Consider the following 72,089-nt stretch of genomic DNA (forward strand, 5'->3'; position numbering starts at 1 on the left):
TCCTCCCAGTAGAAGCCTGAACATCGTCCACCTCCATTCCACTGAAATTAAAACAAAAAATTAGAACTTTAATCACAACCATCATGAAAATAGGTATAAACTAACCATAATCATTAAATACGATAAAATAACTTACATTGTGATCTGGACACTTGTAGAAGATACGGTCCTTGTTGGGACCCTCCTTCTTCACTCGGTACTCCATCACAATCTTCGTCTCATCACGACACTTGCCGCATGGAATGAGAGGGAGGCCCGGCCTAAGTCGCTTTGGAAACCCATGAGAGGCTGAGGACCCAGAAGCAGTTGCCATCTACTCTCTATACTCATTTTTTAATACACTATAAATTTCTCCTTTTATAAACAAATAAAATTAAGAAACTATAAAATTATCTAGATCTCTAAACAATGATATTTTTAATGGTCATTGTGTTCTCGTCTTTTACTGCGGCAGGTAAGTAATTCACATAATATTTCCGCAAATTAACAGAAGAATGGGAGTGTACACACATAACAGACTACTGCGACGATATCGGGATGTGTGAATAAATAACCATCCATACTAGTTGACCTTGCTTATGTGATCATCTCGGCGAGCATTTCTCCACTGGACGGCACCGTACTTGGCCACGGAAGAGCTCCAATTCTACGAGGAAGGGAACACGGTCTTCCACGACCGTTGCCGCTCTCCCTCGTAGAATCAAAGCTCCTCCTTGACGTCCGTTACCGCTCCGCAGAGAACATGCTCGCCGAAATGAACACGGTCCGCTAGTTCAACTAGTACGGATTTTCTATAATTTTCTAACTATTTTCTAAGTTTTTCATTTCATAAAAAGTTAAAACAAAAAGTACGGTGATTGACAGACTACTGCGACGATATCGAGACATGTGAATAAATAACCATCCGTACTAGTTGAACTTGCTTACGTGATCATCTCGGCGAGCATTTCTCCACCGGACCGTACTTGGTCAAGGAAGAGCTCCGATTCTACGAGGAAGGGAACACGGTCTTCCACGACCGTTGTCGCTCTCCCTCGTAGAATCAAAGCTCCTCCTTGACGTTTGTTACCGTTCGGCAGAGAACATGCTCGCCGATATGAACACGGTCCGCTAGTTTAACTAGTACGGATTTTCTATAATTTTTTAACTATTTTCTAAGTTTTTCATTTCATAAAAAGTTAAAATAAAAAGTACGGTGATTGACAGACTACTGCGACGATATCGAGACATGTGAATAAATAACCATCCGTACTAGTTGAACTTGCTTACATGATCATCTCAGCGAGCATTTCTCCACCGGACGGCACCGTACTTGGTCAAGGAAGAGCTCTGATTCTACGAGGAAGGGAACACGGTCTTCCACGACCGTTGTCGCTCTCCCTCGTAGAATCAAAGCTCCTCCTTGATGTCCGTTACCGCTCGACAGGGAACATGCTCGCCGAGCTGAACACGGTCCACAAGTTCAACTAGTACGGATTTTCTATAATTTTCTAACTATTTTCTAAGTTTTTATTTCATAAAAAGTTAAAATAAAAAGTACGGTGATTGACAGACTACTGCGACGATATCGGGACATATGAATAAATAATCTTCCGTACTAGTTGAGCTTGCTTACGTGATCATCTCGGCGAGCATTTCTCTACCGGACGGCATCGTACTTGCCACGGAAGAGCTCCGATTCTACGAGGAAGGGAACACGGTCTTCCACGACCGTTGCCACTCTCCCTTGTAGAATCAAAGCTCCTCCTTGACGTCTGTTACCGCTCGGCAGAGAACATGGTCGCCGAGATGAACACGGTCCGCAAGTTCAACTAGCTACTTTAACCTTCTTTCATGTAAATATGCAAGCTTGAAGTGATTTTAAGCTCAAATTGCTTACAAATGAAAAAAAACCACAATAAAGAACCATATATATATAGTGAACAAAATGAGATAAGACAATGGTGAAAAATGAGAGTATGAGATTGGTAACCTTTACAACTGAAGAATCGACGAAGAAATCGAAGAAATCGACGGAGGAATCGAAGAATGGATGGAGGAACAATGGAGGGAGGGAGGAAGCAAGAACACTACTGCAGTGAGCTTCAAAATGTGTTGAGCTCGGGCTCGGGAAGGAAGGAGACGGCCGGAATATAAAGGGGGGACCTTTAGTCCCGGTTGGTGGCTCCAACCGGGACTAAAGGTAACTTTCCAACCCCGGGCGCAGCCATGGCCCGGGAGTAGACCTTTACTCCCGGTTGGAGCCACCAACCAGGAGTAAAAGTATACCTTTAGTCCCGGCTGGTGGCTCCAACCGGGACTAAAGATCCCTGCCACCTCTGTCTGGCGCAGTAGCCGTTGGGCAGGGACCTTTAGTCCCGGTTGGAGCCACCAACCGGGACTAAAGGTATTTGTAGTCCCGGGCGCAAAAAATTCCGGGATTAGAGCCCATTTTGACCGAGGATCAAAGGTCTGTTCTCTACTAGTGAACGGGATCTAGAGTAAACTTAAAATTTTCATCCAACTAGGCACCGTATCTATTATGATAGATAATATAAGTAGCCCCTTTAATTTTGCATCTAAATTATTATCTCTGTAATTATTTAAAAACCTAAAATGTCCCATAGAGTATATATATTTCTACATTACCCTAAAATATCCCATAGAGTATATATATTTCTACATTATCCACTTCTACTAATATTTAATTAAAGTACATATATGTTGTGCCATTATGTAGACTAATTATACATGCATGGATGGGATAAACATATGTCTTATGTTCAACAATCTTGAAAAATATTTTCTTAGTGTCTCTAAAATGTTTCTTACTATAGATATATTTATCAATTTAACTAAAATGTTTGACATATCTATATTGATAGTATAACCATTACTGCATATATATAATTCTTTGATAAGAAAATCCAAACAACATGAGAAGTGGAGAAAGTATAGACCAAGAGTGGTTATATCTTCTTGGCCTTTAAGATTCCTTTGAAATAAATAGTCAATAATTCATTATAAGGCTTAAATATTAATATCTCCTTGATATTAGTTTTGCTACCCATCCTAGATCTTTCTTCAAGCTCTACCACTAATCTTAAGCAACATAGTGCAGGTTTTGAATGATTATTTACACCATCATAACACTTAAGAGTGTAGTTAATGAATTAACGTTCTTATTTTCAAAAAAAAAAAAAGTGTTAAAAAAGATACAATAAAAGCAAGAGTTTCAACTTAATTAACTTGAGCATAAAAAATTTGTAGGAATCAATAAAACTAATATTTGAAAATCAAAATTTAGATTAATGACATCAGCTACAACAAGCTAAGAGCTACCATAGTTTAAGCTAAGGTTTTAAATCATATTGAAGGTGAACTACGGATATGAATGAAAAAGCTTATTGATCAACAATTGATATGTTTATCAACTTATAATTTAATATAAGTAATTTTTTATTAGTCGGATGTATTAAATAATGGCTAATGCTTAGGTATTCTAGCCCATGTGAGAGCAATTGGTTGATAGACTAGCGTGAAGATTAGTATAGAAGTTCCAAAAAAAAATCTCATTTAGTAATAGTAAGATATTGCTTGTTCCAAATCTATCCATAACATATCCCACTCCAAAAAAGGACGCCATAGCATATCTTGTTAATCTTTCCGAATATTTAAGTCCCTCTCCTTCTAGGCCAATTCAATTTCTCAGCCTGAATACCAACATCCAAATAGAACCTTACTGATTTTCTTTCTTAAACAAGGATTTACAGTCATTTAATTGTAGAGAGAGACCCACTGCGATATATACTAAATACCTACTCCCTCCATCCCAAAATAAATGCACATCTCGCTTTTCGATGAGTCAATTTTTTTTAATAAGTTTAACTACAAAATTATAGAAAATACCATCAATATTTGTATCTCTAAATAAGTTTATTATAAAAAATATAATCCATGCTCAATCTAATGATACTTATCATACATCATAAATATTAGTGCATTTTTGTAGATATTAGATCAAAGTTAGAAGGTTTGACTTATTAGAAAGTGAAATGTGCATTTATTTTGGATCAAAGTTAGAAGGACAAAGTCACCGCTCAAGACTTCTATAGAAGGTCTCGCAAAAAAAAAAAAAAGAGACTTCTATAGAAGGTGGTCCAACGAAGCCATCTGGAGAACCCTGCAGAACGAGCGAGAGAAGGACCAGTAGTGTTCAGAGATGATGGGTTTCAGCTGCCGACACCGTTCCGTCTCCCTGCTCATCTTCCTCATCTTCGTTGTCCTCCTGCTCAACGCTCCAGCCGGGCGTTGCGGCTGCTACAAGCGCATTTTCAGCTTCGGTGACTCCCTCATCGACACCGGCAACTTCGCGCGCAGCGGCCCGATAGTGGAGTACCCATTTGGCATGACCTACTTCCACCATCCCACCGGCCGCATCAGCGACGGCCGCGTCCTCATCGATTTCTACGGTGAGTACTGCAACGATCAGCCTGTGCATATATACATGATGAACACATACAATGCCAATGCATGCGTGTTAACCCTCGATCACCCACTGACCTACCACCATGCATTCTTTCAGCTCAAGCGTTCCAGCTGCCACTGATACCACCAAATCTGCCGCAGAAGGACACGGGGCTGTTCCCGACTGGCGCTAACTTCGCTGTGTTTGGCTCCACGGCGATGCCCCCCGAGTACTTCCGCAGGTGGAGCCACGACGTAAGCTGGGCCTGTTGCCTGGGCGTGCAGATGGGATGGTTCAAAGAAATGCTGCAACGAATTGCTCCCTGGGATGGTAAGTATACGTTCATTAGAGAATAATTCGTTCATGTGCCCAATCGATTGGTTTTCCTTTGCACAAATCATTCCGTCAGGCGCCAAGAGGCAGATCCTGAGCGAGTCTCTCATAGTGCTGGGAGAGATCGGCGGCAACGACTACAACTTTTGGTTCGCCGCCCGCAGGCCTCGCGAGCAAGCCAACCAGTTCATCCCAGACATCATCGCGACGATTGGCTCTGCTGCCAAGGTGTGCCCGCTGTTGCTTGGACTTCGTCTCGTCGTCGTCGTCGTCGTTACAAATCTTGATCAGATCGAGTGCATGCGCATTTGTTTTTCTAGTCATTCTTAAGGGAGCTTGCATTATTGCATGCGTGCATTTTTGCATGCAGGAGCTCATCGGTATGGGCGCGAAGGCGATCGTGATCCCGAACAACTTCCCCATCGGGTGTGTACCGGCGTACCTGAGCGGGTACAAGAGCAACAACCGCGCGGACTACGACGAGCACGGGTGCCTCCGGTGGTTCAACGACTTCTCCCAGAGGCACAACCAGGCGCTGCGCGGCGAGGTCGGCCGGCTCAGGGCGCAGCACCCCGACGTGAAGCTCATCTACGCCGACTACTATGGTGCCGCCATGGAGTTCATCAGGGACCCGCACAGGTTCGGCATCGGCGACCCCCTGACGGCGTGCTGCGGTGGCGACGACCAGCCGTACCACATCAGCAGACCGTGCAACAGAATGGCCAGGCTCTGGGGCAACCCGAGCGGCTTCGCCAGCTGGGACGGCATGCACATGACGGAGAAGGCGTACGATGTCATCTCCCATGGAGTGCTCAACGGGCCGTTCGCCGACCCACCATTGCTGAGGAGCTGTTAGTTTTAATTTGGTGTTAACAGTGAAATAGGATTGGTTCGTTGTCTCACATGAGAGCTTAAAGCACCTCCAAGAGTCTTTTAAAAACTTACCCTCTAAAAAACCATTATTTAGAGAGTTTAAAATCACAAAGATAAAATTAAAAAAGCTGTTGGAGAGTATTGTTTTTTGGGTAAGTTCAATTTACACCCTCCAACTTTCACCAAAGTCCGGATTTCAATCTCAAACTTCAAAACTGGATAACTTTGGCCCTCCAACTCTCGAAACCGTTCAACTTTCAACTTTGTGGGCGGTTTTGCGAGTGAACAGTAACTTTTGATATTTTCGGGAGGCGCCGAAATCTTATATTATTTTTTCGAGCATCTTAACGTTCTCGAATGAAAAAAAAACTAAAAACTACAAAGTTGTAGATCTCATCGAGGTCTACAATTTACATATAAAAATTATCTTCATCCAACATCGTATTGAAGGGTTTTATATTTTTTGAAATTTGAGTCTCATCACGCGACAAAATATGGTGCTGAAATTTTATATTATTTTTTCGAGCATCTTAACGTCCTCAAATGAAAAAAAATTAAAACTATAAAGTTGTATATCTCATCGAGGTCTACAATTTACATATAAAAATTATCTTCATCCGATATCGTATTGAAGGGTTTTCTATTTTTTGAAATTTGAGTCTCATCACGCGACAAATATTTATATGTAAATTGTCGCGTGATGAGACTCAAATTTCAAAAAATAGAAAACCCTTCAATACGATATCGGATGAAGATAATTTTTATATGTAAATTGTAGACCTCGATGAGATATACAACTTTATAGTTTTAATTTTTTTCATTTGAGGACGTTAAGATGCTCGAAAAAATAATATAAAATTTTAGCACCATATTTTGTCGCGTGATGAGACTCAAATTTCAAAAAATATAAAACCCTTCGATACGATGTTGGATGAAGATAATTTTTATATGTAAATTGTAGACCTCGATGAGATCTACAACTTTGTAGTTTTGAGTTTTTTCATTTGAGGACGTTAAGATGCTCGAAAAAATAATATAAAATTTTGGCACCTCCCGAAAATATCAAAAGTTACTGTTCACCCATAAAACCGTCCAGAAGGTTGAAAGTTGAACGGTTTCCAGAGTTGGAGGGCCAAAGTTATCCGGTTTTATAGTTTGAGGTTGAAATCCGAACTTTGGTGAAAATTGGAGGGTGTAAATTGAACTTTACCCTTTTTTTATCAAAACCTCTATTCTATCGATTAGAAAGGATAAAAAAAAATTCTTAGAGTTGCTCTTAGAGCATCTCCACCAGATATATCCTATATATCCAAGCTCCTATAATAGAAAAATATATTTTAGGAGATACAAATCTCATATCTCATCTTCTATGCATGTACTCTCTCCATCCCAAAAAACAAGTGTGTCTGTGATATTCACGCTGGTCAAACTTTTATAAGTTTGACTAGGTTTGAAAAAAATATTAGCAACATTTGTATCTTAAAAAAGTTTATTATAAAAATAGATTCAATGATCTATCTAATTATACTAATTATATACTATAAATATTAATATTTTCTTATATATATTTGGTCAAAGTTTAAAGCGTTTCACTTCTCGGGAAGCGAGAACAACACTTATTTTGGGATGGAGGGAGTAATTTTTAAGAGATCTCATTCCCTTTCTCCTAAATAAAGAAGACAAACCTCCTCTCCTGTATCCCTAAAGAAATATAGGAGATATGTTTTAGGTAATCTGCTAGGCTTCCTTATAGCTAAATTGCTTTTAAGTACTATCCTAAAACAATTTAAGAAGATTCAAGATATAGTAGAGATGCTCTTATTTGTCTTTAGATTTGTTAGGCATTTGACATTAAAGAAATTAAAAGTTAGTGATTTTTATTGCCAATAGTAGAGGGGGCATTTTGCTCGGTGCAATTTCTTGGGGAAAAATCATATTTACACCTTTGCTGACCCACCATTGCTGAGGTGCTGTTAGTTCGTGAAAGGGGATTGGTTCTTTGTCTCACCTGAGAGCTTAGAGCATCACCTAAGAGTTTTTTTAAACTCATCTTCTATATTATTATTCAGAAAACCATTTGAATAAAAGCCATTTTTATATCTTTTCATCTTCCAACAGTTTTTCTATATCCTATACACACTCTAGAATCATCCCTCCTCTCTATCTTTGCCTAGCGAAATATTCAAAATAGAGAAATATCATATTTGGAGATATAGTTAAAGAAGTTGTTGGAGAGTATCGTTTTCACAAAAACCTCTATTTCTATCAATTAGGAAAGATATAAAGATATTCTTAGAGTTGCTCTTAGAGCACCCACCAAATATCTTATCCAAGTTTCTAATACTAAAAAGTAGTATTTTATCTCATATGCTATCCCTATGATTTTTAAGAAACCTCCTAAAAGAAGCATCCTTTCTCCTAAACAAAGAAGACAACCTCATCTCTCCATCCCTAAAGAAATATAGGAGACAAGTTTTAGGTAATCTGCTAGTGTTCTCTTATAGCTAAATTGATTTTAAGTACTATATTATCCTAAAATAATTTATAGAAGATGTAATTAAGAGATCTGGTAGAGATGCTCTTAATCATCTTTAGATTTGTTAGGCGTTTGGCATTACAGAAATTAAAAATTAGTTATTTTTGTTGCAAATTGGCAGCATTTTGCTCTGTGATTTATGGGCTATGATGGCCCCACCTCCCTGACATCATAACAAAGTGTAGCACCACATGTTGGAGCTTGGGATGTTTGACCATAATGTGTTGTTGAGGCGTGCAACCATGTGGTCATCAACCACAACAACAAAGCTAATATCGCAGTGGAAGTGATGGAAGAGGCAGTTGGTATTTGGATGGAGGGAGCATGGGTTAAAGGAGAGGTGACGCTGCAATGTGGTTTCCAAGATTTTGTTGTCTTTTATGTTTATATTATTATTTGATTAATTAGTATATGACATGATGGTTAGGCTATGCTACCGGACAGGGTGCTTAGGCTACACTATCGTCCATTGATCGCACTTAACCCAAACCCAACCCGTCTGGTCATTCCAGTGTACTACCCATATAGCATGCATCTATTCAGCCTTCATCCAGGATCAGTTGCAAAAGACAAGGTGCCACATGATTCACCACAAGTTCACATCACATTAAACAAATGTACTACTTAAGTTTACAACACATTGTTCCAAAAATTAGTTCATAATAACACAACACACATCAGAGTCTAAGTGAAAGTCTTTAACATATGACAGTTTTTGATACACGTCCATGGTCCATGCCACAACCATGAACCTATGCCTCAAAAGGAGGGCCTCTAATACTCCTAGTCCATGGTGGACTCGAGCACATAGAAGAACCCATAAGCGAGGGCAACCTCACCTACAAAAACTCAACAAGTAGTATCATGAGTACACAATTATAATAGGACTTACCCATAATTAAATAAACAAGGATCATGCACTAAGCTGTAGCAAGGAAAATATTTGGTTTCACATAAAGGTGTTTTGTTCATAAAGTAAAGTGGTCTACTTGACTAAGCAAGCATTGCATGGTTGATCATGTCAGAGCGATAAGCAACATATTGGAGCTTGACCTTCCATGAGTCCTTTTGATCAACACATCTGAATCTAGAAGAGATAAACAAGGATAAGATTCAAAACTCTATAGAGGGGGTACAAGTTTACCCAACCAAAGACAACAGTTACAACCCATACGACCTGTTGGTACGTAAGGAGTAAGTTGAGCCTCAACCTTTCCTGAGCTCAGCCAAACTGCCCATGAACGGTTAGACAGTGAGATGAGGTAATAGCTCTTCTAGCTTCCTTGCGCTACACCTCACGCTGAATCCATGGGACACCCGGTTGCAACAAGGTACTAAGCCTACTATACCCATAACATTGCAAGTGGTATATACAGTTTTATGTTCAAAACTTACTATGATGGATACACGGTCCTTAACCGCTCCAATGAGCTATGACATTCAAGATCTCCCCATCTTGCCATGACCCAACTCCTTGCCATCTTCAAGTCAAATTTTAACATACGGACAAGTTTTAGACCATTGCTCATGTTTAATGTTGATTAGTGGTTAAACATTTCCTACAACACGCTAGTAATGAGAAACCCATCACCATCTCAACTTCTACAGCATCTAAGCATGCAAGCATAGAGTATGTTCTAACAAAAGCAAAACATTTATGTTACAAGGTACAATGGAGACAATACAAGGTTACAAGCTCAAATAGGTAAAGTGGGTTTCTAGTCATATGGCAACATAAATGTAACAGATAACATATTCAAGTTAATGCAATTGTAAATAGTAGAAGAATGCTTAGATGCATGCCTTCGTACTTAGCGGGTGGAACAACGACTTTGAGTTCAGGCTCAACATTGTTCTCATGGTCACCTCCTTGTGTACTTCCTCCCCCATATGATGTATGACATGAATGAGTAAATGCAATGCTTATATTGATATGAAATGCTTGAATAGATACATGGTCATGTATAAAAACACATGGTAACCAACTAGGCTGATAGTGTACAAGTACTTAAACTTGTGAAGGATAGGTGTTGTTAGCCCACTGACAGACTGTCCGTTAACACGTGACAGACTATTTATCGAAGTTCCACGGACTGTTGAATAGGTGATAGTAGATCATCCATGGGACTCAAAACAAAATGTGCTAAGTGTAAGGATTGATGGACTACCCGACAATGATGGACAAACTATCTATCTAGTCATGCACCAAAACGATCTCTTTGGACTGGAGAGGGAAAAATCAACGGACCGTCTATCATAGAAGGATGGACTATCCGTCCAACCTTGTGTTCTATGAGTGAAAATGACTAAGTGTGGGTTTTGACAGACCGTCCAACATTGATTGATGGATTGTTCATGGGATTGGCACTTCTAGCGAGGGTGCTCTAGAACCTCTCGATGAACCATCCGTGAATGCACGATGGATTGTCCGTCAGTGCATAGTTCTTGTGCACTAAGTGATCTTGTGGATGCTAAGTGTGGGAGTGGTATGTGCATGTGCAAGGGGTCTTACAAGTGTGTTTATAAGGTCTCAAAGAACACATCTACCAAGGTACATTGGTTATAACAAGCCTAGGTTAAGATTAAGCTATTCAAAAGAGTTATGTGTCAATAACTAGCTAAACCTTGGTCTCTATGATTCAAAAGAAGGCTTTGTTCAAGATTCAACCTACCAAGGTATGGAGAAGAGGCAAAGATGGATCTTGAGGACTTGGATTTGCCACTTCTACCTCGTACTCAGCCTCCTCCTTGTTCCTCCTCCTTGAAGCCTCCTCTTGCAAGGGGGGAATGAACCTCTCCTTGCTCAACTCCTAGCAAGGGCTGGTTGGGGATGATCTTGACGATCTCCTTGGCCTTCCTTGATGCTTCTCTTGCTTGTTGCCCACTCTTTCTTCCTTCTCCTTGCTTGAGAGATGACCAAAGGGGTGGTTGAAGCAAGAACTAGAGAGAGTGGAAAAGAGAGAAGGAGAGTGAGATAGGGGAAAGAGAGATAGCTCATGGTGGTCATTGGGTCATGGAGAGCTGCCAGGTATGACTTACAAGTGGGGCCAAGGGTGAATAGAGCTTGGTAGTTCAAAATTCATGCATGGTTGTGTACTGACGGATTGTTCATCGGTGCTCCACGGCTGCCGACTAGCAACAGAGCCTAGAACATATAATTTTTTCTATACAAGTTTCAAAATATGAACTTTAGTGCAATGCTAATGCTCTATCACGGGTGTCTATTCCGCGTAAGTCAGTCCAGACATGTCTAGCTGGGCGGACCGGCCCATAGGCTTGCTCCCCTCATCGGCATACACGATTTCTCCAAAAAATAAAAAAATAAAAGAGAGCGACATCTTTCTTATCTTCTCCATTCGCATCAGTTCCACCGCACCGCCCGCCCTTCAGTCATGTTTGCACGAGCTTTGCTAGCGCCTGCGTCCACACGAGCGTCGCCGCTAGCCGCGTATGCACGAGCTCCACCGGCCATGTTGCGCCGCCCGCCCGTGGTAAGGGAGACACTTGTAGGATCACTGGTACGCCTAGAGGAGGAGTGAATAGGCCTACAAAAATTCAACTCGAACAAACGTCAAATGCAGGCGTGGTAGTGCGACTCTGGGAGCTGCTCTAACTGACAACCGAGACTATAAATCCAAATGTAAGCAATGGAAATTAGATCGAGTAATTTACTAAGGTTCCTAGGGTAGGGTAGAGCCTATTTCACCACGTGAATGTTGATGGAAGTGCATAAACAAGTAGATTGGGACCAAACCTTAGAATCACCGCAAACACAAGTATAACAAAGCAAATAACAAGAACATAGGTGAGACACTGATTTATCCCGTGGTTTAGCTCACCACTAAGGCTTGCCTAAGTTTAGGTTATCGAGGAAGCCACAAAGGCCTAGGTTTCACGGAACCCTGTCCTCGTTCTCAAGTCAAGAGAGTGAACTTTTGAGATGAGGGTGTTTCTACTAGATGAATGGGGTGATTACAAACCTTCCGGGGTTGCCACACAAGTTGGCAAGCTCCACGGGTGACGCTCTAGCCAGCCAAGATCAAGCTCCAAGAGTAACAAACACAATCCACCGGCTTGAACGTGAACCAAGTGCTTTAGGCGATGAAGAACAAGTTGGAGAGCTTTCTTTCTCAGTTTAGAGGCTCAATCTCTCAAGGAATTAGAAGGGAATCGATGAGAGAAGCTTGAGGAGGTCCAATGGAGTGAGAGAGGAAGAGAGCTGCTTTAGTTGAGTTTGGAAGCAAATGGACGAATGTGACCGTTGGGAGAGAAGGGAAGTAAAGGAACTACTCCCTTCTCCAACGGTCATAAAAGCAAGTCACGGCGCGGCACTGCCGCTCTACCCTGATAACCAAAGAATGAAGAGTGAAAATGTGTTGTCATGGCTATGTGTATGTGGACATTTTGGTGGGTAATTTTAGCACTAAGTTGCACGTTGAAGCTTGTGCATTGTATCCCCCTTTGTAGTACGGCTTTTCCTAAACTCAATTTCAAAATATAAATGAATTATAAACGCCTTTTGAGTTGGATGCCATGTCCTTTTGTAATTCAGGACTCCACCATCATGTGTTTAATCCTTCTTCTCATTTTATCTGCTTGTCATCTCTAGAAATCTCGTTAGTACCCTAATTGTGTGGTCATTATCACCAAAACCCACATTAGGGCTTTATTGCACTTACACCGTTGCCACCTCCACCATAGGGGCCGGACGCCTAGTCAAAGACCAGGAAGACCTCTGCCTCCGCCTATCCAGCTCGCTATGGTCGGTTGTGGAGCTCGCCCGCGTGCAACTCACAGCAGCCCAGATGGAGCCCGCCCATGCACATCTCGCACCCCGCCTACCCAGTTCGCTGTGGTCGGGGTGGAACTCGCCCGCGTGCAGCCCACGATGGCCGAGATAGAACTCCACACGCCGAGACGAGGATCCATTCTCCCAAACAGAAAGGAGATGTTGCGTTGGAACTGCATATTGCAATCGTCTATTTCAAGTGTTTCAAATGTTTTAGAGGTATGTTGCAAGTGTTTATATCGATGTTGCAAAAGTAGATCAGGATGTTGCACATGTTGTAATGGTGTTTTCAAGTGTATGTCCCAAATGTTTCATCTGTTTCAGACGTATGCTGCAAGCGTTTCATCTAGATATTCCAAAAGTAGATCTAAAAGTTGCGTATACATGCATGTTGCAAGCGTATGTTTTAAATATTTCAGGTGTTTCAAACACATGTTGCAAGTGTTTTATCTGCATGTTGCATATGTTTTGCAATGACTACAAACGTGTTTTCCTAGTGTTTCAGACGTATGTTATAAGTGTTCAAATTGTTTCGGACGTATGCTGCGAGTGTTTCATATAGATGTTGCAAAAATAGATCTTGGTGTTGCATATGTTGCAGTGGGGACCATCTGCAGCAGCCATCTGCCGTAGCTGCTAGGCCCGCCTGCATGTGCGTGGGTATGCATGGGACGCCACGGTGCGGGCGCAGGACACAAAGCGTGCGCAGGCCACGGTGCGGGCACGGGACATGAAACGGCGCGGGCCAGCCACGGTGCGGGCGCGGGACACGAAACGGCGTGGGCCACAGTGCGAGCACAGGACATGGTGCGGTGCGGGTGCGGGACATAGAGCGGCACGGGCCCCCACATGAAGCCGGCAGCAGTAGGTGCGGGTGTTCGGACGCTAGCCACGTCCGAACGTCCGGGCGCTAGACATTCCGCCAGTGCAAACTATGATCGTGATGCGCATGATAAACTTAAATGCAGCACTGGATCATCACGGTATAGTCGCCAAGTCATATGTCTACTCAATAAAACCACTCACACACGTTAACGCCACGTCAGTGCAAAGTCACCATCCGATATGGCAGCTGGGCAGGGGTGTTACTTTTTTTTAAACTAGGGCAGGGATGTTACTTTGCATTGCTTTACATTGCAAATTGCAATGACTTTTTCCTTTCTTCTTTCTCTTCGTCGATGAGAACAAATAAAGGCTTTGTTGGGCTGAGTTCTAGGTCGGCTTGTGAAGCAACGGCCAAAATATGCCGGCCCAGGCTCCCTGCCATTGAAATTACACCATTTACATTAGCCCAGGCCCAGTTCAAGGGCGAAAATATTTCAACCCGCGCGACTCGTGCCCTTCCACTGGCCACTGCACAGGCTGTCACCCGCAATGCCCGCGCCGCTGCCGCTGCCTACCGTCGCGCGCGAGCTGTCAGAGCTCCTCGTCGCCCTCTCCGCCGCCCGCGCGCTCCCCAAAGGACAGCAGCTCCACGGCCACCTCCTCAAGGCTGGACACGTCCCCGTCCCCGCCACCGCCTCCTCCCACACGCTGCTTGGGCATCACCTACTTACCTTCTACGCGCGCTGCGCGCTCCCGGACCTCTCCCTCCACGCCTTCCCCGACCTCCCCGCGCCGCCCTCTCCCGCGGCATGGTCCTCCCTCATCTCCTCCTTCGCTTAGAACGGCCTCGCCTCCGCCGCCTTCGACACGTTCCGCCACATGCTCGCGGCGGGCGTCCCCGCCACCGACCGCAACATCCCTTCGGCTGCGAAGGCCGTCGCCGCTGCCGATGTTAGCTTCATTCAGTCAATTCAGTCCAGGTTTAGTGGTTCAGTTAGCTAGTTTGTTTTATCCTTGGTCAATAAAAGGAACCCATCATGGGTGCGTCATGTACGCTGGAATCGCGCTCTGTTCGCGGTGAGGCAAGTCACGTAGGTGTGTTCTCCGTTGTTTTCGTCCAAGTCTTAGCTGAAGCTTCGCACTCCACTTGTTCGGTCGTGGGATGGCGCGGCCAAGTAGGAAGAAGTGGCGTGCATGGCGTTGAGTACTGAGTGTCCACGAGCTGCTTGCTGCATGTATATATATATCAATCAATAGAGTCTGAAAAAGCCGAGTAGTTGTGCGGCACCAATTCTCTGTGTTCCTCTGTGATCGTGTGTGTTTGCAGTTGAGTTTCCACCAAGCAGTGTTCATCTTCCTCGTATCCGGCGTCGAGTGACGGCCGGTGGGAGACTACATTGGGTATCAGAGCCTGGTTCCGTCGGTGGACGCGCGACCGTGCGATTGCTACTGCCTTCATGGATCGACGGAGGAACCGCTCGTCCTCGCCGCGACACGGAAGTCACGGCATGGGCAGTTTGGGCAGCGGCGGCGATGGCGATCGTGGCCTGGTGATCCACCAGGTCGTGCGTGAGGAGACCGGGAAACACAAGTATCCCCTTCTCACCAAAACCAACTACTACTCATGGGCGGTGCTCATGAAACTCAAGCTCCAGGCGCGGAGTTTGTGGGAGGCCGTGAATGTCGGCACGGCGGACTTCGTCGACGATCGGAATGCGCTGGAGGCAATCACGCTGGGGCTTCCGGAGGAGCTGCACGGCAGCACGGCCAGCAAGGCCACTGCGAAGGCGGCGTGGGATGCGATCAAGAAGATGCACCTCGGCGTCGACCGTGTACGCCAGGCGAAGGCCAACACGCTCCGGCGCCAGTTCCAAGATCTCAAGTTCAAGGATGGGGAGACGGTGGATGAATTCAGCGTTCGCATCGCTGATCTCGCGAATTAGCTCGAGGTTCTTGGCGCCGCGTACCCAGAGCCAGAAGTAATCCACAAGTTTCTGCAGGCCACACCGCCAAGGTACGCGCAGATTGTGATGGCTATCGAGACCCTGCTCGATCTCGATCAGATCTCTGTGGAGGAATTGATCAGGAGGCTCAAGGCGGCTGAGGAGCGCTATGGCCTCACCAGCGGCAGAGGCGGAGCCACGGCGAGTCTCAACCTCACCGAGGACGAGCTTGTGGCCAAGGTGATGTCGTGGCTGCAGATCACCGGCGAGGGCGCGTCAGGAGGCGGATGCCCACCAGCTTCGAACCAGCGACGCGGCTGTGGTGGCGGCCCGCCCCAGGGTCGCAGGAGCGCGGGAGGCTCCAAGCAATCCACCGGCGGCGACAGCAAGAAGGGCAAGCGGCGTCTCGCCAACGACGAGTGCGCGTACTGCGGCAACACGGGGCACTGGGCCCATGAATGCCGCAAGAAGAAGAAGGACGAACAGGCCCATGCCGCACTGATGATGGGGGTACGCGCTGGCAACATCCACCCAGGCCACGGCGCGCGAGCAGGTGTCCCTCCGGGAGGACAAGTTGTTCGTCCAGCTCGGGGAGAAGTCCGACGATGGGCAGACGCGCTGGATCCTCGACACGGGCGCGACGAACCACATGACCGGTGTGCGGTCAGCTTTCTCCGAGCTCGACACCGGCGTGTGGGGAACCGTCTGGTTTGGAGATGGCTCCATGGTCGACATCCATGGGTGCGGCACAATCCTCTTCAGCTGCAAGACGGGGGAGCACCAGAGGCTGGGGGGTGTCTACTACATCCCCAGGCTCACGGCGAACATCATCAGCCTCAGGCAACTGGACGAGGACAAGTACAAGGTGCTAATCGAGGACGGCGTCCTGTGGATCTGGGATCAGCGACGTCGACTCCTGGCAAAGGTGCTGCGTTCGGAAAACCGCCTCTACATCCTCGTCGGCAACATCAGTACTCCGGTATGCCTCGCGGCGCACGTGGACGACGTGGCCTGGAAGTGGCATGCAAGGTATGGCCATCTCGGCTTCCAGGGCCTAAAACTGCTGTCGAGGAAGGACATGGTGCGAGGACTCCCACAAATCGATCACATCGAGCAAATCTGCGAAAGCTGCCTCGCCGGGAAGCAACGTCGACAGTCGTTCCCGGTGGCGAGCAAGTACCGCGCCACCAGATCACTGGAGCTCGTGCACGCGGATCTGTGCGGGCCTATCACTCCGACTACACCGGGCGGGAAGTGCCTGTTCCTGCTCGTCGTGGACGACAGGAGCCGGTATATGTGGCTTGTCCTGCTGGTGAGCAAGGACCAGGCCATGGAGGCGATCGTCCGGCTGCAGGCGAGGCTGAAGAACGAGTCGGGCAAGAAGCTGGGCACACTGCGCACAAATCACGGCGGGGAGTTCATGGCGCAGGTGTTCGAGGAGCACTGCGCCGATCATGGCGTGCAACACCACCTCACCGCGCCATACACGCCTCAGCAAAACGGCGTGGTGGAGAGGCGGAACCAGTCGGTGCTCGGGATGGCGCGGAGCATGATGAAGGGCATGAACGTGCCAGGCTGTTTTTGGGGGGAGGCGGTCTGCACCGCCGTCTTCATCCTGAACCGGTCGCCGACACGGAGTGTAGATGGGAAGATGCCCTATGAGGTCTGGTATGTGGTACTAAGCCAGCCGTGCATTTCTTTCGCACTTTCGGTTGCACAGCACACGTGAAGGTTGCCGGCGGTCACCTGCGCAAGCTGGACGACCGTAGTACTCCCATGGTGTTCATCGGCTATGAGCCGGGGTCCAAGGCGTACAGGTTCTATAACCCGAGCACACAGCGCGTTTGCATCTCGCGCGATGCAGTGTTCGAAGAAGGTAGGCCCTGGAGCTGGGAAGCTGCTGCTGCCCACGCGCCAAGCACCGAGGCGGGGGAGCCGTTCACGGTGGAGTACGTGACGCTGTCCGTTCCGGGCGACGGACACGAACCACAGTCGCCAGCAGGCACGGAGTCTGCCTCGCCGGGACCCTCGACGCCAACAGTGGGTATCGCGGCATCGCCTGCGACACCGGTACAGGGCGCTACACCACACATCACGCCTTCACCAAGAGCATCACCGGGCGTGGAGTTCGTCTCTCCACCCTCGGGGGAGCCGGTGCTGGACGACAACGCCGACGACGCGCCGCTACGGTTCCACGCCGTGGACAACATCCTCAGTAATGCTCTAGTCTCGGGAGAAGCTGCACGTGAGTTTGGGGGGGAGCTGCTTCTCGCCATTGACGGAGAACCATCCACGTTCGAAGAGGCAAGTGGTGATGAGGCGTGGCGGAAGGCCATGATGGACGAGCTCAGTTCCATCGAGGAGAACAAGACCTGGACTCTAGTCGACCTCCCACCTGGACACCGGGCCATTGGGCTCAAATGGGTGTTCAAAATCAAGCGCGACGAGCAGGGGGCGATCATGAAGCACAAGGCGCGCTTGGTGGCCAAGGGCTATGTCCAGAAGCCTGGCATCGACTATGAGGAGGCGTTCACCCCAGTGGCGAGGATAGAGTCGTTGAGAATGTTGCTCGCCGTAGCTGCTCAGGAGGGTTGGCTTGTTCATCACATGGATGTCAAGTCAGCGTTCCTAAATGGGGATCTCGTGGAGGAGGTCTACGTTCAACAACCGCCGGGGTTCACTGCAGCCGGCCACAAGAACAAGGTGCTGCGCCTTAAGAAGGCGCTCTACGGGCTCCGTCAGGCCCCAAGGGCTTGGAACCAGAAGTTGGATGCTAGCCTGTGTGATCTCGGCTTCACGTGGTGCACCAGTGAGCACGGCATGTATACCCGTGGCAAGGGGCAATCTCGGGTGGTGGTCGGTGTCTACGTTGATGACCTGATCATCACCGGAGCCAAGGCGGGTGGAGTCGAGGAGTTCAAGGCGGAGATGCTGCGCTTGTTCAGGATGAGCGACCTTGGGTTGCTGTCCTATTACTTGGGCATCGAGGTGAGGCAATCCAAAGTTGCCATCATGCTCGGGCAGGCGGCATATGCCCGTAAGTTGCTGCAGAAGGCGAACATGGCCGGTTGCAACTCTTGCAGCACTCCAATGGAAGCTCGCCTGAAGCTTTCGAAGGAGGGAACGACGACGCTGGTCGACGCCACCGAGTACAGAAGCATGGTGGGGAGTCTCAGGTACTTGGTTCACACTCGCCCGGACATCTCGTTCGCGGTGGGCTTTGTGAGTCGTTTCATGGAGAAGCCGAGGCAGGAGCACATGGCGGCGGTGAAGCACTTGATCCGGTACATAGCCGGAACAATTGAGTACGGCATCATCTACCCCAAGCTGTCCAACGGTGACAACAGACTGATCGGCTACAGTGATAGCGACCTGGGGGGGTATAGATGACAGGAAGAGCACGACGGGCATCATCTTCTTCCTGGGACAGAAGGCGGTGGCCTGGCAGTCCCAGAAACAGCCGGTGGTGGCGCTCTCATCCTGCGAGGCGGAATACATTGCCGGTGCTGGAGCAGCATGCTAGGCGGTGTGGCTCACGAGGCTCCTGAAGGATGTCACCGGCGACGATCCTCAGACGCCTCAACTGAAGATGGACAACATGTCGGCAATCGCACTCAGCAAGAACCCTGTGCTGCATGATCGAAGTAAGCATATTGATACAAAGTTTCATTTTATTCGTGAATGCATCGACAAGGGAAGCATCTCGCTGGAGTTTGCGAGCTCTCAGGAGCAGCTCGCCGATCTGATGACGAAGGCGCTTGGGCGATCAAGGTTCTGTGAACTTCGTGAGAAGATCGGTGTTATCAACCTGGGCTGAAATTGCTTCTTTCAGGGGGAGATTGTTAGCTTCATTCAGTCAATTCAGTCCAGGTTTAGTGGTTCAGTTAGCTAGTTTGTTTTATCCTTGGTCAATAAAAGGAACCCGTCGTGGGTGCGTCATGTACGCTGGAATCGCGCTCTGTTCACGGTGAGGCAAGTCACGTAGGTGTGTTCTCTGTTGTTTTCATCGAAGTCTTAGCTGAAGCTTCGCACTCCACTTGTTCGGTCGTGGGATGGCGCGGCCAAGTAGGAAGAAGTGGCGTGCATGGCGTTGAGTACTGAGTGGCCACGAGCTGCTTGCTGCATGTATATATATATATATCAATCAATAGAGTCTGAAAAAGCCGAGTAGTTGTGCGGCACCAATTCTCTGTGTTCCTCTGTGATCGTGTGTGTTTGCAGTTGAGTTTCCACCAAGCAGTGTTCATCTCCCTCGTATCCGGCGTCGAGTGACGGCCGGTGGGAGACTACAGCCGAGACCTTGTCGCGCCCTCCGTTCGCCCCTCACGCGCTCCACGGCCTCGCCGCCAGGACTCCGTTCGCAGGCGACGTGTTTGTTGGGTCGGCGATTCTCGACATGTATGCCAAGTGCGGCCACCTTGCAGACGCCCGACGGTTATTCGATGAAATGCCGGAACGGAATGTTGTCTCCTGGTCCGCACTCATCTGTGGGTATGCTGACGCGGGGATGCATCCTGCAGCGATGGGAATCTTCCGCTTGGCACTTGAGGAGGCCGTGCCGGTGAATGACTACACAGTTTCTTGCATCATCCGAGTATGTGCTGCAGCGACACTCTGAGCTTGGAGCCCAGGTGCATGCCAGGGCTACAAAGACAGCGCTTCATACATCACCTTTTGTGGGTAGCTCACTTGTTTCGGTTTACTCAAAGTGTGGGCTTGTAGAGTGTGCTTACCGGGTGTTCAATGAAGCACCTGAGAAGAACCTTGGCATTTGGAATGCAGTGCTCATTGCATCTGCTCAGCATGGACATACTGCTGGAGCATTTGAGCGATTTATAGAGATGCAGAACGCTGGATTCCAGACCAATCACATAACCTTCCTGTGCTTGCTCACTGCTTGTAGCCATGCTGGCCTTGTTGATGAGGGGAAGCGATATTTTTCTCTCATGAAAGATTATGGCATTGAACGACAGGCTGAACATTATGCTTCAATGGTTGACCTACTTGGTCGTGTAGGGTCTCGTAGCTCTGGGGCACATATGCTTTTGTCAAGCACATATGCAGCTGCAGGAAGGCATATTGATGTAGCTCTTGCTAGGAAAGCAATGCGTGATGCAGGTGTACGGAAAGAAACAGGACTTAGCTGGTTGGAAGCTGCAGGGGAGGTGCATACCTTTGTATCGAACTGCAGGAGACACCAACAAAGTGAGGAAATTTACAAGGTGCTAGAGAAAGTTGGTGAGAAGATGGAGGCAGCTGGTTATGTGGCAGACACTAGTGCAGTGGTTAAGGATGTGGATGGGGATGAGAAGCGAGCAACAGTGAGGTATCACAGTGAAAGGCTAGCAATAGGGTTAGGTCTTTTGATTGTTCCACAAGGTGTGCCAATCCGAGTTATGAAGAATTTGCGTGTGTGTGATGATTGCCACAATGCAATTAAGTATCTAACTAAGTGCACAGGTAGAGTTGTGGTTCTTAGGGATAATCATCGGTTCCACCGATTTGAAGATGGGGTGTGCTCTTGTGGGGATTTCTGGTAAGGGACCAATATATTCTCTCTGATGTTTCTTGATTTTTTTTCTCTATATGGATTCATCTAGAAGGGAAACTTATGTTTCCTCAGTAAATAAACCTATTTCAGTTTAGTGGTGATATGATAATAAAGGAGTATTGATATATGAGTTTCACATAATTGAAAAAGACCAAATTTTTTATTTCTTTGGAAACTGCAACAGTTCAGAGTATTTTGGAAAAGTATTATCCTTGCACATAGGATGCAATCTTGTACCTGAGGGTCCACAGGGCATTGAGACTTCTGCTCAATGTCCTAGAACATGCATTTGGACAGTAACAGGTGCAGTATCGTCAAACAAGATTTCGAGTGTAGCTGCCTGAAAATCTGTAACTTATGGTATTATCTTATGGCTCCTAATTAATGGTGCATGTTTTTCAATCATGCACTCATCGCATTACATCTCTCTCAGTTCACTTGTTAGTGTGTCATGATGAGCCCATTCTGTTTAGCGACAAGGTTAAAGCAGGTTAAAAAAAAGCACTAAACTGAACCGAGAATAGAACTACCTGCTTACAGTTTAGGTAAAACTACAAAAATATTGTTTCCTTTGGATTGAAGGTCCTCACCTTTAATGCAGAATTGCAGGGATCATATGGTCATGTAATACTAGTGCCCAGGCAGGATATTATATGTTTATTATCAAGCTCAGTCTAATGAGCAAAGCATCGTGTAATACTTGAGACTGTTCTGTTACTTTCTTCAAATGTTTGATGTCTCAGGGAAGTACTTGCAAGTTTCTCTGCACAGATTTGAGAAGCACTGATGAAGTGACCTTTCAATTTGTTTGTGTTGTTATCCTTAATTTATATTGCAATAGTTGGGACTCACATAAAAATTTAAAAAGGAAAAACAGAGTTGTTACTTTGAATGCATGATGGTTCCTTTATTTCTTAGGTGTATTGAATTGAATTAATTGATTTTGAGGTACAAAATTGTGTGCGTTTGATCAAGGCTTGATATTTGATGCTGATATACCAACAAAACATACTCCCTCTGCCCCAAAAAACTTAATGTTCTAGGATTGTCCTAAGTCTAATATCCAAAGTTTGACTAAATTTATACATAAAAGTATCAACACTTATGACACCAATTGGTAATGGTATTGCTACTTACTCCCTCCGTTCCAAATTATAAGTCGCATTGACTTTTTTGGTTCATCCATTTTGCTATGTATCTAGACATTATGTTTAGATGCATAGCAAGATTGATGTATTAAAAAAAAGTCAAAGCGATTTATAATTTGGAACGGATGGAGTATTAATATTAATTGGTCAAACTTACAATGGTTTGACTTAGGACAATCCTAGAACATCAAGTTTGATGGAGGGAGTACTTTGAAAGTGACAGGTAGGTTAATGAGGTGTATCTATGTTATTATCAACCCCTGTTTCCAAATACTTGACACTTTTCACCACTTTATTTGCTTCCGAATACTTGGCACTTGCTCCTATAAAAGTACTATGTAAGTATTCAAGATAACTTTACGAGGGCATTTTGGTCATTGGTCAAAGTATCCAAGTATTTGGAAACTGAGGTTGGTAAATATTTTTACATTTGTACAGTAAGGCTCTCTAGAAAGGAAACTGCTGAAACCAAAAACAACCAACTAGATCTGTCTTAACCTGAAAAAGGACAAAATCTTTGTTGGGATGGAGTGAAACCTAAGCTAATCATGCTACTCCTTACCAAGTTATCGTGATTAGTGCTTTAGGGCAACTTTCCTGTGCGTAGTATGTACTCTATGTATGTTGTTTATAGAAGAGACTCCTGCGTTGGTTGCATCCATCCTTTGCATACAGAATTGCTAATTTTTTATATGTTCGTTGTTTGCAATTTTCTTTTGGTGATGACAAACATATACAACAACAACAAAGCCTTGATGACAAACATATCATTGTACATATATATACTTAAAAAAGCATGATTAGTAAAGATTTTCACTGTCAAATGCTTTAGCTTCCTGCATGATTTGATTGATGCATCTAGTTTGGATGATGGTCCGGAGGCTGCAAACTGTATTTTACCTTTACACTAGGCCTGTTGGCTGGAGAGCAGCAGAAGGTTCAAGTTGGTCCACTGCTGCCTACTGGTCATAGAAGGTATTTCTCTATCTCTACAACCTAAACATTCATAACTATTCCGTCTACAGGTGAGACACCAAAAAGCTCCATGCGATCAGCTCAGAAAGGCAACGTGCACTCGCTCCATGCGATCAGCTCAATCCTCGTAACCGCCGCAGCAAATCAGGAAGACAAAAAAAAGGAAAGAAAATCAAACGTTGCTAGCAAACAAAAGAATAATAAAAAGGAAAGAAAATCAAGCATGAATTGCATCAACGATTTCCACAAGAGATTACGGAAACGAAATCAACTCCGAGTCTGAACATCTGACGCGGACGGACGTGCGGGCGTGGAGGCCGTAGACTGCTGAGGCCAGGGGGTGCCGTTGCCGCTGGAACAAATGCCGCAGGACGAGGAGGCCAGCGAGGGCAGGGGCACGAGGCCAGCGTGGGGATGGAGTGGTGTCTGTTGCAGTACGCACTCGAGATGGCGTCCCGGTCCGTGTGGTTAGGAGATGCCAGATAAGCGTACAGCCGATGTGGATATAGGATACGGGAGAGAGAATAAGAAAAAAAAAAGGAATAAAAAATAAAACAGAAAAAGGCGTTATAGACATTTCATATGAAATCTAGAAACTTAACAAGCCGGATCTACGGAGGTAAATAACAATGATCACAGAGGTCACTCGTCCATGTGAGGTTTAGTCAAAAAATTATGGCTCCGGTGCAATGCACGGGCATGTATCTAGTGCTTATCTTGAGAGGGATGCAAAGATATGGAAGGCTGCACATTATTTGCCTTCCCTACTTTGTCTGGTTAGTACAGCTGGCATACAGATAAATGGTCCATTGTTCTTTAGGTCCTTATTTGATCCGTGCAAGCTTCTTTATGCTTTGAAATCCAGGATGCATGCCCAAGTTGGCCGGCAGATTGATAAGCTGAAAGAATGACAGGGGAGCTTCTATTCTTCATGCATACTGAACTGAAAATTTGATGGACAAGCTACCACCTATCATACCTATATATGTGCAGGTGGAACATGAAGTTCTGGTTTCTTGTAGCATGTAGAAAACCAAGCAAGAGAAAGAGAGGCACACACTGCAAAGATGAGTCTTATAAGAGGGATGGGGAACGCTTGCCAAAAGATGGAAGGAACTCAATGGCTTGAATCATTGGAAAGGCCTAATTGATCCTCTCGACCTCGACTTTCGTAGGCATATCATCAACTATGGTGAGCTCTCCCAGGCAGCCTATACCGGGCTAAACAGAGAGAGAAGATCAAGGTATGCTGGGTCTTGCCTCTTCAACCGCAGAGACTTCCTCAGCAGGGTGGATGTATCAAACCCAAATTTGTATGAGATTACAAAGTTCATATATGCAATGTGTACTGTCAGCTTACCTGATGGATTCATGGTTAAGTCTCTTTCAAAGGCTGCATGGAGCAGGCAGTCAAATTGGATGGGATTTGTTGCAGTAGCTACAGACGAGGGTAAGGAAGTGCTTGGGAGGCGGGATGTGGTGGTGGCATGGCGTGGCACAATACGGATGGTAGAGTGGATGGATGATCTTGATATTTCCTTGGTGCCTGCTTCAGACATAGTTCTTCCAGGCAGCGCAACTAACCCCTGTGTGCATGGAGGGTGGCTTTCAGTCTACACAAGTGCTGATCCAGGGTCACAATACAACAAAGAGAGTGCAAGAAATCAGGTAACTCATTCAAATTCTAGAATATTCATTAAACAATACAAAATTTTCCGATCTGAAGAAAATAATACCAATCTGTGAACAAGTTAAACAGCAAGGTCTAGACTCTAGAGTGTATTGTATGCTTTCTAATCATGTATATGCTTGAAGTGAAAGTGTTCCTTCATTAGAGTTCAAGCAAAGGAAAGAACAACATGGTATCTGTAAAGAGCGTTGCTTAATTAAAACAGCATGATTTGTGGGCACTATATGTAAGTATCAAGCACTGCTTTGCCTGTTGAACTAGGCAGGTGTTCTCTAGTTGAGTAGTGGTGCTTGGGAAGTGCCGTTCAGGTCACTCAGAAATGAGCACGAGGACTATTTTACTTTTTGAAATAGATGACCCACCCAGGCTGCACCTTTGGGATTGAACCAGGGTGGTGTAGAGCCCTTCACCATTGGGAACTCATCAAGGTGTCAATGAATAACCCCCCTGCAACAATGCACAGTTTTTAGGTGGTTTGATTCAATATGTAACTATAGAAATTAGTTAAAGTGCCTTGACAGGTAATGTTAAAGGTTAGTCTGCCATCTAAGAAAAACAAATTTCTGATTCCTACCGGTGGGAACATTTGCCAGGTCGTGGGGAGGCTATTTAACCTCCCACCGGCCTAGGTCGAAAACCTGAAGCCGATTTAGGTGCCTTTTCCTTTAGTGAATACCAAAACTTGTAGCTAGTTTCAAAAAAGGAATGAAGAAAAGATTCTACCCTTGGGTATTTTTCTTTTGATCCATCTCAGCACTAGGGAAACATCATGATGATTTCAGGTGGCCAACCGAAGCTTACTCTGCAAAAACACAAATATGGTACAAGCCACACAACTAGTGTACTGTATGTCTGTATTCAAAGATAAAAAGTTTTTTTTTTTTGAGAAGTCAAGAGGGGTCCCCCAGACTAATTTTTTCATTCGTACCGGCGAGGCCGGGAATGCAGGGCGCTAGGTGCGAGCAAGAAAAGAACATGAACACCAACAACATACAAAAAAATTTGTGGTTGTGTCTTCAAAAAGTTTGAATTCATTTTTACAAACAGGACCTTGAATAATGCTATCCCAAGTCCCAACATGCATCATTGTCTCCTTGATTGTGCATATTTGATGTAGCTCCTTCATTTGCTCATCATTTGTTAAAAATATAATAAACATGTGTTAATCAAACTATCAAAAATTAGCAGGTGTTAAACGAGGTCAAAAGGATACAGGATTTGTACAAGACAGAGGAGACGAGCATCTCCATAACAGGTCACAGCCTAGGAGCAGCACTTGCCACCATCAACGCAATTGACATTGTCTCCAATTGCTACAACAGGAGCTGCCCTGTGTCCGCGTTTGTATTTGGAAGCCCGAGAGTCGGTAACCCTGATTTTCAGAAAGCATTTGACAGTGCAGCAGATCTGAGATTGCTCCGAGTCCGGAACTCTCCTGATGTGGTCCCAAAATGGCCAAAGCTCGGATACAGTGATGTCGGTACAGAGCTAATGATCGACACAGGGGAATCACCCTACCTGAAGGCCCCTGGAAACCCCTTAACATGGCATGACATGGAGTGCTACATGCACGGGGTTGCAGGGGCTCAGGGGAGCAGTGGAGGGTTCGAGTTGTTGGTTGATCGAGACATTGCTTTGGTGAACAAACATGAAGATGCACTGAAAGATGAGTTTTCTATCCCATCATCATGGTGGGTGGTACAGAACAAAGGTATGGTGAAAGGCAAGGATGGCCGGTGGCATCTGGCCGACCATGAGGATGATGACTGATGTAGCCTGGCAACTCATCTTTTACAAGTTTGTTACCAGAACACATGTGTCGCTGTGTTTAAAATTGTACTTGGCTAATTTTCTGTATTCAAATAATGAGTTTCATTGACTTTTATCGACTGTAATAAAGTCTAAATTTGTTGAGCAGTGGATCTTTGAGGGGAAAAAAATACAGTTTGGATGTTTTTCACCATCTTTGTTATTCCCTTTTATTTTTGATTGAAAGTGCACATGCTTGGATAGTTGGATTACTTATTACGAAACAGCTTTTCCATTTATATAGTGCGGCAAAAGTATGACTTACTAAATTTTGATGAAGACAACTCATTATGTCTTTAATGATACAGTTATGGTTATGTTTATGTATTTCTATATCGATTTTAAGATACTGAATTTGTGGAAAACATAAAAACTCCATAAGAGGAAAACTTCGGACCTAAGTGAGATATTTTAAGGGGGCGGGGGGAGAGACTTAACATTCTCGTTGTTCCGGTTGGCCGAATCCTCTGTCCTACCTAGCACATCTTTCTCCCTTTCTTGGATCTCATCTTGGCATCCGCCATGGACTACATACAGATGGACCACGGGCAACCAACACCTTCCCTTGTCAAGATGCTCGATCCGGAGAGGTGGTGGTTTTGACATGCCGCCATTTCTCACCCCCACCAAATTGCCCAGTTTCTTCCAAAGCAGAGGTAATCATCTTCTTCCCAGTGCTGGATAGTTAGTTTTTTTCATCAACACAGTGGATCGGATTAGGCATAATGTGGTGTTGTGCTGTGCGATTATTTTGCTTATATTATTTCAACATGCATCTTTTTGCGATAAAAAAGGGTGCCCAACAGCACATGGATCTCATTTCCTCTCTACTCGTCTTTCCGTAGTTGCAGTTGTTGGTCTGATAGATCCAGAACTGTTTTTTAATCCTCTCTTTTTGAAAAAGCAAAAGTGTTATCTAATATGCCGAGTCATTGTGGCCGTAGACTGTAACTTAGTCCAGAAATGGGATCCAAAGGCTATGCGAATGTCTAATTATCAATTCAAGCATTCCACTGAAGACCAATGCATAGCGCATAATAATGTCAGATAAATCAGTTCTAGTAGCTGGCAACCTATTCAAAGCATTTTATACATCGACAGATTCAGATGGTCTTGGTTCCCTCTGGGCTCTGGCTCTGGATCCTTGAATTCTTTCCATGCTGCGCGCTGTCACGTGCCATGTGAGCAAAAGAATGCTCCACTTGTGCACGCCTAGCTAGCTCCGAGGTCAACTTATAACCTTGCAGTTGCAGTACCACACAGATTGGCAAAGGGGAGGCAGACGACCACAACCTCCAGAACTCAGATCGATAGCCAAACGCCCATACTACTAGAGTAACAAATGTTCTCCGGCGACATGGCCGGGCGGTGGAGGGAGCTGCACGGCAGCAACCACTGGGAGGGCCTGCTGGACCCGCTCGACGTGGACCTCCGGCGTTGCCTCATCACCTACGGCGAGATGATCATGGCCACGTACGAGGCGTTCATCGGAGAGAGCCGGTCCCCGAACGCCGGGATGTGCCGGTACCGCCGCGCCGACCTGTTCCGGCGCGTGGACGTGTCCCGCCCAGGGTGGTACGAGGCCACGCGGTACCTCTACGCCACGGCCAGCGCCGAGGTGCGTGGGAAGGTGCTCCTCCGGCCGCTCTGCCGGCAGGTCCGCGCCAGGGAGTGCAACTGGATGGGGTACGTCGCCGTGGCCACGGACCAGGGCGCCGCCGCGCTCGGGCGAAGGGACATCGTCGTGGCGTGGCGCGGCACGCAGCGCGCGCTCGAGTGGGTGGCCGACCTCAAGCTCGCGCTCGCCTCGGCGGCGGGTATCCTGGGTCCAGAGGGCGCCGGCGGCTCCGACCCGTCGGTGCACCGCGGATACCTGTCGCTTTACACGTCGGCCGACGAAGGTTCCAACCTGAGCAAGCAGAGCGCCAGAATGCAGGTGTGTGCTCTGCCGCTTCTTTTTGAAGTTTGAACTCTTGCAGTCCAGTTGATGTGTTGCAGTACTATTACATCCTGTTTTTGTTGCAGGTCATATCATTTTAAGCCTAACAAACCCTTAGGAGGGTTATAGTTTTCTAAATTTAGAGCAACTCCAAGAGACTCTATATCCTTCATAGATGCTAGGAACAGAGATTTTGATGAAAAATTACCCTCCAACATCTTGTCTAAATGGTTATACAAATATATCCATCTTCTATTCCAGATTTTTCGCTAGCCTAAAAATATAATACGAGAATGGCTCTATAAGAGCATCTCCAAGAGCCTTTCTAAATCTTACTCTCTAAATCATCATTTGGAGAGTCATTTGCATAAAAATTATTTTCTATATTATTTCACTCTCCAATAGTTTTTCTATATGTCGTGCTCACTCTGGAGAGTCATTCTCGTCTTCTATTTTTGGCTAGCGAGAAATTAGGAATAGAAGATGTCTATATTTGGATAATCATTTAGATAAGTTGTTGGAGGATAGTTTTTCACCAAAATCTCTATTCCTAGCATTTATGAAGTATTTAGAGAGTCTCTCGGAGTTGCTCCAAAGTGCGCGCGAGATATAGAAAAGCTGTGTAAAAATATAGAAAGCGATTTTTATGAAAATGACTCTCCAAATGATGATTTAGAGAATGAAATTTAGAAAGACTCTTAGAGATGCTCTTATCCTTTTATTCGGGGGTGGGGGATCCAGATTACTCCTCACAAGTTTGACCAATGTCCACATAACCGAATAAACTAATGTTTGGTTCAATTTACTCCCTGATTATTTCATTTGGTCCATTTTAGCCCTAATAACAAGATTTGCCTTTTTTATTCTCCTGTACGAGTTTAGTTTTAATTTTAAATTGTGAGGGTGATAGCGGGCGTCATAATTTATGTTAAACCATAGATTATGAATTTCCATCATTATGTTTCATATAATTTTGTATTTCTAGTGCTATTTTTTTTAATTAAATTTCATGATCTCTCGAAATAATGATGAAAATGTATAATATAATTTTAACATAAATTATGATGTCAGCTACACCTCACAAAATTGTAAACAAAAATTCAACATGTATGCGGAGAACTAAAAAGACAAATTTTGTTAAGGGTAAAGTGGACCAATTCAAATAGTTAGGAAGTAAATCAAACGAAATATCAGTTTAAGGATTATTTGGACCTTGGAAACTTGAGGTGAGTAGTTTCGGTTTTTCCTTTTTTATTATATATATCTAGTTTTTTTAGAATTACACGGTACAACGTAGACGCCCACAACACGTAGGCACACCAATATTTTCAAGTCGTCCAGTCGAACCTAGTCGCCATGGGACCGACCAGAAGATTAATCGCGATTAGTCGTCGACCAGGACGATTAGTCGAACCTAGTCGACCCCTGGTCGTCCTATATATCAGGATATATATACCTACTATATATATATACCTATATATACTATATAGTATACACAATAAAGCAAGCATCAAGAGCATCTCTGTCTCCTACTGAGTTTAGGTGGTGACTTACTTGCGGGAGTTGTTTTCTTCTCTTTTCTGCCATGTCCAGAGGTTCATATTCCTGTCCCAAACTCCATTTCTTTGCTGACTTGCTTCTGGAAGCCTAAAATACCAAAGAAGACCATAATTAGCAACACTAATGTAGTCTTGATCTTGACACAGCTCAACAGCAGCACTGCTGCTGTAGCAAATAACTAGCATTTAGCAAACAAGTTCAGTACACATAAGCTAAAAGTGTTCAAGTTCAGTTCACATAAGCTAAATTGCTAAAGTGTTCAACACAGTCACAAACATTGACATTTAATTTAACAGTCCAACAAAAGTAGGCAACTAGCCATCTAATTAAGCAAATCAACATTAAAAGTGAAGCCTCCATCTCTATCTCCAGTTGGTCCATCTCCAGTTTTAGTTGGTGCAGATTCTTCATCCTCCTCCATTGCTATTGCTGAATCTACATGCTGATCTTGGTCTTCATCATCAACTTCATCAATATCTTGAGTCAGAGTCACTGTGTTCCTTGGACGCTTCCTGTTCCTAGCATAAGTACGCCTCACAGGAGCAGCAACAGCAGCACGAGTAGCAACAGCCCTAGGCAAGTTGCGTCCCTCTAGACCCTGAGTTGCACCAATAGCCTCATCCACAACAGCCCAAGTCATAGCATCGCCACCACCTTCCTGAACTGGTTCTGGTTCACAATTTTCATTGACCCATTCATTTTCCCAATGAAATTCATCAAGCAAGAGTGGATTGCATATCTTTCCTTTGGAACCCAGCTCTCTAATTTTTTAAAATCTGTTTTCCATCTTGCGGTTGTAACTGACATATACCAACTTATTTAACCTTTGGTGCTCTAATCGGTTTCTCTTTTTTGTATGGACCTACACAAAATATAATGCAGAATCACATATCAATATTACTAGTTTACTACCATACTTAATTACTCAGCAGTAGTACACTAGCACTTACAGCAGCAAATTCACTCCAACTACGCTCGCATCCAGATGCAGCGCAATAAAGGCTAACAATCCTTTTTGCTAAACATTGGAGCTCATATGTGAGGCCACCATATGCACCCCACCAAAGCACTGTAATTTTCATAATTCCATTTCAAACATAGAATTCCATTATTAGTTCATTGCTTATTGCTTTTAGAAAAAGGGAAGGAAATAGTTATTAGAGAACTTACTAGGATTTTTTCTATCTCTGTCTCTTATTGCTCCTGGCTGTGAGAAGGATTCGCCTTCAGCCCTCTCATAGTCTTCTGCCTGCTTGCTTATCTTGTTATGCTCCTCATCATCAGTCACCATCTTCCACATAACTTGATTAAACATGATTCTCAACCTTCCTATTTGTCTCCTATCCTTTTCCTTTAGGGCAAAGAACTTGCTTGGATTCAAGTATAGGGCTGCTCCATACAGCTGCTGCTCTATTTGGTTTTCCCATCTGTTGTCATAGTATTTTAGTACCTCTTTGAGTAAATCTGGTTTGCGTTGCAAAGAATCCTTGATTGCAGCCTTTGCAACATCCATGGCTGCCATAATCTCAGGAGCTGCTGGTGTCTCATCTCCATCTGCTATCCTTAGAGCTACAAGAAGTGGTTGTGAAGCTCTTAGGCATAATTCCACTTTATTCCAAAATGGCATTGAAAGGATAATGTTCTCAACTCGCCGGCCTTCTTGAGTGGTAGAGAAACTGGTAGCATGCCATTCATCACTAACCACTAAATTCCTCAATCCACTCCTGTTCTTATGTAGGCTTGCCAATGTGAGAAATGAAGTGGCAAAGCGAGTTACAGCTGGCCTCACAAGATCTCCTCCAATCTTATTTCGCATTAGATCTAGAACCCTCCCATGCTTGTACATGAATCTGGTCACCTTCTGTGCCATGTTGATGCAAGTGTGGACTTCCTTGATCTTCCCAATATCCTTCAACAACAAATCCAAGCAATGGGCTACACATGGTGTCCAAAATAGATGTGGGATCCTCTCCATTAAAAGCCTCCCTGCTGCCTTGGAGTTGGCTCCATTGTCAGTGACAATCTACACCACGTGTTCCTTCCCAACCTTATCAATTTGCTTCTCCAACAAGTCAGCCAACATATTCGCATTTGCTATCTCACTTGAAGCATCAATAGACCCTAGAAAGAAAGTCCCTACTGGACTGTTAGCAAGGAAATTGATGAGATGGCGGTGGCGTGTGTCAGTCCACCCATCGGATATTATGGTGCAACCATATTCCTTCCAAGCCTCCTCATGCTTCTTCCTCAACTCCGCTGTTCTGTTCACAGCTCTTTCAAGCAGCGGAGTCCTAACATCATGATATGATGGTGAGCGATACCTAGGACCATATTGTCCAATTGACTCAAGCAAAACTTCCCAGCTTCTTGAATTAATGACGTTCAATGGAATGCGATTCTCATAAAAGAAATCGGCAACATGATCATCAACAATTACTTTGGCCTCCTTATTTTTCTTTGTGCACTGCTCAAGTGTAGGTTGACTTTGCTTGGATTTGTGCCTCTCTGCAACTACTTCTTCTGGTGACTTGCAAAGCATGGAACTCACTGACCTGGACTGTTTTTGAGTTGCTGGTTTTGCTGCAGCAGATATAGTGAAAGAAGTGACGGTAGCCTAAGCAATCTTCTTCTTGGCTTGCTTAACTTTTGTTCCAGAACTTGGTACTGGTACAGCTGTAGGTTCTTCTGCACCAGCAGCATCTTGTTCATCTTCATCTTCTGCAGGTACCTCCACAAGAACAGTCCTTGAACTCTTTTTCAGATAAACAGCTATCTCCTTCCTAACTATTGCTGGAGTATTAGGACATTTTATTGCATCTCCATACCCCCCAGCAAGGTGCTGCTTGAATCTGCATATTCCGGATGGGACTACCTTCCTGCAAAATATGCACTGCATAAAGTCCTTCTTGGAAGGATCTGGCCATGACCCATACTTCCATCCTGGGTCTTGAGATCTTGCCTTTCTCTTTGTGTCAACAGCATGGGCAGCAAGATCTGGAGGTAGTTTTGCTATAGCCCTCTCAATTAGGGAAGGCATATGTTCTAGAGTAGATGAGGAAGCCGTGGCAGCAGGATCTGACCCAACTGATGAATCTGGAACACCTCCTTCAAGGTCAGGCGGAGGCATGTACACTTCCACATTTGCACATCATCGGTCCACATCTGCAGAAGAACAACTTCTTAGGATGGACGATGGAGAGCTAGAGAATAGCAGAGGGACAACAGTACATCATAGCAAGCAACCTAGCAGTTTAGCAGAGAGCCAGAGAGGCTGCAAAGTGAGGGATGGGGGAGGAGGGAAGAAGATGGAGAGGGGAAAGGCACATACCGTCGTCGGAGCAGCTCATCACGAAGAACAACGACTGGAGGCGCATGGGGAAGACTGGAGACGCGTGGAGCAGCAGCCGTCACGCACAGGAGAGAAGAGAGAAAGAGCAGCAGCAGCCAGGAGAGGAGAGCAGCAGCAGCCAGGAGAGGAGAAGAGAGCAGCAACAACTAGGAGAGGAGAGGAGAGGAGAGGAGAGCAGCAGCAGCCAGGAGAGGAGACGAGAGCAGCAGCAGCCAAGAGAGGAGAAGAGAGAAAGAGTAGAGCAGCAACAGCCGTCATGCACAGGAGAGGAGAAGAGAGAAAGAGCAGGGCAGCAGCCTCTTGTATATATATTACAGACCCTAGTGGGCCAAATTGGCAGCCCAACTACTCACCTGGAAGCCCAGTCAGGCAAGCCCAAAGAAGGCAGTGCCCAGCCTGGTCGTGCAGCCCTCTGGTCGGACGACCAGGTTTCTAGTCGAGCTAATCGAGTCGAAGTCTCTAATCGAGGTCATGGTACCGACCAGACCGACTAATCGCGATTAATCAGACGACTTGTAAACATTGACGCACACTCACCCCTATGAACACATGTACGCAAACCCTACCCCTATGAGTACCTTCGAAGGACTGAGTCGGCAGATCTCGAAATTCACGAAGTCACCACTGGCGCCTCGCTGTCAACGGGGACGTCGCCTACCACTAAAAGCATAGCGCCGTTAAATCCAGTTGGCTCTATTTGAATGTTGTAGTATTAAGAAATAGTGATATTAATTAAGAAACTTCAGTTTTAGAACATGTAGACATGCAGAACCATGGTTTAGAAAATAAATTTAGAGTGGAGTTTTCAAAGTTCTAAAAAGACTACATTTGTAATATTATGGTTTTCAATACTATAAAGTTTATTGCATCCAAGAATATCATGGTTTTTCAAAACCAAAGTATTTTACAAAATTATAATATTTTTCTAAAACTCCAAAAGTTCTTTGCATCAAAACAGGGACTAAAATGCTTTCTTTCCTCAAAGACAGTAACTGCCTTCTTTTACAATCATCAATTTGGAGACTCCTTTTGAGTCTCCACATTAATTCTTACTAGACACACTTGGAAAAAATACAAATGAGAGAATTTGAACTATTGACATATCAAACACAGACGGAGGAGCGATGCTAAGGTGAGCAAAAAAATATGAATAGAGGTGGAAAATATACAATAATTTGTAACTAAAATCTATCACTATTGGATAAAAACTAAGTATGTACATGAGTACTACCTTAGAATATATATGGACAAATAAGGGAGAGCAAATGTAAGCAATTTGATTAGCTGTGACCCCAAATTTATCCATGGATCTCTAATCTTTATGTCTCTTAGAACTAATAATCCGTGCAACATCACTGATTGATGGGCTAGTTTGTAAGAAAAGCAAAACAAGTAGTGTTGTCCTTATGCTTGTTGAGTTCATTACAACAAAATGTATTGCCGTTTCAATTTAAGAGGAGAGGAGAAAATTGCGACATACATATTGCTATTGTCTTAACCCAGTGACAATTTACAATTCACCAAGCTGGGTCGCAAAACATCTCCAGGTGATGAAGTTGGTCATATATACTACCTGACCTTAAAAGCATGGTGCCCTATATATGTTCTTATCACTTATGGCACTTCTACACCTTGGAAGCTATCCTCATCATGACGCATGACATGGATTTTGCTTGCCTCATGAAGGTTGCGTGAAGATAAGGTGTTGTCTAGTTTTCTCCTGAAGATGTGACTGTCGATCGAGTGTCAAGTGGATTGTTGTTGGTATGGTTGCATCAGGTCCTAGTTGAGTAGTAAATGTGATTCATGCTTTGTCTTTAAGTACAAGTTCAGCAATAAATATAACTGATGAAAACATCAATCAAATACTACCTGAGAAGTTAGTTAGCGCATCAGGTGTCTAGGCAAAGCAATCTTATGACTGCAAACAATTGAATAAATTATTAGAAGTATTTGAGGAATTCTTGGCAAATTATCGTTTCTTATATATTGCAACTTGCTTTCTTCCACAAAATCAACATCAATCATTATTCTAAGAAATATATAGTGTTCATCCTAGTCCCTAGATCACAGATCACTCAATGCAGAAATCAGAATACATGCACATTGATAATTATAAGAATTGCATGCTATGTATACAAGGAGCCGGGTATTGGAGCGGTTTTGCTGCCAGGATATGGGCCTCATACAAGCCCTTAAAATTCAGGCAATGCAATTGCAGCTCCGGAAGATTCATATTTCACAACGCTACAATGACATACAATCTGCAACTGGAACTGAACACTGTTTGCTCTTCTTTTAACCCTTTTCTTACGAAGTGCATTGCCTGGAATTAAAAACGAGAAAATAATAGATAGTTTTGGTATAAAGATAATTGGGAAATATGTGCTGATACTACTTACTTGGGAGCTTAGATGAAATGCTACAGTACACTAGCAAAGTAGTCAAGAGTACATACAGATAATGCCATGATTTTGGTAGGGCCAGCAGTGAGTATCATTGGCCGTCCAATAATGGCCCTTCTACAGATGTACTGTTGCTGTAGCAAACTCTAGTAGTTGTACAACGGCAACCCCAGCCCCCAGGGGATCCCCATTCTGTATGGACACTACAGAATCTGAAAATTTTCAGACCAGCAATAGTCCCTCGATTAGTACTACTTTGAGGTAAGTGTCACTGTGTCCAGAGAAGGAGGAGGGCATTGTGTGATATGAAGATGTAGCAAAAAAAAAAGTTTGACGACAGCTGTGCTGAAGGATGGAAAACAAAAAAGAGATGCTATTCACTATTGAGGAAGGGACAACGATTGTCAATCTTACGGTGCCCAAAGAAACAGGCAAGATCGATCAGCAATGCTATAACAACAGTACTATGATTAACGATGTTTGAAGCGATGGATGATTGAGAAAGGTGGCAGCGGAGTCAGTTTAAAGGAGATTGAAGAAGCTGGAATGTGTGTGCATTTATATGTTTTTTTTTATAATTGTGTGTTTTAATACTCAGTGAACATCGATTTAGATGTACTCTAACTATAGAGATTATTAGATTATCTCCCAGCATTTTTAGAAATAAGATTATCTCCTAGCTTCCATTTTTTTGTGTGCATACACTTAACAAGTTATTAATTGTGCGAGCATGCAGGTGTTGACAGAGATCGCAAGGCTAATGGACAAATACAAGGACGAGGAAACGAGCATCACCGTGGTTGGCCACAGCCTCGGCGCGACCATGGCCACCCTGAACGCCGTCGACATCGTCGCCAATGCCTACAACAAGACCCCGGGCTACGACAGCCGCCGTGCTCCGGTCACAGCCATCGTGTTCGGCAGCCCACGCACGGGGGACCGCGACTTCCGGGACGTCTTCCACCGCCTCCCGGACCTCCGGATGCTCCGCGTCCGGAACAGGCCGGACCGCATCCCGCACTACCCGCCCGTGGGCTACGCCGACGTGGGCGTCGAGCTGCTCATCGACACGCGCCGGTCGCCGTTCCTCAAGCCCCACGGCAATGAGTCACAGTCGCACGACCTCGAGGTCCACCTGCACGGCGTCGCCGGCTGGCAGGGCGACCGCGGCGGGTTCGAGCTGGTGGTGGACCGGGACGTTGCGCTGGTGAACAAGTTCGAAGACTGCCTCGCCGATGAGTACCCCGTGCCTGTGGGCTGGAAGGTGCACCACAACAAGAGCATGGTGAAGGGGCCCGATGGGAGGTGGGTCTTGGAGGACCATGAGCCAGACTACGAAAACGAGGATGACAACGTCGACTTGTAGTGCAACAGAAACAGCATGATTTGGACGTCGTCCAGTCCCGCCAGGCGAAGCCAGCCAATTGTGTTTTGTGTTGCTACTATTGATCTTATCCCGATGTTTTGAAAGGCCTTGGGAGCATTGAATAGCGAGGTGAATTATATGCCTAATAAAAATTTAAAATATAAACTTCGAGCTCAAATAAAACTATCACAAAAAAACTAATAAACTAGTTCTACCATGACGTGCACCTAAGATTTTTCTAGCGTGCTCTAACTTATCATTTAACAAAAAAAGAGTTTAGCAACTTAGATTTAAACATACCTCCTTCGTCCTAAATTACAAGATATCCAAATAATTTTAGGACTAAATAAAGTGTTTGGCAAAAAAAAAAAAAACTAACTTGCCATCACTAATTAATTAGTTCGGTTAAGTTGTCAACTTACTTAATTTTCTAGTAATGCCTAGTTTGAAAGGCACACATACATATTATTGATTTCGACTACCGATTATAAGATTCATTTTGCATAAAATGGTGTTTAAAGTCTTGAGTCTTTGATACCTTGTGTTTTAGTATTTAGGACAGAGGGAAGTATCAAATAGCCAAAACTAATATAGAAATATAAGTATCTCATAAAACATGCACAAATGGAAGTACCAAATGTGATAAGTAAAGAGCAACAGTTAAAGAGACAATTTATCCTGTGTTATTAGTTGCCAAAAACACAACCCATAACCTATGTTGGAGCTCTACCAGTGTATGCTCCTGCTCGCCCAACCTTTCTCTCGGTCATGGTGTTGGGCTCCAACCAAGATGAGCTCCACGATGAAAATATTTTGTAATCTATCTTATCTCTTTTTTTTATTTCATCTTGTGTTTCTTGTTTATAGTTTTGTCATTATAACTCGTATCATTAATACACATGTATTAACGTATAGGGCAACCCTTCCTGTTTCATTTACAAGAATCTCATAATCCACCGCACAACAAAGTTCAAATATGTTTTTTATCCACTAGCAGCTTGCAAATCCACTTGTCATCCTGGGAACTTCCAGATCTTGAAAAATTTTAATACAAATTTAATCATGTAAGAGCATTTCTAAATCTCACTCTCTAAATCATTATTTAGAGAGTCATTTACATAAAAACCGTTTTCTATATTTTTTTCATTCTCCAACAGTTCTTCTATATCTCATGCGCACTCTAGAGAGCCATTATCGTCTTCTATTTTTGGCTAGTGAAAAATCCGGAATGGAAGATGGCCATATTTGGATAACCATTTAGAGAAGCTGTTGGAGGGTAGTTTTTCACCAAAATCTTTATTCCTAGCATTTAGGAAGGATATAGAGAGTCTCTTAGAGATGCTCTAAAAAGAAATGAGCTAGTTCCTACCTAGATCGCCGTGGGAGGAAATGCAGGGCCGTCTCAACAATTTCATGGGTCCTTGGACAAGCAAGCGGCAAGGACCTAGCAATCTAATCTTTTAGTGCGTGTTTGGCATGGCTCTAGCTCTAGCTCTGGCATCAGTTTCTGCAGAGGAGCCAAAGACATTGTACCAACCACTTTAGGAGGAGGATCCGTTTTGTGGTGATAGTAGAGGAGTTTGAGTTGTTTTTTGGGTTAGAGAAGCAGCTGCAATTTATAGCTCATCCTCAAGTACCCTGACTCCTCCAGAGGAGCACTAAAGAGGAGTCATGCCAAACAAGTCTTTAATATGACAATTAAAGTGTATATTACTACTAACAAGAGTTAACTTGCAACATATTTTGCAAGTGCTCGGGAATAGCTGAATAGTGAAATAGGAAGCGATCACAAACTAATTTCTGATTGCCTGTACTAAGTATATATATTGGCCTTTAAATTTTTCATTTTAATGGTCAAATACATATACCAAGTACTAGATACATGCGTATACTCGTGGGTCCTCTCGTGGCATGGGCTGTCGCACCTGCTGCCTACCCCTAAGACAATCCTGAGGAAATGGGAGAGATAGGGAGAGAGGAAGGGGTCTGATCACCGCCACTGCACCTCCAACCGTGCAGCAAACAAGCAGAGGCGGATGGCCGGACTTCGGTATGAGTTATGCACGTATTTTAGACTTTAGTACCATTTTAGTTGTGTTATTATGCATTTTTATATACATGTGCTACTCAACGACTAACTTCAATCTCATTTTTGCAAAGGTATGTCTCAGTTTTTGTGCATGTTAATATTTTAGAAGAAATACAACGAGTACGCTATCACTACTACACAAAAACTTAACCAAGGCGTTTGGTTTTGTGGCTCAGAGGCGGGCGGGCTGGTTGCCCGCCTCCATTATTTGATGGCCGGGCAGCCAGTCCAGCAACCGCCTCGGTTAATAATTTACCGAGGCGGGCAAGCTAAAACGTCCGCCTCGGTTAATATCTATTAATCGAGACGGTTGTGTTGTTCTAACGCAACCGTCTCCGTTAATATATCAATCGAGGCGGTCGTCTTAAAACAACCGTCTCGGTTAATATCTAACCGAGACGGACGTTTAAGGTTGCCCGCCTCAGTAAATTTATTTTTTGAGGTGGGCACATTATAAGGCCCGCCTCCAAAAAGGCCGAGGCCCAGACAAGGCCCGATAACTGTCTTCGAGTATAAACACAAGAAGTTAGGGTTTCTCATTCACTCCTCTCTCATGCCTCACCAACTCCCTCTCGCTCTCTGAGACCAAGTGGTGCCCCCTCCCTCCTCGCAACTTCCCGAGCGGCGCCCCCTCCCTCCTTGCAACCTCCCGAGCGGCGCCCCTTCTTGCGACCTCCCTCTCCCTCCAAGACCGAGCCTCACCAGTGCCCTTCCTCCCTCCTCCATCTCTCGACGACACGCTCTAGCACTGGGGTTCGCGCACCCTGGCATGGGTGCTACGTGCTCCAGCGGCGGGGGGGCCTGTAGCGGGCACCGCGCCCCCCGGCGGCGTTCTCCGCGAGCTTCGGACGGTGAATCGAGGCAATATGAGGCACATAGAGGCGGATTGAGGCACATCGAGGCGTATGCGGCATCGTGTGGCCGGATCCCTCCTTCCTTGGCCAGATCCGGTTGGGGTGGTGGTGCTCCCCTCCTTCCCCAACCAGATCCGGCATGGAAGCGAGAGAGGAGGGGGCCAGCATGGAGGCAAGCAGCGGGCGGATCCTTCGTAGAGGAGAGCAGTGGGCGGACCACAGCACGGCGGCGCCCCTCCCTCCCCTCTCCCTCTTCCTCGTAGGCGAGCAGTGCCCAGATCTAGCGAGCGGGCGTCCCCTGCTTCGTCCACGCCCAAATTCAGCGTGGAGGTGAGGAGGAGGCCGGCGTGGAGACGAGCAGCGGGCGGATCCCGAGCTAGGGGGTAGGGGCCACCGAATCCAGCGAGGAGATGAAGAGGAGGCCGGCGTGGAGGCGACAACGATGTCCTATGTCGCCGGATTTGGCTAGTGGGCTCAAGAATGGGCTCGACGGCGGGCTTGGGAATGGGCTCGATGGCGGGCTTGGGAACGGGCTCACCGGTGGGATCAGGATTTTTTTGTTTTTTTATCGATTAACCAAGGCGGGCGTTGTAAGTAGCTAGCCACGGTTAATCGATTAACCAAGACGGGCAAGGCAACCGCCTCCGTTATTCACAGGTTAACTGTGACCTTTCGATGGAGGCGGTTGCCTTTGCCCGCCTCTGATAATGAAAAACACCCGCCTCGGTTAAGTTTAGTGTAGTAGTGTATTCTTGACAAGAAGAAATACACAAAGGGATTGAGAACCCAAGGCGAGCAACTCAACTCACTGAAAATGCATGCTAAGAGCATCTTCAGCAATACTACCTATGGCAGAACCGCCTAATCTAATGCCTCCCAGGACCAGGAGTACTTCTCTTCCATTAGACACTAAGAACTCAAGAGAGGACACTAAACTACGTAGTTTCGTCGAGCACACCCCAAGGGAGAACTCAAAAATCCATATTTTCCATCAGGATAATAAATGAGAGAATAAAGCTTACAACATTCTTAAGTCATTTCTTACATCACTTTATTACAGTAGTAGAATATTACCTTAATTGATTATAATAGCAGAATCTAACAATGTTATCAGAGTTACAGAGGAAGTAGGATTAATTTAACGACATGGTGGAGCATTAACATAGTGTACATTTTTATACAAGAGATGCTAACAGATTTTACATCTTTTCTTATAAAAACTATTCGTGAGGGTTATAGATAAACACTATAGTCGTAGCATGAAATGAATCCTCTCTCCGCCCACCAGGAGGTTTCCACACATAAGAGTCAGCTCTAGGTATCCTTCGATCACCTGCAACAGGGGAATAAAACCTTGAGTACTCGATTGTATTCAGCAAGACTTACCCAACAGGAGAAAAATAAAAGACTCCAAGGATATGCAAGGCTATCTGGCTTGAGGGTTATTGCATCTATGGAAGCATTACTAAACATGCATCCTTATATTCCATTTTATTAGCAGTCATCATTAGTTCATTAACTAACCATTCTATGTAAGCTCCTATGCTACTTTCAAGCAGGTGGTGAGCAATCAGAATCATTTTATCACCTTTCAAGTTCTAGTTCTTACTACGGTGCTAGATCATAGCCAAGTCGTACCGACTCACAGGAACACTATTCATGAACCAATATATCCCAGCTAGGTACCCCGAAACACACGCCCCATTTGTACCCCCAGCACAAACAAGATCAACCCATTCCACTCCTATGACGGTGTCTAGATCCCCGTCCAAACTTGTACTCCAAGACCCCACACTTGAGACCCGGTCTCAGTAGGGTGCTTAGACCTTCATCTTTCTCCGCCTCAAATCAGTCGGTCCAGAAAGAGTCAGAATCCACGACAAGAGCGTAACAAGCCTTCCCGCTCCCATAAGCAAGTATGTTCTCCGGATAATAAGTCTATGACCTAACTACCATCCATAGCAACGGATGGTCCTCAATCAACACAAGTGGAACAAGTGCAATCCGAGCCTCGCTCGAATGCCTAACCAAGTCCAGATTCAAAGTATCATTTCGCCCGGTCTCCAATTATCCTCCATATATATTCCATGTGATAGTAATATAATAACAACAATAATAGCTTTTCTATATCTCGCGAGTGACAGGTAATCACTCGACTTGTACCAGGTCCTATAGCAGAGCAAGCTACACGATCTTGATATACTAGTATGACTCATAGGATAAGGATATATATATGCAAGTGGGTTTCATTCAACTCCTTAAAACTTAATGCACAAGCATAAGATAAAGTACAGAATAATAGGGGTTATGCACCGGGGTTTACCTGGATAAGATATAACCAAAAGTTAACATTTCATCATAGTGACACGATCATCAAGGCATCATCTTTTCCGCTACTTCAGTCGACTCTATGATCCATCGTTGTTCCTATTATGATATACGTGGATGCAATGCAGAAAACGTAATTAACCAACGACAACCGTAACTCTTAAATATACGATTACGCCTCACAAGCTATTGAGATAGCTCTAACGTGCTAGGCTATGTGTGTTTCAGCATTTTATTGATTAAATATATATTTTTGAACTAGGCTCATTTAGCTACCTTAGCAAACTAATTATTATGGAGCTACAAAAATTACAGTGAGCAACTAATAATGTTAAAAATTTACTGTGAAAATTTCAGAGTCGACACTGTCACCGATTTATCACAAAAATCCCTTCAAATTTATATCTTAACAATGTTAAGTATCTTAAATTAATTAGATAACTCTTGAAAATATTATAAAACGATGCGAACAAAGTATACTAGCAGATAGATCACGAATTTAGGAACCTAACAAAATTGATTTCACAATTTTTGGCCAACTACATAAATTTATATTGAATTTACAAGTTTACTTTAGAAAATAAAATAGAAAATACTTAGAAAAGGAAAAGGGTCGGCAGCAACCCCATCTGGCCTGGTAGCCTAGCGCGGCGCGGCTGCGCGCGCATCGCAGTGGCCCAGTACGGCCCAAGGCCAAGGGCGCCCGCTCGGCATGCTCATTTTGCAAAATAGGACTCACATTTTTAGGCAATTAAGCGGCCAGCGAAACACTATTATAATAGATTCGAGTTATGCACTTAGGACCCTAGAATGTGTTGCCTTCGCAACGGAGTGGTCCCCAGCGTCCTCGCGCACGACGGCACGGCTTTGGCCGGCACAGCACGGCCATGCCGGCCTACCGAGGGCCAAATCGACGCGTCCATTAGACCTACTAGGACCCATGGGCCAACACGCAATGGTTAGAGGCAGCGAAAAGTTTAACGGTGTGCTACTCAACCATAGCCTCGACGACGGTGGATCTGTACAATGATACGAGCGTTCCAGTGAGCCTACGCCCTCATGAAAAGGTAGTAATGGTGGAGAAACATCAGTAGCTCACCGGGATTCGTTCTACGGTGACGGCTGAGGCAAGGAAAAGCTGAGGTGGTCTAGCCACGTGCGCCTGGGCACGGTAGCGATACCCCAAGCCGGACACCGACACATCACCACGTCGCCGACGAGTTCCCTAGGCAAAACAGTGCGAGCACCGGATAGAGAGAGTCAAGGTGAGTTCAAGGTTACGAGTAATCAAACTGCCACCACTCCTACATGCCTTACCACCCAACCTACCGATCCGACAGCGCCCATGACCGGCGATGAGCAAAAGGCTAAATTGTCGGTCGGTAGTGATCGGCTGTGCTTGAGGAGCATAGGGCACATTGCTGACTACCTACGCCACCCACTGATGCAGGGAATTGAGCTGCGAAGCCTGAGTTGGTGATTTTGAAAGGAAGGAATGGTGTGCTGCCACTGCTATGTTGTGGACAGCGGCCTCGACTTAACGTGGACCGGCCAAGACATGATGAGAGCACAACCATGTGGGGACATGACCGTGGAGGCAGTAACAGAGGCACATCGGTGAACGAGGGAATAACGACGGAAACGAAACAAGCAAGAGCGCCAGGCGCAGCGCACCAAGGCGACAACGGCGCATAAGCGGTAGGGCAGTGGGGGCGAGATCGCAGCGCTACAATACAGCCGAGGTAGGCAATGACTCAGTGGGTAGGTGAATTGAGCGGTGAGGCGAGCACCATGATAGCCAGACCGTGACTGCCATAGCGTCAGCTTGGCCCCGCGTGCAGCCAAGCCGGCAGCGTGCACACGGCAGAGGTAGTGCCATCGGACAGGGCCAAGCAGCGGCACATGTTTGCAGAGAGCACGAACACGACGGTGATGTGATGGCGCCGGCAGTAGGGACACACCCACACGCCTGATAGAGAAAGGGCAACAGCAGCACCATAGCGCGAGGCGGGAAAGGTGACAGCAGGGTAGTAACGTGGTGGCTAGTCGCTACAGGGCCATGACAGCGGCCCCCCAGGGCTGGTCACGGCCACCCATGGCCAGACAGGCCGGCCGGGCTCGACACCACAGCACGCGGAACACGGCCAGCCGTGCGACGCCGAGCAGCTGCGCGAGGTGACCGCGTGCTCGGGTCAAACATATGACTTGCATGAATTTTAAAGTGAAGCAAAGGATGCCGATCATCTCAACCGAAGTTCAACCAATCCTACTAACCTAAAGTCGACACTACCATCTAGCTAGCGAAGCAATCACCATGACCCGAGAGGAACCAGAGCAGGAGATAAAAAGGATGCCAACTTGGGTTCATCGCTGGAGTATCGGTTCACGAATAGAGCACCAATGAACATGGTTACAACGCGTTCCAACAAAGTTTGGACAATTTTTACAAGAGCTACGTGACCTCCAAAACAACTTCGACCTATGCCATGCTCAAGCACTCACTTTGGTGCAATCAATAATACCAAAACATGCAGCTAGTGTTTAAACATTTTTGTTAGAATTTAACTCCAAAATAGCATTGTCCAACACTCTTTTCTGACTTAGAAAAGACAAGGGTTCAATTTGGACATAACATCCATGAACACTTGTTGCCACAATTTTTAAGAGGTCCATACCTTAGTAACTTCAACCAAGAAATACTACATGTGATAGCCCATACTTCATACTAGACCATAGGAACAAAATACTTAAGCACTATTTAACTATTTTGTTCAATATAATTTGCTAAAAATGGCATTTTAAACAATAGTTCAAGTGTTTGTCGACTTAACGAAAAGAGCTTAGCTTAACTTCAAATTTGATTTTGAACTCCCAAAACACTAGTTAACAACTGAAAGGATCAAGATGCCCAAGAGGGAGGGTGAATTGGGCTAATTCTAAAATTCTTTGCAATAATTAAACCCTATGCTTAGCCCACCTCACCCCTTGTGCCTAGAATGTGTTCCTATTGTTATACCGTACAAAAGTTTTGCACCCTATGTTCCAATCCTACTCTAGCATGACAATTCTAAGAATGTAAAGACAAGAAATGAATTGCTCAAATGTAAATGCTTAAAGTAAAGAGAGGAGAAGGAACGCGGCAATGTTTTGCCGAGGTATCGGAGAGTCACCATTCCCCACTAGTCCTCATTGGAGCACCCATGCAAGGGTGTAGCTCCCCCTTGATCCGCACAAGGATTAAGTGCTCTCTATGGGCTGATTCTTCGACACTCCATCATGGTGAATCGCCCACAACCGCTCACAACTTGAGTTGGGTCATCCACAAGCTCCATCGGATGATCACCAAACTCCAAATCACCACCGAGCCGTCTAGGTAGGGATAAAAATGGTATGGATATTTTCCGACCATATTCGAAACTGAATCCGTTTAGAGGGGTTGAGATCTGTCCATATCCGAGTCCAGATATCCAACATCCGATACCGTATCCGTATCCGAATACTCAAATCGCATATTTATGATGTCGATATCCAATCGTATCCTATCCGACATAGTTGACACTATCCGTATTTGAATCCGAATCCGGACAGAAATATGAAAACAAATGTAATATCAGTGATATCCATCCGTATCCGATCTGTTTTCATCTCTACGTCTAGGTGACGACGATCACCTAGAGTAACAAGCACGAACTCTCACTTGACCACAACAAGCCTAATGAGAAAGGTGGATGCACACTTGCTACTCTCCTTGCACTAATGAGGCCTTAATCTTGGATGCTCAAATCTCAATCACCTCACTAGGCTCTTGCTCTCCTTTGCACTCTCAAGCGTGTTTCACAGCTGAACAAATGGGCAAGAGACCTCCCTTGGATGAATAGAGGAAGTATTTATACCCCCTCATTCAAAACGAACTGTTAGGAGGTTGAGTTAGCACTCTACGGGGTGACCGGACGCTCCGGTCAAGGTGATCGGACGCTCTAGTCAGTTATCCCCGCCACAGAGCCGTTAAGTTGTGACCGGACTCTGACCTGTGTCTGGTCAGCACTGACCGGATGCGTCCGATCACGAAAACTGCTCTCTAGAATCTTACTGATGTTGACTGGACACTGGCACCCAGAGTCCGGTCACTTCGATGTTCAGTGTCTGGTTAGTAACCGGATCCTGACCAGCGTCCGGTCAGTCAGGAAACTCCCTCTCTGGAACCTCTCTAGAGTTGACCGGACGCAAGAACCCAGCGTCCGGTCACTTTTCACTCAGCATTCAGTCACAACCAGATGGCTCCAATTGATCAAATGAACTGACCGGACTCACCCTTCAGTGTTCGGTCAGTCATTTGACCCTCCATTCACTTCCAACTCAAAATCATATGTGAATGAAGTTTGCTCCAATTGATCTTAGGGCTACTCCTGAGCCACCTAGTGCTAGATTTGATGTGTGAACCACACCTAACCCACTAGACTCACCTAGGTTAAGCTACTAGTCCATACCCCCCTTAATAGTATGGCCAAAGGAAAAAACAAAGTCCTAAACTACACTAAATGTCTCTTCAACACCAAACGACACTTAGAACTAGTCCATCCCTTGAAACCGAAACGATTTCCATCGTAGGGGCATGACAACCATGATTACCCAATCAATTGCCATTACCATGACCTAACTTAATTGCCTCTGCAAAACACATGTTAGTCATAGTAATCTCGTATTGTCATTAATCATCGAAACCCAACTAGGGGCCTAGATGCTTTCAATCTCTCCCTTTTTGGTGATTGATGACAATACAACCTTGAGTATGTGTAAGAGATGAGGTTTTCAACATGCTTGGTTCATATAAGCTTTTGATAATAAGAGCAAAGGAGTTAGACATGCTTATATGACCCAAGCCAACATGGTGTACTCAATAGATATGAAATAAGCATGAGTACAAGAAATAAAGCTCATTTGAATTAGAGTAAAACGTGGAAGCAAAGCAAATGAGCATAATGAAGTGACATGACATATATATAGATCAAAGTAGAGAGCACACATGTCACATATCACATAAGTATCACAATCACACGTATGTAGTTCAATGCATGAAAGTAAACGTGAATGCATAAAAATGTATCACACATAAAAAGCCAAAAGTAATAAATCATAAGCTCCCCCTAGATATAGCGCTCCCCCTAGATCTAACATACTCGATCCCTCTCCCCCTTTGGCATCAAGCACCAAAACCTAAGGGTCGGTCGGCGAGGCAGGAGTAGACGAGTCAGGCGCTAATATGCGGTGAGCGATCTAAAACTCTGTAGCATCATCCTCTGATCCAGACCTCTAAGCTGTCTAACCCTCTATCGCTGGAAGTGAAGCTGAAGCGGTATGGATCTGCTCTGGGACTAGTGCGGCCTGTGTGATGAGGACATCACTCCTTCAGATATACCCACTGATCCTCCAACCGTCATGCAAGGTCCAATGACCCAGGCTCGAATGCGTCAACTCAATTTAGAGGTGAGCTCGTTCTTAAGCGATCATTTTTATACTTTTGAGAATAGACTACTACCTAATGATGTTATCTTGCTTAGAAACATTGGAGAGGGTCATGAAGGACTTAGAGGATGTGGTGGGGGTGAAGATGACCAGCAAGGACGTCCAACAGGAACCAGAGGCCTGGTCCAACATGATTTTGAGTCTGCCTCGGCCTCCAGGACCAGTCTGTCTAAAACTGGTCACCCAGGACGCATCCGGACTCTTTTTTCGACGATCCACATATGGATGGAAAGCTAATTTGATAAGGAAGCCAATACAAGTGGTCTCATGTCAAAAGACCTTCAGAATAAATAGGAATCATTAAAACAAGTCAGCGTCCAGAATCTACCAGGGTGCTACGACACCGTCTTTTGGTCCATTGGACCGTGTATCGTGTTTGGGCCCATTAGGGGGCACGTCTAGGGTAGGCGATGACCCTAAGACCTTTATAATCATACACCACCACTGTCATTAGGTTTGGGGTTTTGCTTAGATTATTCTGTCAAGAACAGTTTCGCCGTTTATCGGTTTGTGAGACTCCAACTTTGAGAGATTAATCATTCATCTGCAATTTGGTTGTGTTCTTTCTTGTTCTTGCTTGTGTTCTTCGTTGCGCAGGCAGGGATTAGCCTTCTTGGCGAGGTCAACCTGGTCCGAGACTCGGTTGATAACCAGAGGAGCTATGGTGCTAAGATTGCAGGGTTTGATCTTTTGATCTGAAGCCGGATCGATGTGTCATTCTTCGCCACAATGATAGTTACCACCACCTGACAGAAGATCGGGATCCCCGTTTCCATTAAGTGGTAATCAAAGCTAAGGTATACCATCAGGTTCATATTTATTCCCTAGTTTGAGTGTTTTGCATTCGTCCCATAGTCTAGTGACATACTCGTTTTTCCTGTCCTAGAACCTTCCGCACCATAGCCTTTGCATATTTTAGTTTCAGAGTCCGTCATATTGAGTTTGTGTCCTAGTCAAGGTCTTGTTGCTGGTAAGGTCATGTTAGAGTCCAGTTTGTGTGTTTTCCCCCATCATTTCCATCAAATATTTGCTGCTGTGACCAATTTTGCGCACATTGTTCCCGTTTTGTTCTCTAATTCGGAGCCAATTCTTAAAACTGGTCTAGTTTTCGCATACGAACTCCGATTTCGACGTTCCATATATCAAAATCGATCAGAAAAAAATTTTGGATCTGTCCATCCCCCGCGTTGTCAGGGTCAGAAATTTTTAAATTGGTCAAAAAGTGGTCACAAGATCCTCTTTTCGTGGTCACAAGGTTTGTGTCGATTTTGAGCAAGTTTTCTGAATTTTCTACAGGCCACGTCTTTCACTTGTTTAAGCTCATATTTTTTGTGGTTACTTATTTTATGCTCCTAAGTAAAGGAAAAATATAAAATAAAATAAAATAAAAAAGTCAAAATTTCCCAAAAAAACAACGACAGCCCAAAAAATAGAGAAAAAGAGAGGGGCAAAAGAGGAACAATATCTAGAGGAGCACATAGAGAAGACCAAAGTGAGCTGTGTTTGCGTGTGTTGTCTGGTTCCTTGTTTGTGTTACTGTTTCCATCCATCATACTTGTTTTTCACAAACCTGTCATCTTGCTATCCACCATACTTTTGTCACACACCTGGTACTTGGAATATTTTAGACCAGCAACGAGAACAGGTACTTTAGACTATAATTCAGCATTACTTTCTGTTACTGACTTGTGTGCCAGATATACATATTACTCTTTGTGTGCCTTCCAAGCTCCACAAACTCTTTAGATCAGTATAGAAAAAGGGCCTGGCAATCTCGGTACCACTACCTCACAGGTATCACGAACTAGCCATCGGTTGTACCGCCCACTGCTTGCGTTGGTAAGAACTTTGTAAGAGCTTGGTAAGACGTTTCCACTTGCTATGAAAAGTAACACCACTACAACCACGTAGTCATTTGGTAGGGATAACTTTCACCGTTTGTTTCTGTTTTTGTGTTTACAATGGCAGGAGGTGATCAGACTGGAGATAACAATCCTAAGAGTTTTAGCGAGTGTGTCAGCCAAGAGCAACTACAAGCTGTTGTAGAGGATGCCCAAAAAAGGATGAATGAGGCCATCAGGAAGGCCGTCACTGACGCACTCATTGAACTCAACATTGGCAATAGCATGGAGAGATTGGACAAATGAATTTTCACGCTAACCGACAAGGTTACTGAGTTGGAAACCTTGGTGGCGGTCAACAACAATGACATCTCCGGCAGCAACACCGATGGTCTCTTGCCAGAAGACACGGTGCATGATGCCGCTGGAAACATAGATCGAGCAGCCTTCTGACAAGCAAGTTTACGACGACGTCTTCGCTACAACACGACAGGTATGGATGGTGTCCACCACCATCAAGGTAATAATCACCATGTACCCGATGATCCTTATTCTAAGATTAAGTTCACAATACCATCTTTTTTGGATCATTATGATTCTGAGGGATATCTTGATTGGGAGATGACAGTAGAACAAAAGTTTAGCGCCCACCTTGTGCCTGAGCATCATAGAGTTCGACAAGCTACTAGTGAGTTTAAGGATTTTGCCATTATTTGGTGGAATGGGCTTGCTGCACAGGATGCTTTACTTGGTACATGGGAAGAACTTAAGGTAGCTATGCGTGATCGCTTTGTTCCTCCTTCTTATTATAGAGACTTGCATAAGAAATTGATGTGTTTAGAACAAGGAGATAAATCTGTACATGATTACTATGGTGAGCTCCAAAAGGGATTGATGCGCTGTAGTGTTGTGGAGGGAAACGAAGATGCCATTTGTCATTTTTATTCGGGTTTGAGGCATGAGATTCAGGACATTGTTGATTATAAAGAATTTAACACTATCAACCAGTTGTTTCAGTTTGCTATGCTTGCAGAAAAGAAAATTGTAGGGGCGTGAACAGCAGAGCAAGAGCAAGGTCAGCACCACCACATACACGCCACGCTCGGCACCATCTTCGGGGCTGACCAAGCCAACCACTTTTTGGGCGCCTCCACCAGCGAGCAAGTGACCAACAACCTCTGGAGTTTCCACTACACCTAAGGCACCTCCCACACGACCTTCAGATCCAGGTAAAAATTCTTTGCAGCTGCCTACCAAGAGTGCCTCATCCGTTGCATCGACGGGACGCACTTTGCACATTTAGTGCCACTATTGCCATGGCATTGGCCATGTGCAGAAGGACTGCCCAAGTCAGCAGGCATATATTGCTACAGAAGATGGTTACATCAGCACCTCTAACATTGAGGATGAAGAAGACCAAGATGCAGATGAGGAGGACGGCGAAGTCCTTGGTGATGAGGCCACGGCGTCCTATAGGAGAATCATTGTACAGCGGGTGCTCAGCTCACAAGTCCAGCAACCTGAGAAGCTACAACGCCATAACTTGTTCCAGATTTTCTTCATCATCAGCAACCGTCGAGCACGTGTCATTATTGATGGAGGTAGCTGCAACAATTTGGTGAGTTCTAATTTGGTCAAGAAGCATGGCTTGACCGCACGCCCACACCCACGTCCATACCATATTCAGTGGCTAAATGATTCTGGTAAAGCAAAGGTAACACAAACTTGCTGAGTTTTATTTTCCATTGGTTCTTATGTTGATTCTATTGATTGTGATGTGGTACCTATGCAAGCTTGTTCACTTTTATTGGGTCATCCTTGGGAACATGATAATGATGCTACACACCATGGTAGAAGTAATAAATACACTTTTGTTCATAAAGGAAAGAAAATTACTTTGGTACCTTTGACCCCTACTCAAATTGTACAAGCTGATAGAGAACGCACTGCTAGTTTGAATGAAGTTCAATCTGAAAATCAGCAAGTTGCTAATTCTATTTTCCCACCTAAAAAGGATAAGTCTACATCTATTTCTAAGGCTGAGGGGATTAAATTGAAGGGTGGTGTTATGCTTGCAACAAAATGTGACTTTGCTGAAATTTCTTATGGTGATATTTGCTATGCTTTGGTATGCAAACGAGCTATGTTTTCGCTTGATGATATTGTTAGCTCGGTGCCTCCTACTGTCACTAACCTTTTGCAAGAGTATGAGGACATTTTTCTAGCTGAGATACCCCTGGGGCTGCCACCTATGAGAGGAATAGAGCATCAAATTGATTTGATTCTGGGAGCAACCTTGCCCAACCGTGCTGCCTATCGAACTAATCCCGAGGAGACTAAGGAAATTCAGTGGCAAGTCCAAGACCTTTTGGACCATGGGTATGTACGTGAAAGCCTTAGTCCTTGTGCCGTTCCTGTACTTTTGGTTCCTAAGAAAGATGGAACTTGGCGTATGTGTGTTGATTGTAGAGCCATCAATAATATTACTATTCGGTATCGTCATCCTATTCCTAGGCTAGACGACATGCTTGATGAGTTGTGTGGTTCTATAATGTTCACTAAGATTGACTTGCGAAGTGGCTACCACCAGATTAGAATGAAACTTGGAGATGAATGGAAAACTGCGTTTAAAACCAAATTCGGGTTGTATGAGTGATTAGTTATGCCTTTTGGTTTGACAAATGCACCTAGCACTTTCATGCGCTTAATGAATGAGGTTTTAAGAGCTTTTATTGGTCATTTTGTGGTAGTTTACTTTGATGATATATTGATTTACAACAAGTCTTTTGATGAACATATGGATCACTTACGTGCTGTTTTTAATGCTTTACGTGATGCATGTTTATTTGGTAACCTTGAGAAGTGCATCTTTTGCACGGATCGAGTTTCTTTTCTTGGTTATGTTGTAACTCCATAGGGAATTGAGGTGGACGAGATTAAAATTGAAGCCATAAAGAGCTGGCCGGTTCCCCAAACCGTCACACAGGTGAGGAGTTTTCTTGGTCTTGCATGATTCTACCACCGCTTCGTCAAAGATTTTAGCACCATTACTGCCCCATTGCATGAGTTGACGAAGAAAGGGGTGGTGTTTCATTGGGGAAAGGCACATGAGGAGTCCTTTGACACTTTGAAGGACAAGCTTACACACGCACCATTGCTGCAACTTCCAAACTTTGGTAAGACTTTTGAGCTAGAATGTGATGCTAGTGGAGTTGGTATTGGAGGTGTTTTGATGCAAGATGGTAAACCCATTGCTTACTTTAGTGAAAAAAATGCATGGCCCTGTTCTTAATTATTCCACATATGATAAGGAATTGTATGCACTTGTTCGTTCTTTAGAGACGTGGCATCATTATTTGTGGCCTAAAGAATTTGTTATTCATTCTGATTATGAATCGCTTAAGTATCTTCGTTCTCAAAATAATCTAAATCGTAGGCATGCTAAATGGGTTGAATTTATTGAATCTTTTCCTTATATTATCAAATATAAGAAAGGGAAGGATAATGTGATTGCTGATGCTTTGTCTAGAAGATATACATTGCTGTCCCAACTTGATTGTCGGATTTTTGGACTTCAATCAATAAAAGAACAATATGTGCTTGATCCTGATTTTAAGGATGTGTTGCTTAATTGTAGAGAGAGACGTGCATGGAATAAGTGTATGATCAATGATGGGTTTTTGTTTAGAGCTAACCACCTATGCATTCTAGTTGGTTCCGTTCGTCTTTTGTTGTTACAGGAGGCACATGGAGACAGATTGATGGGACATTTTGGTGCCAAGAAGACGGAGGAGGTGATGTCCACATACTTCTTTTGGCCAAGGATGAGGCGAGATGTAGAGCGGTACGTGGCTCGGTGTGCCACATGTCAAAAAGCTAAGTCACGGTTGAACCCACATGGTTTGTATATGCCTCTTCCTGTTCCTTCTACTCCTTGGGCTGATATATCTATGGATTTTGTGTTGGGTTTGCCAAGGACTAAGAGGGGGAGAGATAGTATTTTTGTGGTGGTTGATCATTTTTCTAAGATGGCACATTTTATTCCTTGTCATAAGAGCGACGATGCTGTTCATATTGCTGACCTTTTCTTTCAAGAAATCATTCGCTTGCATGGTATGCCTTCTACTATTGTTTCAGATCACGACGCAAAATTCTTGAGTCATTTTTGGGGCACATTGTGGAATAATTGGGGACCAAGCTGCAGTTTTCTACAACATGTCATCCCCAAACTGATGGGCAAACTAAGGTTGTGAATCAAACATTGTCCACCATGTTGAGAGCAATTTTGAAGCGCAATTTGAAGATGTGGGAAGAGTGTTTGCCGCATATAGAGTTTGCATATAACAGGGCGGAACGTTCCACCACTAAGGTAAGTCATTTTTAGGTAGTGTATGGTTTTAACCCCCGTGCTCCTATTGATCTTTTGCCTTTACCTACCACTGAGAGAATACATAGTGATGCTAGAGAGCGTGCTGATTTTATTCGTAAGTTGCACGAAACAACTAAAGCAAAATATTGAAAGCATGAATGAAAAGTATAGAATTGCTGGTAGTAAAGGTAGAAAAGAGATTAAACTTGAACCAGGTGATTTGGTTTGGTTACATTTGAGAAAAGATAGATTTTCTAAGCAGCGTAAGTCTAAATTAATGCCAAGAGCAGCTGGTCCTTATAAGATAATTGAGAAAATAAATGATAATGCCTACAAACTTGAGTTGCCACCTGAGTTCGGGGTTAGTCCCACCTTTAACATTGCAGATTTGAAACCTTATTTGGGAGAAGAAGATGAGTTTGAGCCAAGGACGACTCCATTTCAAGAGGGGGAGGATGATGAGGACATCACTCCTTTGGATGTACCCGCTGATCCTCCAACCGTCATGCAAGGTCCAATGACCCGGGCTCGAATGCGTCAACTCAATTTAGAGGTGAGCTCGTTCTTAAGCGATCCTTTTTATACTTTTGAGAATAGACTACTACCTAATGATGTTATCTTGCTTAGGAACATTGGATAGGGTCATGAAGGACTTAGAGGATGTGGTGGAGGCGAAGATGACCAGCAAGGACATCCAACAGGAACTGGAGGACCGGTCCAACATGATTTCGAGTCTGCCTCGGCCTCTAGGACCAGTCTGCCTTAAACTAGTCACCCAGGACGCATCTAGACTCCATTTTCAACGATCCACATATGGATGGAAAGATAATTTGATAAGGAAGCCAATCCAAGTGGTCTCATGTCAAAAGCCCTTTGGAATCAACAGGAATCGTCGAAACAATTCAGCATCCAGAATCTGCCAGGGTGCTGCGACACCGTCTTTTGGTCCGTTGGACCGTGTATCGTGTTTGGGCCCATTAGGGGGCACGTCTAGGGTAGGCGACGACCCTAAGACCTTTATAATCATACATCACTGCCATCATTAGGTTTTGGGGTTTTGCTTAGATTATTCTGTCATGAACAGTTTCACCGTTCATCGGTTTGTGAGACCCCAACTTTGAGAGATTAATCATTCATCTGCAATTTGGTTGTGTTCTTTCTTGTTCTTGCTTGTGTTCTTCGTTGCGCAGGCAGGGATTAGCCTTCTTGGTGAGGTCAACCTAGTCCGAGACTTAGTTGATAACCAGAGGAGCTGTGGTGCTAAGATTGCAGGGTTCGATCTTTCGATCTGAAGCCGGATCGGTGTGTCATTCTCCGCCACAATGATAGTTACCACCACCTGACGGAAGATCGGGATCCCCATTTCCATTACTGTGACTCTACATGTATCACTATAGTAGGTGGCTCTGATGATGCAACAAATGATGGGAGCGTCTCTGTAGTCCCAATAACTAGGGCGACTATGGAACATATTGGGACTCGCAACTCTGGTGGTGTAGGCTGCCCTATAAGCTCACTAAAAGTAGCACTGAGGCTCCTAGAAACTGGGGTGTCAGTCATAAGCATTGAGGAACTCTGAGCTGGTGTGAAGCCTGTAACAATAGGTGTGAAGTGAGGACCCTAGGCTGTCACTGGCGAAGAAACCACTAGGACGCCTACTCTGTAGGTGAAGCAAACTAAGTAGCTGGTTGTCCCTGACTCTGAAGCCCACTGGGTTGTATAGCTGGAGTCACTAAAGTGGTGGCACACTGGCCAATCTAAGGTGTAGACTATGGTGGTGCAACCCCAATAACAGTAATGACATGCTGCATAAAACCAAGTAACTGCTACTGGATCAGGAGCTGCTGCTGCTGCTGCATGGCCTGCTATTGCTGCTGTATGGCCTGTTATTGTCTCTAGAACTCATCCTATCTAGCCTGAACCTGTGCCAGTGCTGGTGTGGTCTCCTAGCCCTAGCATGCCTAATCCTGCCTTATCCGCTCAAGAATAGCTAGAAGAGCGAGGTCTATCTACTGTGGCTATGGAGCTGAGCTAGAGCCATTGGCCTCTCTGTCATGTGGTCGAGGAGGCATATGAGGAATATCCTAATAATTATCATCTGAACTATCACTAGGGTCGCTGTCGACCACACCCTCCTGCTGAGCATCTAGCTACTCCTCCTCTATCGCTGTAATGCCTTTGATGATCTCATCCTACTGGGCTGCTGTCTCTAGCACCTCTAGGCAACAGCTCGGCTGACTAGGTGTCCTTGCACTGCTATGACAGAGCATCTGAGTCATGTTATATGGTGGAAACTTAGTAGTGGCACCAGTATACTCTGCCATCGTCTTAGGAGACTTCACTGTAACTGCCTTTCAAATCAGGAATGTGATCTAGTGAGCATAAGGCAGCTATCGGTGACCTCTGAACCCCTTTGCAAGAGTGTCCTCTGTCTCTGAAAGAATGACATCCCAAATATCAAATATTGTCTGCTACACCAGAGAGTTCACCAACCATAACTAGATGCGAGTCAATCCCTCATGATAACCCATCCTTGGGAGCAGGGTCCTCCTCATGATAGCATCAAGAAGCTGAGCTATAGGAGTAAGATCTCGTGGTGTCCTACTCAACCCCTCACTGAATGGCTCTGTGAAGCATGGTCAGACTAGATCTGTAGGAGGCACAAGACCACTATGAGGGCGTATGGGAGGCTTTGTCTGACCATAGCAAACCTCATGAAGGTGAATGGGTGACTCTGGAATCCTGAGAATCTCTCTGACTCTCGAGCTCTGCAGCTTGTAGTCACGGCCTCTGAATGCAAAGTGTATGAACCTGTGCCCTAGGTCAATCCAAAGTGAAGAGTAGAACTCACGGACCCATGATGGAACATATCAACCAGCCCATCCAAGTAGGTCTATCAACCCTAGCAGATATGAGAGGTGGGGTGGATCTGCTCGCCTACTGCTGCTACAAGTGCCTCAATTGAGCAAACTCTCTATGATCTTAATGCTACTCCACTGTTAAGATATGCATGATAGAAATCCTCCTATAGTGGTGTATAGAAGTGCTCTGAAGCATGCTCATCCTGCCTTGGTGGACACCAGTCCTCAAACTGCACGAAGTAGAGCTGCTGCACTTGCTTGCCTATGGCTGCCCTCAAGTCAACGTGAGTCACCAGAGGCAGACCCTATGGTTTTGGAGGCAGACAAGAACCCCTCCTTTGTGTCTCAGGCCTCAGCATCACCTCGGTCTGTTTTGCCTACTCAGTTTGCTCAGCCTGCTAAGTATCCTCTGACTACACTGGTGGTTGTGTCTGCTGCTCTAGCTCTCCCTAAGGCTGACTATTCTCTAAGGCGACACACCGTCCTCCAAGCATGACAGTCCTAGCTAGACTACCATGAAGACTCTCAACCCTCTCGACGGTGGCCCTCTGAGCTGGTGATAGCTGATCTGCAATATGGACACCACTCTAAGCCCCTCCTCTCTCTGCACGCTGTACGGTGGCTGCCACTACCGCTGCTCTCTCAGTATCAACATCTGTAAACTTTCGCTTCATCATCGTAGTCTTCTTCACCTTGCCTTTCACCTCAGCAGACAGGCGAGGTGGAGGCCTCAGATCCTCATCACCGGGACCACCTCCAACATTCTTGACTCGTGCCATTGCTAGAGCTGAAATGAACTGCTACCACGGACAGGAACCAACTACCAACTGACACTCACAAGGCTTGGCCTCGATCCATACTCATGGGCTTGGCCCTGAGTTAACTGACAACTACCAAAGCAACCTCAAAAACACTAACTCGCTGCTCGATAGAATAGATCGGATATATGAATAATTACAATATACATCTAGAGATACGAAACCCTAAGAAGCAAGCAATAGATATGAAATTAGAGGCGATGGCTTGCTACCTGACGAACCAGCGAACCGAAGAGCAAAGGAAAGGATCACGGGGCACCACCAGAAAAAAGCATAGGGTTAGGGTTTCAACGATGTGCGAACATGAGCGCAACGACGCTATGGTGGAGATAGTGAATGGCAGCACATGCGCAAGCTAGGGCATAGGTGGGGTGGCACTATTGCAGGTAGCGGATGAGTGGCGCTGGTGATGTCGGTGCTAGCATGAGCGTGTGTTGTAGAGGTTCGAGCACGGTGGCACTAGGGCATGGGCGTGCGGAGCAGAGGCATGGTGGCGCGGCTGTGGGCAGGAAGCGCAGGCAGGTGACGTGAGCAGGTGGTGTGGGCAGGGAGCACAGCGGCATGGGCGAGCGATGGCAAAGTCGGCGGGATTCGGCATGGTTAGGGCAAAATGCTGGCGTGGCTATTAGGGTTATATGGTGCCCCCCATGACTAGGATCCACATGTTTACTACTGACCGAACGCTCCGGTGGCAACGACTGGACGCTGCCACCCAGAGTTTGGTCGACTATAGAGAGGTCCAAATCCCCTCAAGTCACGACCAGACGCGTCCGATTACCCTTAACTAGACGTGGCTAGAGTCCGGTCGATCCTAACAACGCCTTCTTCGCTTGACTAGACGTTGGACCACCATATGATTGGACGCAGGAAGAACATAGTTTTAGCGTCTGATCACTCGTTTGCGCATCTGTTCACCTCTTGTGAACTGACTAGATGCTAGAATCCAGAGTCCAGTGCAGCGTCCGGTCGCCCTTTTTCAACAAATTTTCAATGGTCCTTGGCGCTGCCTGTTCCCAATCAAGTCACAACTTCAATAAGACCCAAATAAACACCAATTGTCTTAGGCTATAATTCTTTTTAAGAAAATAGGCAATAAAAGGGTAATCAAAAGGAAATGACAAAACAACACACATGCAATGCAATACTTGAAGGTAATTCTAGTTGCTTATCAAGTTTGATCTAAGGTTAAGCTTCTTCACACGCTTTTCGGCGGTTATCTTAACCATGTTAGACAAGGCCTAAATGCATTACCAAAAAGTAAACATGTTGTATATTACAATGCAATGCAAGGGACAACACAAGCTCATTTTCTAGTAAAGTTACTAAAATCAAGCACATTGAGCTCATTCCTCAACCGATAAAATATCGCCTCATCTAGAGGTTTAGTGAAGATATCCGCCAATTGATCCTCGATCCTTACACCTTCTAGTGAAATATCATTTTTAGCCACATGATCTCTAAGAAAGTGATGGCGGATATCTATGTGCTTGGTGTGAGAGTGTTGAACTAGATTATTAGCAAGCTTTACCGCACTCTCATTGTCACACAAAAGAGGTACCTTTTCTAGAATTACACCATAGTCTAGCAATGTTTGCTTAATGTAAACTATTTGTGCACAACAAGCACCCACGGCAATGTATTCTGCTTCGGCGGTGGACAAAGCCACACTATTTTGCTTCTTAGAGGACCAAGACACAAGTGATCTACCAAGCAAATGGCACCCTCCGGATGTGCTTTTCCTATCAATTTTGCAACTGGCATAATCCAAATTAGAATAGCCAACTAGTTGAAATCTAGCTCCTTTGGGATACCAAAGACCAATGCTTGGTGTGTCCTTAAGGTACCTAAGATTCTTTTAACGGCTACCAAATGAGCTTCCTTAGGATTAGCTTCAAATCTAGCAAACATACACACACTAAACATGATGTCGGGCCTAGATGCGGTTAAATATAATAAACTACCAATCATAGAGCGATAGAGAGTATGATCAACCATTTTACCTCCCTCATCTAGGTCGAGATGTCCATTAGATGGCATTGGTGTCTTGATTGGCTTACATTCATCCATATTGAACCTCTTGAGAATATCATTGGTATATTTCTCTTGAGAGATGAAAATCCCTTCTCTCATTTGCTTGACTTGAAAACCAAGAAAGAATGTAAGCTCTCCAATCATTGACATCTCGAGCTCCTTCGACATCAATTCACCAAACTCTTTGCAATAATCTTCATTTGATGATCCAAAGATGATATCATCAACATATACTTGGCAAATGAAGATTTCTCCATCAAGCTTCTTGGTGAATAGTGTGGTGTCGACCTTCCCAATGGTGAAGCCCTTCTCAATAAGGAAATCCCAAAGGTGCTCATACCACGCTCTTAGGGCTTGCTTAAGCCCATATAGTGCCTTGGACAACCTATAAACATGATTAGGATATCTAGGGTCCTCAAACCCGGGAGATTGATCAACATATACTAGTTTATTTATGAAGCCATTTAAAAATGCACTTTTAACATCCATTTGATATAATTTCATTTCATGATGCGATGCATATGCAAGGAGGATATGAATGACTTCAAGTCTTGCAACCCGTGCAAAGGTCTCTCCAAAATCCAACCCTTCAACTTGAGAGAACCCATTTGCAACTAGTCTTGCCTTGTTCCTCACTACAACGCCTTGATCATCTTGCTTGTTGTGGAACACCCACTTTGTTCCAATGACTCTTGCACCTTGTGGTCGCTCTTCAAGAGTCCAAACTTCATTGTGAATGAAGTTGTTCAACTCTTCATGCATGGCATTTATCCAATCCAAATCTTGAAGAGCTTCTTCTACATTCTTAGGTTCAACACAAGAGACAAAAGAGTGATGTTCAATGAATGAAGCAAGTTTTTTAGATCGAGTCATTACACCCTTTGAAGGACTCCCTATGATGAGATCTTGTGGATGAGCTTGTAGTAGAGGTGAATTTGTTCTATCAACCACTTGAGGGGGAGGTTGTGGAGCATCAACATCTTGATCTTGTGCCACCATTTGATCATGAGAGACATGAGTATCTTCATTTTCTAGTCTCCCATCTTTATCACCATCTTGTGGCACATTTGATGAAGAAGGTGGATCAATCACTTATACATCATTTTTAGGCTTGATGTCTCTAACCGAAATGTTCTTCATAACCTCCCTCAATGGTTCATCACCTACATCATCAAGATTCTCATGTGCTCCTTGGGAGCCGTTAGATTCATCAAATTTCACATCATATGTTTCTTCAACCAAGCCGATGGCATGATTAAATACTTGATATGCTTTGGACTTTGATGAGTAATCAACAAGAAAGCCAATATCACAACGTCTTTGAAACTTCCCTAGGTGTTGCCGCTTCTTGTAGATGTAGCATTTGCAACCAAATACCTAGAAGAATGAGACGTTCGACTTCTTCCCATTGACCAACTCATAAGATGTCTTGCCAAGAAACTTTTGAAGAAATAGGCGGTTGGATGCATAACATGCGGTTTTGATAGCTTCCGCCCATAGAGCTTCAAGTGTGTTGTACTCATCAAGCATTGTTCTTGCTAGTGTGTTAATTGTCCGATTCTTTCTTTCTACTACACCATTTTGTTGAGGACTGTATGTTGCGGAGACTTCATGCTTGATTCCAACTTCATCACAATAAGCTTCAATGTTTATGTTGTCAAACTCTTTTCCATTATCACTTCGTATCTTCTTGAGCTTCACTTCAAACTCATTTTGTGCTCTCTTGGCAAACTTCTTGAAACATGATGCAACCTCATTCTTGTCATGAAGGAAGAATACCCATGTATATCTAGAGTAGTCATCAATAATCACAAGACAATAGATATTTCCTCTCAAACTCTTGTAAGTTGTTGGTCCAAATAGATCCATGTGAAGGAGCTCTAGCACTCTTGTTGTTGACATGAAAGCTTTTGTAGGATGAGTGTTTGCAACTTGCTTGCTAGCTTGACATGCACTACAAAGCTTGTACTTCTCAAATTTCACATCCTTCAATCCTCTCACCAATTCATTCTTCATAAGCTTCTTGAGTGAGCTCATCCCAACATGAGCAAGTCTTCTATCCCATAGCCACCCAAGTGATGTTTTGGCGAATAGGCATGTCTTCAAGTTAGCATCTTCGGAGGTGAAATCCACTAGATATAGATTGTTGTATCTAAATCCCTTGAATATAACTTGATCATCATCTTTCTTAGATACAAGCACTTCCTTCTCGGTAAACAAGCATTGAAAGCCAAGATCATACAATTGACCAACGAATAACAAGTTGAAGCTCAAAGAAGCAACATATAGCACATTTGAGATTGAATGATCATTTGATATTGCCACTTTGCCCAATCGTTTAACTTTGCCCTTTGAATTATCACCAAATATAATTCTTTCTTGACCATCAACTTCTTCATCTAGTGAGGTGAACATACGAGGATCACCGGTCATATGTTAAGTGCAACCACTATCAATTACCCAATGACTTTTGATGAGGACATCACTCCTTCAGATGTACCCACTGATCCTCCAACCATCATGCAAGGTCCAATGACCCGGGCTCGAATGCGTCAACTCAATTTAGAGGTGAGCTTGTTCTTAAGCGATCCTTTTCATACTTTTGAGAATAGACTACTACCTAATGATGTTATCTTGCTTAGGAACATTAGAGAGGGTTATGAGGGGCTTAGAGGATGTGGTGGAGGCGATGTTGACCAGCAAGGACGTCCAACAGAAACCGGAGGCCTGATCCAACATGATTTCGAGTCTGCCTCGGCTTCTAGGATCAGTCTGCCTTAAACTAATCACCCAGGACGCATCTAGACTCTGTTTTCAACGATCCATATATGGTTGGAAAGATAATTTGATAAGGAAGCCAATCCAAGTGGTCTCACATCAAAAGCCCTTCATAATCAGCGGGAATCGTCGAAACAAGTTAGTATCCAGAATCTGCCAGGGTGTTGCGACACCGTCTTTTGGTCCGTTGGACCATGTATCGTGTTTGGGCCCATTAGGGGGCATGTCCAGGGTAGGCAACGGCCGTAAGACCTTTATATTCATATGCCGCCACCGACATTAGGTTTTGGGTTTTGCTTAGATTAATCTATCAAGAATAGTTTCACCGTTCATCGGTTTGTGAGACCCCAACTTCGTGAGATTAATCAATCATCTGCAATTTGGTTGCTTTCTTTCTTGTTCTTGCTTGTGTTCTTCGTTGCGCAGGCATGGATTTGCCTTCTTGGTGATGTCAACCGGATCTGTGTCTCGGTTGATAACCAGAGGAGTTGTGGTGCTAAGATTGCAGGGCTCGATCTTTTGATCTGAAGCCGGATCGGTGTGTCATTCTCCGCCACAATGATAGTTACCTCTACCTGACAGAAGATCGGTATCCCCATTCCCATTAACTTCCACCGGTCTTGTAGTTCACCTACACACAAGAGATCAAGCTTGTTTAGGGATCCAAACCTGTTGAGGGCCCTTGACTTTCTCAACAAGTGACTTTGCAACACAAAATTTCTTAGGCCTATTCTTATTGGGAGGTCATAAGAACATGACTTTCATTTTACCATTAGAGTCCTTTCTAAGCATGTAATGAGCATTGAAAGCAAAAGGTCTAGCATGCTTGGGCAAGGGTTATGGTGGTGGAGTTTGACACTCATGGGCAAAGTGACCTTCTTGTCCACACTCAAAACACCTCTTTAGCTTTGGCTTTGACTTGTGTTATTGTTGGTGTTGAGCTTGAGCCTTCTTCTCTTGATGTGCCAAATACCCAATTCCACTTCTATCCATCTTCATGAAGGTGTTCATGAGTAGCTCACTTTGAAGATGTTGACCTCTTGTAAACTTGCTCAAGCTAGTCTTGAGATGTTCTTTTTCTAAATTGAGCTTCTTGTTCTCTTCTTTGAGTTCATCATGATTTTTCTCCTTCTTTAGTCTCTTGTTCTATTCTTTGAGCATCTCATTCTCAAGAGCTAGATCACTATCATGGTCAAGGTTCTCTATCACAATAGTGTTGGTGGTTGATAGCTTTTCAAGATCTTTCTTGAGCTTCTCATTCTTGATCTTGACATACTCATCATAGTTGTCAGACTCAACCACTTGCTTACCTTTGCTACTAAAACCTTGCTCAATGCTCTCAATAATCAAATCATCACATGATGTAACTATATCAATCTTAACAACATGGTTAGTAGCATCATGTGGCTCATTGGATAATAGCTCATGAGAGACAACAAGATTAACATGATTGATCTAGAGATTTGTATATTCTTCTTTTAGCATATTGTAGCTAGTGATGAGCTCATTATGTATCCCCTCAAGTTTATCATGTTTTTCTTTAAGCTCTTTCTTAGAAGATTTGAGCTCCTTGAGTTTGGATGACATAGCTTCATTTGCTTCTCTAAGCTCAACACTAGCCTTTTCCGCTATGTCACATTTAGCTAAAAGTGAGTAGCCTTTTCTGCTATGTCACATTTAGCTAAAAGTGAGTCATTCTTAAGTTCTAGCTTTTCATTTTTAGCTCTTGTCTTTTTAATGATCTTAGTATATTGGTTAAGCAACTTGACAAGATCATCATAAGAAGGTGATTCAAATTCATCATCACTATCACTATCATCATTGCTAGCATGATCATCACCACTACTTTCATCATCACTTTGTACCTTTCGTTCACCCTTGGCCATAAGGCATAGGTGTGTAGAGGATGATGGTGGTGGTGTCGGTGAAGATAGTGAAGAGTCAATCACAATAGCGGCCACCTTCTCGTTCTCACTATCATCATCGGATGAGCAACTTGATGAATCAATATCCGTGAGCCAATCATCGACGATGTATGCCTTGCCATTTTTCTTCTTCTTGTGGAAATCCTTCTTCTTGCCATCCTTCTTCTTGTATGGCGTGTTTTTCTACTTCTCATCATCATCTTCATTGCTTGAGTCATCTTTCTTGCCCTTGCACTTCTTCTTGTATTTGTCTTTCTTTGGCTTGGGGCATTGATGTGCGAGATGACCAAGTTCTCCACAATTATAGCAATCCATCTCCGAGATTGGCTTCCTTCTATTGCTAGTGAAGAACTTCTTCTTTTTGCCGTCAAACTTGACACTATTCTTGTTGAGCTTCTTAAGCATCTTAGCGGTTCTTCTCACCATGAGAGCAAGGCTTGCATCATCAATTTCATCATCACTTGAGCTCTCATATTCAATTCTTGCTTTGCCCTTCTCTTGGCTATCCTTGAATGCCAAGTCTTTCTTCTTGGTGGAAGAAGAGCCATCTTGTGGTGTGATGTGCATATACATCTCATGTGTGTTGATCTTTCCCAATATTTGAGTTGGGTAGCGGTGGAAAGATCACCTTGATGAAGCACGGTCACAATGTGCCCATATTTGTCAATGGGGTGGACACTCAAGATCTTTCTTACAACATCAGATGGTTGCATTTGTGTGAGTCCAAGCCCATTGACTTCCTCTACAAGAATATTCAAGCGTGAGTACATTTCATTAACACTTTCTTTCAGAAGCATCTCAAAGGAATTCAGCTTTTTCAAGACAAGATGATAGCGTTCCTCATGCTTACTCTTTGTTCCCTCATGGAGCGCACAAATGCCCAACCATAGTGCATGGGCGTCCTTGTGGTTCCGCACACGGTTAAACACATCTTTGCAAAGGCCTCTAAATATGGTGTTTCTAGCCTTTGCATTCCATTTTTCATAATTTACTTCATCGCCATGAAGGTTGGCAGGATCCTTTGGTTTTGGGAAACCTTGGGAGGCGGCTCTAAGAGTTCCAACATCTAGAGCTTCTAAATAAGCCTCCATGTGGATTTTCCAATAAGGAAAATCAACTCCCTCAAAGATAGAAGGAGGTTCATCCCCATGGGACATCTTTCTCTAGGCAGTTAAGCCTAATTTCATGAGCACGAGGCTCCAATACCAATTGAAAGGATCAAGATGCCCAAGAGGGGGGTGATTGGGCTAATTCTAAAATTCTTTGCAATAATTAAACCATACGCTTAGCCCACTTCACCCCTTGTGCCTAGAATGTGTTCCTATTGTTCTACCGCACAAAAGTTTTACACCCTATGTTCCAATCCTACTCTAGCATGGCAATTCTAAGAATGTAAAGACAAGAAATGAATTGCTCAAATATAAATGCATAAAGTAAAGAGAGGAGAAGGAACGTGGCGATGTTTTGCCGAGGTATCAGAGAGTCACCACTCCCCACTAGTCCTCGTTGGAGCACCCGCGCAAGGGTGTAGCTCCCCCTTGATCCGCGCAAGGATCAAGTGCTCTCTACGGGCTGATTCTTCGACACTCCATCGCGGTGAATCACCCACAACCACTCACAACTTGAGTTGGGTCATCCACTAGCTCCGCCGGATGATCACCAAACTCCCAATCACCACCAAGCCGTCTAGGTGATGGCGATCACCAAGAGTAACAAGCATGAACTCTCACTTGACCATAACAAGCCTAATGAGAAAGGTGGATACACACTTGCTACTCTTCTTGCACTAATGAGGCCTTAATCTTGGATTCTCACATCTCAATCACCTCACTAGGTTCTTGCTCTCCTTTGCACTCTCAAGGGTGTTTCATAGCTGAACAAATGGGCAAGAGACCTACCTTGGATGAATAGAGGAAGTATTTATACCCCCTCATTCAAAATGAACCATTAGGAGGTTGAGTCAGCACTCTGCGGGGTAACCAGACGCTTCGGTCAAGGTGACTAGATGCTCCGATCAGTTATCCCCGCCACAGAGATATTAAGTTGTGACCAGACTCTGACCTGCGCCCGGTCAGCACTGACCGGATGCATCTGGTCATGAAAATTGCTCTCTAGAACCTTACTGATATTGACCGGATGCTAGCACCTAGAGTCCGGTCACTTCGTTGTTCAGCATCCGGTCAGTAACCAGATCCTAACCAGCATCCGATCAGCACTGACCGGACGCGTCCGATCAGGAAACTCCCTCTCTAGAACCTCTCTGGAGTTGACCGGATGCAGGAACCCAACGTTCAGTCACTTTTCACTAAGCATCTGGTCGCAACTAAATGGCTTCAGTTGATCAAATGAACTGACCAGACTCACCCTTCAGCGTTCGATCACAACCAGACCAGTGTTCGGTCAATCATTTGACCCTCCATTCACTTCAAACTTGAAATCATATGTGAATAAAGTTTGCTCCAATTGATCTTAGGGCTACTCCTGACCTACCTAGTGCTAGATTTGATAAGTGTGCACCACACCTAACCAACTAGACTCACCTAGATAAGGCTACTAGTCCATACCCCCCTTAATAGTACGACCAAAGGAAAAACAAAGTCCTAAACTACTCTAAGTGTCTCTTCAACACCAAGCGACACTTAGAACTAGTCCATCCTTAACCTTGTCGTCCATCCTTTGAAACTAAAATGATTTCCATCGTAGGGGCATGACAACCATGATTGCCCAATCAATTGTCATTACCATGACCTAACTTAATTGCCTCTGCAAAACACATGTTAGTCATAGTAATCTTGTATTGTCATTAATCACTGAAACCCAACTAGGGGCCTAGATGCTTTCAACAACATCTATTTTCCAAAAGTTAAAGCTGTATTTCTATGATAGAACCGCCCAATTTATACAAGATCAAGTACGGCTGTCCCCGCTAACACGTTGACACGCGCATACTCTCACTTATATAAACCCGGTAGTCCGCCGAGTGTCACGCAGGACCTCGGTAAATCAACATCACAACCAAGATCGCATGATTAAGCAAATACACATCACATACGCAGAGTTGCAGCGGAAATAATATTACAAATAGATTCATAAATAATAATACAAGTTTGGATTTCAAAACCGATTAGTGAAAACAACATTGCTTTCGAAGGATTTCATTAATATGAGTTCCAAATATATTGCTAGCATAAGTGACATCCTTAGACAAAAGCATGTAGATGAGAAGTGAATATAGAGTTACCGAGCCCACCGGTGGTTAGCCACCATCTTCAGCAGGCCAAAATCTCACCTGCAACATGGTGGGATAAACCCTGAGTACTAGAATGTACTCAGCTAGACTTACCCATCATAACTAGAAGTAAAATTGACTCCAAGGAGTATGCAAGGCTTTATAAGTGGAGGTAGCTTGACAACATTTTGCATAAAAAGCGATTAACTTAATTATACAATTATAATTCTGTCATCAAGTTAATTATAACTATCCATCTCTAGATTAGCAACTATCCTATGCCAAACATGTGGTATATCTTTTTAGATCATACAATAGTAACCATAGCAGGTGCAGTAATTCCATGTTTATCCGAACCATCACATTCCATAATACAATTACTACGATGTTGGGACTAGCCAAGTTTCCCACTATTCGGGAGAGACAGCGATTCGAATCTATTTCAACCAGCTGGGAATTTATTCCTAACACAAACCCAGGCAGACCCGATCAACGGTCACCTTAGGTCACCTTTGGTACAACTCAGGTACACATTTCGTGGGTCCGTACCACACCGCACAATTTGGGACACCAGATGCCAGGACGTTCAGGCCTAGCCTGCCCTTAGTCTTAGTCTGATCGCCCCCCGCAAGGAGCGCACAACAGAACGGGGCCTGGCCTGAGTTGAGCTACTCGGCTTTGCGGTCGGAACGAGTTATCCGGCCAACTAAGTGATAGGCATGCATTCAATCTTGTCAGAAGCGCCAACAACGGTACGGTCCTTAATCGACACAGACGGAATCACATGAGTCAACCTACACATAGACTCTGCCCAGCCTCGATTTACTTTTACCCCATGGTTCTTTTCCACGATAGCAAATATAGCCAACCGTGCTCCGGTATCCACCAATATCTCGCAGGTGACAGGATATCACCCGACTTCTACCGGTCTAAGCATCGCTAAGCATATATTCGATCCTAGACCTATACCGGTTAAAGGTGTAATATCTGGACAAGGAATTTATATGCATCAAGTGGTTCCATTCAACTCTTATAACCTAATGCATCAATCATAAGTACTTAAGTAATCATTTGTAAAATACTGGGAGACTTAAAATGCTCTAGGGCTTGCCTGGGATCTGACACAAGTCAGTTCAGTTAGCTTGCACCGACTTGGTGACATCTCCGGTCCTAGCACTTGCTTAGTCCTTCCATCTTCGGGATAGATCCACCAAACACCGTCTTCGGGTTTGACTCCACATCACATCCTTCACGTGGTTCATCTAGCGTATCTAAATGAGATGCAAGATGCATGTGTATGAATACATGGAAGTGCAATAGACAATGCATCGCATGCAGTAAGTAAGACAAGCACAAGGTTACGTTAACATGCACAAGCACTTCGCATTGCTTACTATAAATATCGCACAATTTATCATGCCACGATAGCAAAGAAGATGACAACACCAAGCATGACACAAGTTTCCCAAGATCTCAGGTACTCTAACTCAACCATCATCAAAGGTACGAGCCACACTTAGCAATATACAAGCAAACAACTATAATTGGAATCTGTCAATTTCTGGACTTGCAAACAACAGCTACAAGATTTAGCTATAACTGGAGTTACACAAATCCAAATGACTTGCAAGAAGACATTCTAGAAAGCTTATGAATTATCTACAATTCATATTTAATCATCTTAGCATGATTCTCAAGTTAACTAAGTCAAATATACCCATTTACAAAAACTGGTCTAAACAAGACAGAGAGTAATCCATTCTGTAACCCAACTTTAAATAGGCATAACTCACAAACTACTTGGCCAAATGACAGCAAATTTTAACAGCAGATATATACATGAATTATATACAACTTTCTTATTATCATCTAGGTGTGATTCAAATCCTAACTAGATCAAACACTAGCATCTTTCAGATCTGCTCAGAATATAATTAAAACCTGACCAAAGACTTAAAAGTCATGTAACTCCTAAAATATCAGGCCTATGGTCTTACAATTTGAACACAAGCAAGATTATGAAAGTTGCTACAACTTTTGTATTCACTACAACCATAGAAAACATCATTTACACCACAAAAATGATTGCACAAGCAAAACTGCAAATGCAGCCCAACAGCAGTGGTACAGAAAACTGATAGAAACTTCAGAGAAACATAACTGGAGTTCTACACCTCCAACAAACATGAACCATAACTTTTTGAAAATCTTAGGAAGTTACCTACAACTTTCTTATTCTCATATTAAGATGATTCTACAGTTAGAAGGGTCGATTAATCCCATAATTGCATCTCTGTTCAAAACATAGACAGAAACTAACATGCCACTTTAAACAGCTATAAATGGAGTTATGCATGTCCAATAAATGTGGTTCTAGACTTTTTAGAAATCTTAGCAAATTCTAAACAACTTTGTTGTAAACACCTAAAGCTAATTCTACTACTAAGAAGGCCCCACAATAAGAACAAGGAAACCCTCTCTGGTTTTGGGCAGAAACAGCCACAGAGATCTAAGCAAGTATAACTCAAGATCTACTTAACCAAAAATCATGATATTTAGCTTTTTGAAAATCTTAATAAAAGTACTACAACTCATGTATTTTCATAAAGTGATGATTCATAACTTAACTAAGCCAATTAATTCAAACATGCAGTCCTATTCAGAATAGGAGCAAATCAAAACAGGGCATTTGTTATTTTTATAACTTTTAAACTATCAAGCCTAAAATTTTGAAATTTTTACCAGACATCAAGAATAACCTTAGTAGCACTCCAAAAAAATTTCACAATTATTTGAGCAAAACAACTGCAGTTATAAAAAAACAAATAAGACTAGCATTCAAACCCTAACTGCACAAATCCATTTTTACAGCTAAAACTTTAAACTAAAACCTGACATATTATAGATCTAGTGCATAGAGAATTTCACAAGGATTCCAAAAAGTCCTCATTTACTATTTTACGAATTTTCTACGATTTACTATGAATTTCCAAAGTTCCTGCAAAATAATTACAAACCAGTCCTTATGTCACTATTCACATGAGTCACAGGTTCTGCAGAAAGGCCCTCTCCTTTTGTCGAATTGTTGCGCAAGGTCCTTGATGGGATTTGGAGCAGAGGATGCGCCGGAGCTTGTCGTCGCCGGCCGGAGAAGGCACGTCGTCGGCGTAGGAATGGCGGGGGAGAACCAGGGGGTCCACGCGCACCCAAAGGTTGCCGCGGATGGCCGGGAGACGGACCGTGCTTCACTGGCCACGCACGGCGGTGGCATGCAGCGGTGGCGGTGGCGGTCCTCCAGCCTCCTGGCCTGGGTTGGCTCGACGAAGAAGCGCACGAGAACGAGGAGAGGTTGGCGGAGCTGGTGGCGCACGCGGGGGAACACGAAGGAGCTCGGGGCAGCAGGGACGCTGTGGTGGCAAGTTCGGCCAACCAGCCATGGCGGCCCCGGCGCTGGGCGCGAGCTGCAAAGCGAGTGGGGAGTGGCAAAGCGAGTGGGGGAAGGCATGGGGTAGCTCTGGCGCGCGTTATGGAGGAGCAGGGCACAAGGAGGCGCGCGGCACTGAGGTGGGACGCGCGTCGGCCATGGCGGAGCGCACTCGGTGCGTGGCGGCCACGTAGGCAAACCGTCGAGCACGTGGCGAGCATCGGTGAGGGCGAGGTGGGGAGCCGATTTGGGCAGCTTCCAGGTCGAATCAGACCTTTGGCCAAAAATGAAGTTTGTTCACCTCGACCTGCTCTACATTTTTCATTAAGGCACTCTAGTCATTTGAGCAACATAACAATGGGTAATTTAGTCTCCAAAGTGGCATTGTCAATGCATTGACGGCGATTAACAAACTCCAAAAAACGATGGTCAAGACAAGGTCCAACGAGTGCCATCTTTTTACATGATCTTCTCCATGAAC

General features: G+C 44.5%; 2 protein-coding genes and 2 pseudogenes across 2 annotated transcripts; all 4 read left to right on the forward strand.

Annotated features, from left to right (window-relative positions):
• The first annotated feature begins 4,201 nt into the window (after positions 1-4,201).
• Positions 4,202-5,636, forward strand: LOC136452612 (GDSL esterase/lipase At1g28600-like). The gene is made up of 4 exons (XM_066453218.1): positions 4,202-4,451; positions 4,565-4,777; positions 4,857-5,008; positions 5,151-5,636. Exons 1-4 carry the CDS (start codon positions 4,202-4,204, stop codon positions 5,634-5,636), a joined length of 1,101 nt encoding a protein of 366 aa, XP_066309315.1.
• An 8,716-nt stretch (positions 5,637-14,352) lies between these two features.
• LOC136452613 (putative pentatricopeptide repeat-containing protein At5g52630) lies at positions 14,353-21,286 on the forward strand (annotated as a pseudogene).
• Positions 21,287-24,487: 3,201 nt separating this feature from the next.
• Positions 24,488-27,031, forward strand: LOC136452615 (phospholipase A1-II 1-like; annotated as a pseudogene).
• Positions 27,032-28,044: 1,013 nt separating this feature from the next.
• Positions 28,045-37,538, forward strand: LOC136452616 (phospholipase A1-II 2-like). The gene is made up of 2 exons (XM_066453219.1): positions 28,045-28,855; positions 36,909-37,538. Exons 1-2 carry the CDS (start codon positions 28,262-28,264, stop codon positions 37,536-37,538), a joined length of 1,224 nt encoding a protein of 407 aa, XP_066309316.1. The 5' UTR covers positions 28,045-28,261.
• Positions 37,539-72,089: the final 34,551 nt, after the last annotated feature.

This window comes from Miscanthus floridulus, chromosome 5 (genome assembly GCF_019320115.1).
Source record: "Miscanthus floridulus cultivar M001 chromosome 5, ASM1932011v1, whole genome shotgun sequence".
NCBI lineage: Eukaryota > Viridiplantae > Streptophyta > Magnoliopsida > Poales > Poaceae > Miscanthus > Miscanthus floridulus.

Coding starts and splice junctions, on each gene's coding strand:
- LOC136452612 (XM_066453218.1), top strand. CDS start 4,202: ATGATGGGTTTCAGCTGCCGACACCGTTCCGTCTCCCTGCTCATCTTC. Junction 4,778..4,856: donor ACGAATTGCTCCCTGGGATG/GTAAGTATACGT, acceptor TCATTCCGTCAG/GCGCCAAGAGGCAGATCCTG. Junction 5,009..5,150: donor CGATTGGCTCTGCTGCCAAG/GTGTGCCCGCTG, acceptor TTTTGCATGCAG/GAGCTCATCGGTATGGGCGC.
- LOC136452616 (XM_066453219.1), top strand. CDS start 28,262: ATGTTCTCCGGCGACATGGCCGGGCGGTGGAGGGAGCTGCACGGCAGC. Junction 28,856..36,908: donor AGCAGAGCGCCAGAATGCAG/GTGTGTGCTCTG, acceptor GCGAGCATGCAG/GTGTTGACAGAGATCGCAAG.